This window comes from Somniosus microcephalus, chromosome 9, assembly GCF_052327205.1.
Source record: "Somniosus microcephalus isolate GS21.2 chromosome 9, FLI_Smic_1.0, whole genome shotgun sequence".
Classification (NCBI taxonomy): Eukaryota; Metazoa; Chordata; class Chondrichthyes; order Squaliformes; family Somniosidae; genus Somniosus; species Somniosus microcephalus.
The window spans coordinates 186,080,749-186,152,837 of NC_140995.1; the positions used below are offsets into that span (position 1 = coordinate 186,080,749).

General features: G+C 46.1%; 1 protein-coding gene and 1 long non-coding RNA gene across 2 annotated transcripts; one reads left to right on the top strand and one right to left on the bottom strand.

The window, feature by feature from the left end:
* Positions 1–2,252: 2,252 nt before the first annotated feature.
* On the bottom strand, positions 2,253–42,837 carry LOC147112908 (uncharacterized). The gene is made up of 3 exons (XR_015079591.1): positions 42,311–42,837; positions 4,363–4,446; positions 2,253–3,269 (listed from the first exon to the last, which is right to left on the bottom strand). It is a non-coding gene; the product is annotated as an uncharacterized LOC147112908 (long non-coding RNA).
* Positions 41,711–55,656, top strand: LOC147112909 (SH3 domain-binding glutamic acid-rich-like protein 3). Its single transcript, XM_085997687.1, has 3 exons — positions 41,711–41,869; positions 50,525–50,692; positions 55,255–55,656. The coding sequence occupies exons 1-3, from the start codon at positions 41,825–41,827 to the stop codon at positions 55,345–55,347; spliced, it is 306 nt and encodes a 101-aa protein (XP_085853813.1). The 5' UTR covers positions 41,711–41,824; the 3' UTR covers positions 55,348–55,656.
* The last annotated feature ends 16,433 nt before the right edge of the window (positions 55,657–72,089 follow it).

Consider the following 72,089-nt stretch of genomic DNA (forward strand, 5'->3'; position numbering starts at 1 on the left):
AGGAGCAGGAGCGAAGAAAATTCTTTCTGGTGGACTATGGTGATGATGTTGGAGGAGGAAGAGGATGCCGAGGATAATGCCACATAGAAGTCACTGAAGGAAGATCCTATACCATTGTTCCTCTGCCCCAAACCCCGTTAATATTATCCCCTGATCACCTGTTTTCTCACTCCCATACACCAATTCAGAAACTTTCACCCGGGGGATTAGATAGTCTAAGTAAGGATGTAGCACAGGATTATTCAGAGAGCATGATGGAGCCGGATGGCTGCTAGCAATTATGGAAATCTGTCCCAACATCAGTTGCTGCATTTGGAATTGAAGAGGTAAGTGGATATAAACCAGAAGGAAAAATTGGAGGACAGAAAAAAAATAATTGTTCCAAAACTGTGCAACAAATGCATACCCCACATCATCAGAACACAACCACTTCAACTGGGACTATTAAAGTCCAGGGTCTGAGATTAGCCTGCTCGGCCCGAGATCGGGAAAGTCTGAAATATGGGGAACTTGGAGGTGCTACTGGAACCAAGCCCAGAAGAAAATTTGTAGCATCGAAATCAGGAGTAAAGCATGGAGTTGATGGTGTGGGAGCAGCATGTTTGGTGGTGAGGCCCGGAGACTCAGGGCTATTGCTATTACTTTAAAATACAAAATCTGGCAAGTCTTTGCCCCGTCTGGCTTCCCTTTAACCTCACTGGTCAACAGCAATGATTTTTGTTTCTGACTGATGCCCTCTTAACCAATCATCACCAGGAAAATAGCCATTCTAAAAATGTTATTTTGTTTTTTCATACCTTCACACTGTTCTCCAAGGGAAAAGTGTGAAGGATTTGCAGGCTGATTAACAGTGCTATCAAGTGGCACTTACTCACCAATAACCTGCTCACTGAAATCAGTTTGGGTTCCACCAGGGCCACTCAGGCATCATACTTCATTACAGCCTTGGTCCAAACATGGACATAAAAGCTGAATTCCAGAGGTGAGGTGAGAGTGACTGACCTTGACATCAAGGCAGCATTTGACCGAGTGTGACACCAAGAAGCCCTAGTATCTCATTGAAACATATAAGATTCTGAGGGGGATTGACAGGGTAGATGCTGAGAGGTTGTTTCCCTTGGCTGAAGAGTCTAGAACTAAGGGGCATAGCCCCAGGATAAGGGGTTACCATTTAAGACCAAGATGAGGGGGGCGGGGGATGGAGGATTCGACAATGGTAATGTCATAGGGGTGGCAGTTAGACTCTCTCTCCTGTTGGAGATGGTCATTGCCCCGGTACTGGTGTGACACGAATGTCATTTGCCACTTATCAGCCCAAGCCTGGATGTCGTCCAGGTCTTGAAGCAGTCCATGCTCAGATTCAGCATTATCTAAAGAGTTGTGAATGGAGATAAACACTGCAATCAGCCAAAAACTCCACTTCTGATCTTATGATGGAGGGAAGGTCATTGATGAAGCAGGTGAAGATGGTTGAGCCTAGGACACGCCCTGAGGAACTCCTGCAGCGATGTCCTGGGGCAGAGATGATCGGCCTTGAACAATCACAACCCCACCCCCATCAACATCCTGGGGGTCACTATTGACCAGAAACTGAACTTGACCAGCTACAAAATAGCGTAGCTACTGGAGCAGGCCAGAGGCTGGGTATTCTACAGCGAATGTCTCACCCCCTGACTCCCCAAAGCCTTTCCACCATCTACAAAGCACAGTTCAGGAGTGTGATGGAATACTGTCCACTTGCCTCAATGGGTGCAGCAGCATCAATAATCAAGAAGCTTGACACCATCCATGAAAAAGCAGCCCGCTTGATTGGCACCATCCACAAGCAAAAACACACACACCTTCCATTACTGGCATATCATGGCTGCAGTGTGTATTTACTGGATGCACTGCAGCAACTCGCCAAGGCTTCTTCAGCAGCACCTCCCAAACCCGTACCAGCAGGTGCATGGAAACACCACCACCTCCAAGTTCCCCTCCAAGTCACACACCATCCTGGCTTGGAAGTATATCGCCGATCCTTCATCGTCACTGGGTCAAAAATCTGGAACTCCCTCCCTAACAGCACTGTGGGAGTACCTTCACCACACGGACTGCAGCAGTTCAAGGCGGTGGCTCACCACCACCTTCTCAAGGGCAGCTAGTGATGGGCAATAAATGCTGACCTTGCCAGTGATGCCCACATCCCTAGAATGAGTTTAAACAAAATTCTAAGTTTGTTAAAAATATTTTATCATTAGTTCTCATCCTACTAAACAAGTGTTATGACAAGCACTTTAATTATTTTTTTATATAAAGAAAACATGTTACTTATTTAATCCATTAAATCAAGCTCAAAATAGCAAATCACAAGTTTTATTATTTATTTCACAACCACAATGGTCACCACACACAAACAGCGCAATACAGGGATGTCACAATAATCATCTTTTATATACAAACAGATGCCATTGATCATGCAATAACTCATATGAAGAGCATTCTAAAAATGACTTTATTCAGGCACGTACTGTAAAAAATATTATCTCAGATTCTCAAACCTAATCTCAAAAGGCTGGTATTTCCAATATTCTGGAGCTCTTCAACTAGATTGAGTGAATTGTTCAACTGGTCCAGAGTCTCAACCTCCACTTTCAGTCACTGGTACACCTCACTCCACTGCATTAAGCTTATTTTGCAATCTGGATAAAAATAAGTGAGCTCTTTACACAGAAAACCCCCAACAGAAGCTTTCCAAACGTGTGCACTAAGAGGTCAAAGATTGATTCGGTTTTATGAACAAGTTTCTTTATGCAGAGAGCTGTTGGAGCATGGATTGTTTTACCATAGGGAATGGTTGAAGCAGAGGCCTTTGCCTCTTAATGGAAAATTGGAGAAATATTTAAAATGGAGGAAGTTACAGGGCTACAGGGAGAGAGCGGGGCAGTGGGATTAGTTTTGGATCGCTCTCGCAGAGAGCCAGCACAGACATGATGGGCCGGAGGGCTTCCTTCTCTGGTGACTCCTATGGTTCATCAGATGAAGGGTCTAACCTGAAAAACTAATCTCCCCTTCTCTTTCAGATTCAGAGCAACCTGCTGTGTAATTTCAGAATTTTCCATTTTTATTTCAGATTGCCAGCATTCACAGCTTTTCTTTTTATGATTGCAGCCTACCTAAGCATCCTCATGTCAAGCTTCAGCATACTTGAACTTCCAGATTCCTGCAAAACCCTTAAAAGTGCTCCTAATGATGGGTGTGTCCAAACATACACAGCCTGCCATAAAGATCTGCAATGCAAAGAAAATCAGCATTATCCAGCAATAAACTAGCCAGATCATAGTATAAATACAACCTTCAGTACTGGTCATTGCTTTATTCCATGGGTTGCGTAAAGATATTTAAACCTTCTGAACTTGCAACAGATGTAGGTTTCAGATACTAATAATAGAACATTCAAACAGGGCGAGAACTAATGCCCGAGGAGTTTTGGAAGAGGCCAAGATATTAATTTAAGGTGGCACGGAAGAGGAATGTAAAATATACCCCAGCATTCAATATAGATTAAATATCTGTAGTCTTGCAATGGTAATATTGAAATTCAGTATTGACACCACAAATAGCATATGGATTTTATAAATAACCCATTAAAAATATTGAAGTGGGTAGAGGTGATTACATTGAAGGAGATTTACTAGAATGGTTCCGGGGATGGCGGATCTTAGCTACAAGGACAGGTTGGAGGAGCTGGATTTGTTTTCTTTAGAGCAAAGCAGGTTCAGGGGTGATTTGATAGAGGCGTACAAGATTATGACAGGCTTGGATAAGCTAGACGGGGAAAGGCTGTTCCCACTAGTTGATGTTACACGGACTAGGGGACACAGATTTAAGGTTTTGGGCAAGAGATACAGGGGGGGTGTGAGGAAAAACTTTTTTATGCAGCAAGTGGTGAGGACCTGGAACTCGCTGCCAACGGAAGTGGTGGAAGCGGAAACGATCAATGTTTTCAAGGGGAGACTGGATAGGCACTTGAGGGAAATAAACTTATAGGGCTACAGGGATAGAGCGGGGGAAGGAGACAGACTGGATTGCTCTACAGAGAGCTGGCACAGACTCGATGGGCCGAATGGCCTCCTTCTGTGCCGTTATGACTCTATGGGCTGGATTTTCCAGGCCCCAAGGAGGCGGGCATGGAAACGGGACTGCCGGTAAAGTAGCAGAAAGTGGGGGCGGATAACAAACCCACCCCCATCCCGCCTCTGTGCCCTTTTGCCAGGAGGCGGGAAGATGTGCTGCTTCGGGTCCCGTCTCCTGGAGGCGGGAAAGGCATCTGTAGGCATCCAGGTAGATAACAGGCAGAAAAAAGGATTAGTGCCATTTTACCTTCACAGGTGAAGGCTTCCCGACCTCAGAGAACCCCGCCGGGTTGGAGGAGACGTGAAGGAGGTCTGTGGCGGTCGGAGGCACCTGGAAGTATAATGTAGAGGTGAGTGATGGGTGCAAGTGTGGAGTGGTAAGTATGCAAGGCAAGTGATAAGTGTTAAAAAATGTTCACTTACCTGGTTTTCTTCCTACAACCTTCATCCACCCTGGATCGGGAGACCCGACATCTTCCTTGTCGATTTCAGACTGACTATTGGATCCTCCGAACCAACAGCCATCTGAAATCGACACAGTTGAAAGGTTTGATGAGTCCTGAACAATAGGACTCATCAAACTACAGAGAATGTCAGTGTTTGACAGCTTCACAGAGCTGTCGAATGCTGACATTTCTTCTTTCAAGAAGTCTTGACAGATAGCATGTCTGACGTTAACATGCTCTGTCAGTGACTTCCTCCCTAATTGGCCTGCTGAGTGTGGTAAACCACGTTCACTATCGTATCACTGTTAGTAGTTAGCACTGTTCACCACTGTTCGTTATAACTGTATCACTGACCACTATTGTATCATGGTACGAGGTCGCCTCTTGCCACACTGCTATACCTGGGATGACCACTGCCGACTCCGCCTTGGCTCCACCCACCAGGCCAGGTATAAAGGTGAGCGACTGGCTGGTATTCCTCCTGCTTGGATCGGATCACCCATGAGAGTGGGCTCTGTTATTTAGTCAATAAAAACCTTTAGTCACCTTCGTAACTCTTCGCCTTTTATTGGAGGAATTGATAGGTATATCAATTTTATTGACTAAATTTAATGATGTCCGACAACGAGTCACAACCGGCGGAGGAGCCACCAGCGCAGCTCCCAGGAGCACAGCCACACCAGCCAGCTTGGCTGCGAGCCCTCAGACCGCCGTACCTGGACCTGAACCCACGAGCAGCAAACTCAGCCGCAGACTTTAAACACTGGCTGGTCTGCTTCGAATCATACCTGAGAGAATCCAGCGTCCCTCAGGCATCCAAACTAAGTGTCCTGCAGGCACAACTGAGCCCGAGAGTATACACTCTCATCGAGGACATGACTACCTACGAGACCGCCATCAACCTGCTGAAACAGAAGTACCGGACCCCGGTAAACTACATGTACGCTAGGCACCTCCTAAGATCACGGCCGCAACAGCCAGGAGAATCAGTAGCCGAATTCTCACAGGCGCTATATGCACTCGCCAGGAACTGTGACTTTAAATCGGTGTCGGCAGCCGAAAATACTGAAGATAATATCCGCGACGCATTCCTGAAAGGTCTACGGTCCGAGTACTCACGGCAAAGACTGCTGGAAGCTAAAGACCTCAGCATGGAAAAAGCTGAAGCCCTCGCTATCTCCCTGGAAGTGGCCCACCAAGATCAGGAAGCATTCACCAGGTACTGCTCGCGACCCTGGGACTCGGGCCCGACCCCTACCACAGCACCCTTCCCAGCGCCGCCCCCGGGACCTACCTCTGCGTCGGCGTCCCGGACCCGACCGGCCCCGCCACCGGCCCCGACATCGGGCATCCGCGATCGGGCCGCCGGCTGTTTTTTTTGTGGCCAGGAGAAGCACCCGAGGTCGCGCTGCCCAGCCAAGAACTCCATATGCAAAACCTGCCTGAAGAAAGGCCACTTCTCCAAGGCCTGCAGGAGCGGATCCTCAGACGCCAGCAGTGCCGCATGCGAACTATGGGGGCGGCCATCTTTGTTTAGGGCAACTGAGGCCAGCATCCCCACACATGAGTCATGGGGCGGCCATCTTTGATTAAGGCAACCGACCCCAATAGTGCCTCGTGAGCTACGGGGGCAGCCATCTTCTCCGTCATTTTGCCCTACCTCGTGGGAGACGCCATTTTACTCACCACGCCCGACCGCCTCGCCCGCAGATGATAACGACTCGCTCAGCTACACACTAGCTTCCGTCACCCTGGACCAAGCCCGCCCGCACCATCTGTCCAAGTCAATGATGGACATCAAAGTGAACGGCCACGCCACGACCTGCCTGTTCGACAGCGGAAGCACGGAGAGCTTCATCCACCCAGACACGGTGAGCCACTACTCCCTCTCTGTCCTACCAACGCGCAGCCGAATCTCGATGGCATCGAGGTCCCACGCCACGGACATCAGCGGCTACTGTGTCGTGACCCTGTCGGTTAAGGGCACGGAGTATAAAAACTTTAAACTCCTCGTCCTCCCCCATCTCTGCGCTGCCATCCTACTAGGGCTGGACTTCCAATCCCACCTCCAAAGCGTAACCCTAGCATACGGTGGACCCCTCCCCCCACTCACAGTCAACAACCAGCAAACGTTAAACCGCCCACCGCGTAACACCTGCAGCCTCTCCACCCTCAAGGTCCCGCCACCCTCTCTGTTTGCTAACCTTACCCCTGACTGCAAACCCGTCGCTACCAAGAGCAGGCGGTATAGCGCCAGGGACAGAGCCTTCATTAGCTCTGAGGTGCGGCACCTCCTGAAAGAGGGCATTATCGAGGGGAGCAGCAGCCCCTGGCGTGCCCAGGTCGTAGTCGTAAAGACCGGCGATAAAAACCGCCTGGTCATCGACTACAGCCAGACCATAAACAGATATACCCAGCTGGACGCATACCCCCTCCCCCGCATATCTGACATGGTCAATCAGATTGCACAGTATAAAGTATTCTCGACCATCGACCTGAAGTCGGCCTACCACCAACTCCCTATCCACCCTGAGGACCGCCAGTATACCGCCTTCGAGGCGAATGGGCGCCTATACCACTTCCTTAGGGTCCCCTTCGGTGTCACTAATGGGGTCTCGGTCTTCCAAAGGGAGATGGACCAGATGGTTGACCAGAACGAACTGCAGGCTACATTCCCCTACCTAGATAACGTCACTATCTGCGGCCGCGACCGGCAGGAACATGACGCGAATCTGGAGAAATTCCTCCATACGGCCCAACGGCTGAACCTCACCTACAATAAGGAGAAATGCGTGTTTCACACCACGCGCCTTGCCATCCTCGGCTGCGTAGTGGAGAACGGAATCATCGGCCCCGACCCAGAAAGAATGCGCCCCCTCATGGAGCTACCCCTCCCCCACTGCCCTAAAGCACTTAGGAGAACCCTGGGGCTTTTCGCCTACTATGCCCAATGGGTACCCAATTACGCGGACAAAGCCAGACCCCTCCTGAAAGCCACTTCCTTCCCCCTCACGGAGGAGGCGTGCGCGGCCTTCTCCCTCATTAAGGGAGACATAGCCAAGGCCACGATGCACGCAGTGGACGAGTCCATCCCCTTCCAGGTGGAGAGCAACGCATCCGACTTCGCCTTAGCCGCCACCCTAAACCAGGAGGGGAGGCCAGTGGCCTTCTTCTCAAGGACCCTACAGGGCCCCGAGATCCGACATTCGTCGGTCGAGAAAGAGGCCCAGGCGATCGTGGAGGCAGTACGGCGCTGGAGGCACTACCTGGCAGGCAAACGATTTACCCTCCTCACCGACCAGCGTTCGGTGGCTTTCATGTTTAATAACAAGCTGAAGGGCAAAATCAAGAATGACAAGATTTTGAGATGGAGAATCGAGCTCTCCACCTACGATTATGAGATCTTGTACCGGCCAGGCAAGCTGAACGAATCCCCTGATGCCCTTTCACGAATGACATGCGCCAGCGCGCATATCGATAGGCTTCAGACCCTCCACGACCAGCTCTGCCACCCCGGAGTCACCAGACTCTACCATTTCATTAAGGCCCGCAACCTGACCTACTCCATCGAGGAGGTCAGGACCATGACCAGGAACTGCCAGACCTGTGCGGAGTGCAAACCGCACTTCTATAGGCCGGACCGAGCAAGCCTGATCAAGGCCACCCGCCCCTTCGAGCGCCTGAGCATCGACTTTAAGGGGCCCCTCCCGTCCTCTGACCGTAATGTGTACTTCCTCAACATCGTTGATGAGTACTCCCGTTTCCCCTTTGCCTTCCCCTGCCCCGACATGACCAGTAGCACGGTCATTAAGTGCCTGAATGCCCTCTTCGCCTTGTTCGGGTTCCCGAACTATATACACAGCGACCGGGGCTCCTCCTTCATGAGCGAGGAACTCCGGCAATTCCTCCTAGAGAGAGGTATTGCAGCAAGCAGGACCACCAGCTACAACCCCAGAGGTAACGGTCAGGTGGAAAGAGAGAACGCGACGGTATGGAAGGCCGTCCTCTTAGCCTTAAAGTCTAAGGGCCTCCCAACCTCCCGCTGGCAAGAAGTCCTCCCGACAGCGCTGCACTCCATCCGGTCATTACTTTGCACGGCCACTAACACCACCCCCCATGAACGAATGTTCGTTTTCCCCAGGAAGTCGACTACGGGAACCACTCTACCAACCTGGCTGACCGCCCCGGGGCCGGTCTGGCTGCGGAAACACGTGAGGGCCCATAAAACGGACCCCCTGGTCGAGAGGGTGAACCTCCTGCACGCCAACCCCCAGTACGCCTACGTGGCGTACCCAGACGGGCGGGAGGACACTGTCTCCCTACGAGACCTCGCACCCTCAGCCGATCCGGAAACACCGCCACCACCCCCCCCAACCTCAGCCCAGGTAGACGACATGCCGGAACCCCACGAGCCCTCGCCGACCACGCAAACACCAGCATCAACACCGGATAAGGCACCAGCACCGGATAAGGCAACACCACCGCTGCGGCGATCGGAGAGGCTTACGAAGCCTCCGGACAGACTGACCTACCAGAATTGGTAGTACACTTCACCCCGCCGGACTTAATTCTAAACAAGGGGTGAATGTGGTAAACCACGTTCACTATCGTATCACTGTTAGTAGTTAGCACTGTTCACCACTGTTCGTTATAACTGTATCACTGACCACTATTGTATCATGGTACGAGGTCGCCTCTTGCCACACTGCTATACCTGGGATGACCACTGCCGACTCCGCCTTGGCTCCACCCACCAGGCCAGGTATAAAGGTGAGCGACTGGCTGGTATTCCTCCTGCTTGGATCGGATCACCCACGAGAGTGGGCTCTGTTATTTAGTCAATAAAAACCTTTAGTCACCTTCGTAACTCTTCGCCTTTTATTGGAGGAATTGATAGGTATATCACTGAGCCCGCAGGGCATATTAACAAGGTCAATCAGTGGAAAATCCCTCTGGTTGGTCAGATAATGATGGAGGCGGAACATTGACACAACAAGCAGCAGTCCCACCTCCAACTCATCGCCATTGAGAAAATCCAGCCCTTTGACTCTATGAAGGGGTAACCTACTGACTTTTCATTGCTGGGAAGGAGCTTTGTCTGCTCCGAGTGTATGTTGGAAATGTAGGGGCAACGCTGTGCATGATTTTCCAGCCATTAGTTTTAATAGTCACGTGCAGAGATCATGCCAGAAATACGGAGTCAGAAAATTACCCCTTGAATCATTAAATTTGTAACAAATGAACCACTCAGTAGAAACAGAGTAATCATTGAAGATTCGCAGAAGGATTAAGATCAGCTATACAACCAGGCAGACAAATGAAATTCAATGCAAAAGGTTTGCGCATTGGACAAAAATGTGCAACATAAATGTGAAATGAATGGAATAGAATTAGCACAGGAGGGCTTAGAAAAAGACCCAGGAGAAAGAGTAGACTCATCACTTTGAATGCCTAGACAATATGGCACAGCAATTCAAAAATCCAATAGAGTGTTGGGAAGTACAACTAGAAAAGTAGAAAACATGGCAACTTATTACAAGTGTGGACACCCATCCACCAAGAGAACATCTTGGGGATGCAGGCATGGAAATCCGTGGGCCCCACAGGATTTATCAATATAATTTTAATGGCTGATACATCCTGTAGAACCACGGACACTGCCTACATTGCCAAAATGCATTCCCAGCTGACAAAGCTCTGCACCAGGAGGCTACATTTGTAAACTTACCCCTATGTATCTACAGTTATACAATGCACTGGATTTCTGGTCAGCACACCACAAGAAGGATGTGCATGCATTGGAGAAGGTGCAGAAAGGAGCAACAAGAATGACCCCAAGTATAAAAGAGACAAGCTACAAGACTGTAGGTTAAGCCCTACAGTCTACGGGAAGCTGGAACAGTTAAGCTCTTTGGACTCCCCAATGACTCCTAACATCAGACTACGGAACTTGTGTGCAGCTGCAATGTACACATTAACAGCCTGCAGAATAGAGCATACAAAAACTGCATTCACCGTGGACCCAAATGTATGGATTTCATTTTTGGATGAGAATTTGTAGAAATGGAATGTTAATTTAAAAGTTAAGCCCTATAATCTAGAGAGAATAAGACTAAGGAGGGATATCATCAAGTTATACAAAATATTAAGTGGTATATAAATAAGGTAAATCTAGAAAATGATTGCTGAGCAAGTCAGGCTAATAGAACCAACCAATGGAGATACATTTAAAGTGGTGAAATTGTACATTTAAAACAGATATTTTTGCTTAAGGAGTGGTAAATGCTTGGACTAATTCACCAGCTGGGCAGCAAAGTCAAAGATATTTGTGCTGTTGAAAATGTAGTTAGATGCTAGACTGGGAGAAGCACAGGAAAAAGCATTGATGGGCTGAATGGTCTTCTCTTCCTTGACTTTTCTTATGTTCTATTTAGCTAATTTCCCTGAAATCACTCCTGGGGATTAAAATTGGTCTTCAGCAATAGCGCGAAACAGGCGATAAGGAATCGGCAGCTCCCATCACACAGCAACCGGTTTTCTTTTCCATCGAAGTGAATGGAAAAGTAATTTGGACATAGTGTGACAGACTGCCCATTTGCTATCGCCTGTTTCACGCCATTGCCGATGACCAGTTTCATCCCCTGCTCCCCCATTTTCAGTACAAATTACAATATTCCATGTCTCAGAGGCGAGATGCTGCTTCTCACTTTTCTCCCATCTCCCATTTCAAATCCATAATTTCAAACCCATAATTGCACGAAGCAAATAAGGTTCTGAGCATCTATGTTTTACGGACCGGTAGGGTTGCCAACTCTAGTTGGACATATTCCTGGAGGCTTCATCACAAGACCTCCCACCTCCAATGGCCCTGCATAGACAGATTTCTTTCCAATTTCTATAACGAATAAACAAAAAAGTGTTCAAAGAAAATGGAAAACACAATGCCCCGATGATTTCTCTCCTGGATTGTTTGCAGCAGTATCCAGGAGATTAATCTTCAATTCCTGGAGATTTCAAGGCAATCCTGGAAGGTTGGCAACACTATGGACTGCTCAAGGGGAACTCCACAGTAGCCACCATTTACTTAACTTTGCAGTGAAGCACGCAAAACACATGAGTAACCATGATGCAGAAAGGGGGATTGGGAAATAATACATTTTTTAAAATTATCTGGCTCAGCTCTACAAAAAAAAGCACTAATTAGTAAACATTTTAAAATGCATATAATGAATTTACACCAATATAGTGTCTATTACAAGACTTGCTTTCACCCAATAAGATCGCATGACTATGGATACTCCCTCGACTGGTTTTGCTGTTCACATGGATAGTGAATCAGTCATAACAAGTCATTGGGCTCAAAGCCGAATAAACAATTGCTTCAAACCATTTCATTATTAAGGCAACCATTTCAATCTGTCTTTGATGAATTGGATCATGGCCCTTGCCTCTGGAATGTCCTGAACTTCTTCCTTGATTTTCAGTATCCATTCAACCTCTTTGCTAACAACAGATAGCTTAGAATTAGAGTCAATAAATTCTTTACAAGATCCATTAATGTCCAAAGAAATTCATAATAGCCGAGGTGAAAAATATGATAGTCCAGTGCAGCTGTTACGGCTGGAAGCAAGAGGAAATCCACTAGGAAACTAATAGCTGGCTCAGGCATAGATTTGAAAAAAAATCTGCTTTTAAATAGCAGTTATGTACAAAGCATAACTACCCTTCTGATTATTGCACTGTTTATTTTAAAATTAGAATTTTTTTTATATGTGCACTCAGTGATAGGATCTGAGCCTCTCCCTGCTGACTCCTCACAGGCTGTCTTGGGCAGGTCATGGCAAAGGCAAGGCACTTTCCTGGAAGGATGAAGTCCTGAGCAGTGAGCTCCTCCTGGTGCTCAGTTATAGAAAGCATTTTCCAGTCTCCCCTGTTGGAGAATGGCACGGCACAGGGAAATAACGATGAAGCACGGGAGAGAAATAAAACTGGAAATCAGATCACTTACTTGGAATGTCAGTAATTATACGTTTTACACATAGACCCACCTGTATATTCTGGGGTTTACAGTTGCTACTTAGCTTCCTTTAAAAGAACTGGTGATTGGACAAGAGATTATTGACAACTTTTACTGCTGGTGTTTTGCCAAGAATCCACAAGGTGAAAAAGATAATAGTATTACTGCTTGCTTTTATACAGCATAAAAGAACTGATCTGGAATGCACTGCCTGAAAAGGTGGTGGAAGCAGATTCAATAGTAACTTTCAAAAGGGAATTGTATACTTGAAAACGAAAAATTTGCAGGGCTATGGGGAAAGAGCAGGGAAGTGGGACTATTTCCGACATTACAAAAGTGACGACACTTCAAAAGTACTTCATTGGTTGTCAAGTGCTTTGGGCATCCTGAGGTTGTGAAGGGCACTATATAAATGCAAATCTTTATTTCTTCCTTTCTTTAATTGGATAGCTCTTTCAAAGACCCAGCACAGGCCCGATGGGCCAAATGGCCTCTGTCTGTGCTAATCATTCTATGATTCCAAATACATAACGATCTATATAATCAATACTTTTGCACCCAGTCTGGGTCGGCAGGATGTGGCAAAATGTCCACATGGCAAAACATTTTGATGGCTCAAATGTCCTACTGATTATAAATAGCCTCAACCTACATCTGTTAAGTGAACCATGTTAACTGACGCAAATATCCCACTGAAAAGCCAACCAATTAAAAAAATGTTTCCATTCATTGAAAAGCTAGTAAAAAGTTCCACTAAACATGCAGCAACCACCAGAAAACTAATCAAATTGCAATTGTCTGCAGATTCTGTAGGGCGAGTGGAAGAATTAGCACAGGTCCAGGACAGCTTTGGGGCGATCTACCTGGCTGCAACGTTCCATGTACATCCGCTCACAGGTTTCATGGACTAAAAAAGGGGCAGAGATCCTGAATCAGCAGGCTTATGCCCCTTTTCAAAATCGTCATCCTTGTTTTCAAATCCCTCCATGGCCTCGCCCCTCCCTACCTCTGTAATCACCTCCAGCCCCACAACTCCCCCCCCGCCGGCTTTTGGTCACCTGCCCTAATTTATGTGGCTCGGTGTCAAAGTTTTTGTCTTCTAATACTCCTATGAAGTGCCTTGGGAGTTTTTACTACGTTGAAGGCACTATATAAATACAAGTTGTTGTTGTGCACATGACACACATTTCTGGTGACCAAGCTCCAAGATGAACAGGTGGGGGCTTCATCATAATAGGAGTGAAATTATGACACCTCCCATTTGCACCTCTACACTAAGTCCAAACCACTTTTGCAAGCATCACTTGCACATGGTTGCATGGGCTGGTGAGGAGTGAATAACAGGTAAGTTTAAAGTGTCAGGAAGATAAGAAGTTGATGTGGATCAGGCCAATTATTCCTAAAACTTTTTTTAAATTTCCCTTGGTATCCTCTTTCTGGTCTTCCTTTTCAATACTTATCCAATTCCATTCAAATGATACGATAGCAAAATACTGCAGATGTTGGAAATCCGAAATAACAACAGAAAATGCTGGAAAAACTCAGCAAGTCAGGCAACATCCGTGGAGAGAAATTTGAGTTGACGTTTCGGGTTAGACCCGAAACGTCAACTCAAATTTCTCTCCACGGATGTTGCCTGACTTGCTGAGTTTTTCCAGCATTTTCTGTTGTTATTTCCATTCAAATGATGTTGCTCTGTGTCAATAGCCACTTGTGTTAAGCATACCGTACTCTGGAAAAAAAAGTCATATCTACTTCCCCTTTGTTCTTCATGACAATGTGCTTTTGTTACCTATTTGCCAATCAGTGAAAACAATCCATCATTATCTACTTTCAAGTAAATCTTTCAGAATTGTGAAAATATCTCTCAGATCCCCCCTCAAACTTCCCTGCATCATTGAAAACAACCCATTTTTTCCAAGTCTTTCGTCACAACTATAATGCCTCATTCCTTGGATCTTCACTGTACCTTTCCATGGCTCTAATATTCTTTCTGTAATAAGATGCTAGAACTGCATGGAATACTGCTAGTGTGCTTTAACCGTATCTTGTTCATATTTAGCATCACTTCCTTGCTTTTTTAGTCAATGGGCCTATGTATCAAACTTGGAACCCTATTTGCTGTTTATGTTCAATGGGCCTATATATAGAAAACAGAATCCAGTTTGCCTTTTTATGGCCTCTTCTACCCATTTATCTATATCCTGAGATCTCACTGTCCCTGCACTCTGCCATGAGTGTTTGGGGCAGTAAATCCATGGCCCTTCCAGCACACTTACACCATAAGTTTGGCAGGAGTGCGTCTAAAGGGTTGGAAGTTAGGCCGGGACTCTGGCTATGCTGGGGCCTGGCTTTCCTGATCAGTTTCCGCGGGATCTTGCTGGGGTGGACCCTCTGCCCACCCAAACAAGGACAGTAGCATAAAGGAAGGGCGCGGCCGGGGGAGGGAACTCCCAGATCTTCAGCCAGGAGGAACAGTGGTGGGCTGGTACACAGAGTGCTTTGTGATGTCCTGAGGATGTGAAAGGTGCTATATAAAAGGGCAGTTCTTCCATAAATTGAGCTTGTTGTTCTTTCACTACCTGTTCCTCTGTCTCTGGTTTCAGTGCTGATTTACTAACTTGAGGCTGACTCAAACCATTCTGAGTATATCACACTGAATCTGCAGTAATGCTGGATTGGGGAACCTCCTAATAGGACGTTGCAAGGGAGGATTTTAGAAATGACAGGGGAGTTATTAGTAGAAGATTTCAACAGGCTGCAATGCGACTCTGGTGAATTTTGTCCTTGATAATAGTGCCATATTCACACACTAAAATCAATACCATTGAAGTTCATTTTAAAATTACATTTGTCTAAATATGCACTAATAAACTAATTTCCATAATACAGGAAACTGTGATATCCGGAGGCTAAATGTCCGGCAAGCTCGAGCCACCGGCAAAAATCAGGAGCCGTTTTGTTAGGTTTTTTTCTTCTCGTAGCTTTTTCTTCTCGTGGCTTTTTTTTTCCCCCAGTCAGGTCTCTGCAAAGTCTCTCTGAAGCTGTTGCTAAGCGACAGAGACGCTTCCAAGGTACAGCCGACTGTTTAGAAGCTGTTGCTAAGCAACAGTGTTTGTTGCCAGATACGGAAAGCTCCGTATGCTTCAACATTAACGCTGGTTTGTCCGGCAGTTTTGAGAGAACGGCAACAGCTCGGTCCCGTCGGTGCCGGATAGCACAAAGTTTCCTGTAACGCATACAATACTGGAACTGCAGACACCTTAATTCACAAAGTAATTAGCCTGTAGAAGGATAGTATTCACCATGAGATTACTTTTATGTCCCCTTACTGCTGCTTTCCTGAAAGCACTGACCCTTGCTGGGTACTGAAAGGATTCGCAAATTTCATGTCTCCCCCGAAGATTTACTTTTGGCTTATTGAAGAAACCCTGGCTGGACTGAGTTTAAAATCCAGGGCTCCAGGGCTCCACAAGATGGCTGCGGTCAACTTCATGGCCAAGGCCTGCAAGTTTCAGTTTTGGGCAGACAAAGGAGGAATGTTCCAGAAATTAGAAGGCAGACAGGCCTTCTGCATTTATGTATGAGAAGCAAACAGTGGCATTCGGGCCTCTGATTAAAACCCATCAAGGCCGTTTGCACAATCAACATGTAATAGCTGCATTCAGACCTTCGTTAGCTGACCAACACTGTTTGGAAACGATCAACGGGGCATTAAAACTGGAATGGCCCCATCACAAGACCAGTTACACAAAGGAAAACACTTATGGGACGTTTAAAGACCGATTAACCGGCCATCCAGGGCAATGGGCCCAGACCGGTTTCCTTTGTACCATCTTCAACACGTTCAGGTCAGAAAGAAACAAGCTGATCTGACAGGTGATAAGGGCTCCCAGAAAGGGGTATAACTAGCCCCTCGGGAAGCCATCTCTCTCTCTCGCCTGGACTCCGGTGCCCTGCCTTACCATCAAGAAGATCGACGAACCCTAAAGACATCGGCAGGCAACGGGGCACGGAGCAGGCGTTCTAACATCCGAGACTGGTGAGCATAAAGCTTTCTGGCCCATCGCAAGACAACTTAGATAGGTGTAAAGGGTGGGAGTTAAGGGGATTGCTAAAATTGTCATTTTAGTCATTTTCCCTCAATGTGTCCATTTCTCCTCCCCCGCTAAGTGTAATTGTGTTACATACATAGTGATTTTCTCTGTATAGTGTTTATTTTTCTCTATTTTTAATAAACATTGGTTTTCTTTGCACCAAACCACTGGTCTCGTTTTGTTTATATCGCTGCTCGTAATAAGTCCGGTGGTCAGAACCAGAGGGGAAGCGATTCGAACCGCACGGGGCTGGAGCAGCTCAGATATGCCTGACTGGCCAGACACAAACCCCAAACCAAAACCCCCTACAGAAATGGCAACCGTGGCAAGGACATCGGCAACAGTATGCGATATAAACGACAGTGGTGCGGAGGGAGAAACCGCAATGGAAGAGAGGTTGTCCACTTGTGTGTAGAAAGGTTAATATCGCCAAGAAATGGGTGGGCGCTATGTTAAAGGCCGAGCGTCCCATAGATGCCGCCGCCCAGTGGACGGCAAGTAAACAGCATAAGAGGGCAATTGAAAAGGCAGTCTGGTTAATGTGCTGTAAGAAACAGGTCCTAGTGCTGGACAGGGTTGTAGCAGCACAGGCTGCCAAGCTCAAGAAATTGGCCCTAGAAATGCAGGATAAGGTTGCAGCGGAAGAGAAGGTGCTAGTGGCGCTTCAGGCTTTAAGCCAAGAAAGAGCACAGACGGCCAAGGAACACCAGGCAAAAGTAGAGTGCTTGGAGGCCCGGGCCGTCACGGTGCAACGGGAACATCAGGCAAGGGTAGAGCGCCTGGAGTACCAGACTGCTGAAAGTAAAGCCAGCGCTAGGCGCAAGATGGAGCACTTAGAATACCAGGTTAGAGAGGCGAGGGGCAGCTAGGTAAGGCTGCAGAACACAATTTGCGACCTTACCCAAAAATTAAAAGAGCAGGAGGAGAAAGTAAGGGAGGTAAAGGCAGCATATAAGCTAGCCTGCGACCGGGGGTTCGAGGAGGCAAATCACGGGCCCTGTAGGGAGGCGATAGAAAGCTTGGGCATGGCCTTGTCGAGGGCGAAGGGGATGATATGCCTCATCAGCCCGAAGGCGGGCCAGTCGGACTTTACCAGCAACCCAAGCCGAACCGTTCCACAGGCAGCACCCAGGACAAAGTTGGCTAGGGAATCAGAGGTCCCACAGCTGCCACCCATAGCTCCGAGTTTTCAGGAGGTCTGGCAGCAAGGGGGGGTGGAGGATGAAGTGGTAGGGGAAGCACAGCAGACCCCACTAGATAGGCCGGGACCAGGACCGGTGTACCCCCTCCGACAACGGAGGTACGGCCTGCCCGTTGATGACGAGGACCCAGGGGCCATCCAAAATCAGTTTGTGGTGCCGCATGGCACCCAACAGCTCAGGGCCATGGTTAGCCACATCCCCAAGCTCACCGAAAAGGGAGACCCCTCTCTGCACTTCAGGGAGATAGAACAGGCAGCGTGCGTCAATGAATGCGATGACGCAGAGCAAGCTAAGATGCTGCTATTTTCTCTGGGGAGTAATCTCCTCCAGACCCTATCTGATGTAAAAAGGGGCAGAAGGATTATGAGGATTTGAGGAATGAGATATTGGAGGCCATGGGACTCAATGACGGTAGTCCGTTCGCCCGGGTGGAAAAAACGGTACAGCTCCCAGGGGAGTCCCCGCAGGCATTCGCAGACAGGCTGTGACCAGTCCACCGGAGCGCATGCCCGGGAATGCCAGCGCGGGCATTACTGAACCAAGTTCAATTGACCCACTAGCTCCGTTGTCTAATGACAAACTGCCTGCCCCAAATCCGAGCCCAGGCTGCGGCCTGGTTTGACCCTAGTAGCCCCCAGACCACCGAGGAAACGGTGATCCACCAGCTCACTATAGCATTTAAAAATATGAGGGGTATCGAGACGCCCCAACCCAAGGAAAAAGTCCATGACATTAAACCTGGGAGCCAGAGTAAGAAAGAGTGGCACCAGGAGGGGAACCGTCCCTCCCAGACTAAGTTAAACTGTTACGGGTGCAGGAAGGACGGCCACTGGCGCAAGGATTGTAAGAATCCCTGGAAGGAGAATAAGGGAAAGAATTAATCAGCCCCAGCCCAAAAGGCAGAGCCAGGTATCCCTCCCGCTGCGATCGAGCCACTCTTGGAGTCGATACGATCTTTCTTCCTGACCAACCAGGGTAAAATAGCAGCCACCACCGGTGTTGTAATCCCATCAGCCCCATACAACCCACAGCAATGACTAGAGCCAGCGCAGCTTGTCGACATGTGTCCCCCAGAAAGACACGCACAGGAAGAGACCTCCTGTAAAATGGAGGAATACCTACGGTGCCAGGTTGCGGAGGCTACGTTAGTTGAGCAGGCTTTAAGGGAGGAGAACGCTAGGTTAACAGCGAGGGCTGGCAGTTTAGAGGGTCAGCTAAGGGTTTTTAAAATGGTTCATGACCAGTGTAAGTTGTTTAAGCCGGAGGCAGGGAAACAGGAAGCTGGGATTCAACCCGAGATTAGAAATCCTCAGCGGGTACGCGCACGCAGGCCGCACACGCAGGCGCAGTCGCATGTGTCAAGGGAAAAGATCCCCAGCACTTTGTCCAGACCACTCCCCCTCTCCTGTGGGATTCCGAGGAGAAGGAGCCCGAATCAGTGGCCCTGAGCCCGAACCAGGTTTTGAGCCTGGAGGGGAAGACCCTCAGCAGCCGGTGGCGAGGGATTGCCCATCCCCAGTTCAGGTTTGGGAGGGAAGGGACCCGAGGGAGAAGGCCCCCAGCCAGCAAGGACTGTGACCCGAGCCAAGGGTCCGCTCGCCAGGGTAGCCCCACCAGTAGCACTCCCTAGGAGGTCTCCTCAGCCACCTCAGCCCAGAAAAGTATGGTCACTGGCTCTTCAGTTAAAAGGGGCGGCCTCCCGTGTCAGGGAGAAGCCGAAAGACAGAGGTCCCCAGCCAGCAGCCATAAGCTGCGAGGGACCAGAAGTGGAGATCAGTGCAGCCACGCCTCAGGGAGCAGCCTGCAGCAGCCCAAACAGGGATTAGGCTGGCTGCCCAGAGACGGGCGGCGGATGTATATAGTTTAGATAGTATAATTCTAAGTAATGTGTATAGAGGGTTAAGTTAGGGTGTTTTGATTTAATTCTATGTAAGGAACCGGTAGTCTAAGTTTTAAGTGTGGAACCGTTCCAGAGTGCTGTCTACGTGAGCAGAGGTCGCGGGACCCGATCACACTTCCCCCGAGTCAGGGAGCTTCCAGGGAACCTGGCTAGATGCCTTTATGTCTTTTTTCAGAATTTCAAAATGTGCGGAGGCATAATCCTGCTCGCCCTGTTCGGGCTGAGCCTCGCGAGAAGGGGCGATGTCGAGGACCATCATATCTTCGGATGCTCTGGAAGAGAGCGCCCCTAGCACACGATGGAAGTGGTCTACAGGAGGCAGATGAAATCACCTCGTATGTCCACGAGGTGAGCTGGCCGGGGTGGCTGGGATCCAATTCAACCCAGTATTGTAGCGAGACCGGCTTCACGTATGGGGATGCCTCCCTCCAGTGCCTGAGGATACGAATCGTCAACCCAAGGATTAGCGTCACCGTGGGCAAAAGAATATGTTTGACCTGTAAAGGGAACACTACCCTGGATAGGTGGTGGTGGCTCAGAAAGTTAAGTAAAGACATGGGGAACCCCCAGGATAGAGTGGGAAAGGTTAGGGAATGACACTCACAGGACCATTACAGGGACCCAGGGAGGGTTAAGTGTGTGCTGGGATAAATGGTGGGAACCGGATCAAGGGATCTACATCTGTATCAGAGAAAGCCTGCGCCACAGGCGTTTCCATCATTTTCCGCAGCCAGTGGCAAAATAACGGGAGGGGGATGGACTGGGAGTCTCGCCTGGACGCATGCGCGATCCCGTACTCCCCAATCTCGGTTAATGCCACTGAACTAGTGACCTGCCCCCGATGGCCCCTGCCCACGACGTCACGGACAGTAGCAGAGGGATGCCCCACCATCACCAAGGGACCAGCCTGGTACTAGTACCCACAGACCAGGTGCTGTACCAAGGGGTGCATTACGCGGTGGCCTCGGTGATTTTAAACCTCACTGAGGTACACTTACCCGCGTGGTGCCCCGCAGAGACTGCCAAATTGGATCAAGCCCTGTTAACTGACATGTTTCGAAAATTCCGTGAATTTGACTTTTCGGAAGTCAATAAGACCGCATTGTATACTCACCACGAGGTTTGGGACGGGGTTGGGAGGCAAAGAAGGGGTGTTTTTAATGACGTTTTAACACGGGATCCTCGTTCATCAACAGTTTAGATGACATCGAGCTGCAGACCCAGATTAAATGGTCTAAAAACGCAATTAAAGGGTATTTTAACTGATGAGAATAAGGTGGTAGGTTCCGAGTTGCATGAAGACCAGGCCATGACTCTCCATTTGAAGGAGATCATCGCGGAGCTGGAAAAACATGCCAAGACGGTAAATACTCTCATCAGGGAGGACAGAAACGCTTCTGACCAGGCTGCGCAAAACGAGGTGTGCGTGCTGTACGGGGCATGGTTGCTGGGCGAGGGCTGCAGCAATCTGGAGGATTTAAAGCAAGGTTTAGTCCCCTCCTGGATCAGCAACAAACACCTCGCAGCCCTCCACCCTTTTGAGAACGCATTAAGCACATGCCAGCTCCGGTTAGCTTCTGAGGCCTACCCAGTCCCGGTGGACTGTGGGCGGTCCAACCACACCGTCATGGGGATAGTTATAAGAATGCCGGTCATGGGCGGGACGGCCCGACCCGCACCGGTATACAGGGTGGAGAACATTGGAATCATTCAAGGGGGTGCACACATTCGTTTTGCAGCGGTCCCGCCCTATGTCATAAAGTGGGAGCACGCTATGACGGGTACTGACCTCTCGGGGTGCCGTAGCCGGAGAGCACACATCATCCTGTGTTTCCAGCACGTGAATGCCTATTCGAAACCACAATGTGGGTTCAGAGCTGCTGACGCGAAACCTATAAATTGCACCACGGAAGCCATGGCACAAGGCCATGTTCCCCCACAGGTAGCATATATAGGTGGGACATATTGCGTCACCACAGGAGCGTCTCACTACCAGCACAGCTGGTGCGCGGTGAGTGACAGCAGTTTCTGCTTCAAACCCGAGGCAGAAGTTCAAGTGGCACAGGTACGAATTGTCCCCATTCCTGAACCATCCACTGTTCACCTCACTGTGGAGGAAAATTTCACTCACCTCCAGAAATATGTCGCCCATTTCGGTTACCCGATTCCCCCTCTCCCAGAGCACCTTACCAAATTATTAAAAACCGTCCTAGTATCGCAAAAGCACTTCTACACTTTGGAACAGAAGACTGTACAGATAGGGGCCGACATTTTAGATATCATGACCCCGCCCTGGTGGGATGTTTGAGAGTATAGAGGTCCCCTCCTGGATTCGAATGGCGTCCCACATCTTAGTAGTCTGTCAGTTAGGGATCGTCCTCTACCTGGTCTGTGTCCAGTGTAGGAGAAAGGGTCCCAGGGTAGAATTTAAAGTAAAAGGGTTGTGGAAGGACCAGTATGCCCGGGTGGAAGAAGAAACACCCATGTGAGCTTTGTGTAATGTGATAAAAATGATAACTTCCGGGAAGTTATGTCATCACTTCCTGTGAACTATGAACTGTGTACATACCTCACTTCCTGTCATATGTCACTTCCTGTTGGACTGGTATAAATACTGGTCTGTTCAGTATTGTAAGAGGCTTCTACCAGAGGCATGGTAAAGACCTCTCTTGTGTATATAGTGTGTTTATAAGTTACTTAAAGCTTACTTTAAAGTTACTTGATGGTAAGTCTCCTTTTTCTTACATCAATTTAAGTAACTTAAACATTTACACTGACAAATACTAGACCTTCAGACAAACTCAGAAGTTAAGGATCCAGGGAACCACCCATCATGGAGAAAATCCTTAGACCTATTCGTCTGGACTTGGACCCGAATACACCAGCAGCTGGCAGGGTATGGAAGCATTGGTATCGTACTTTTGAGAATTTTCTGGATGAATGTAAAGCGGATGCTCCTGCTAAATTGAAGATACTTGTCAATTATGTGACCCCAAAAGTGTTCGAATATGTTGATGACTGGGATAATTACGAAGAGGTGATTCGGGCACTTAAGAAACTGTATGCGAAGACCCCAAATGAGGTCTATGCTAGACATCTACTGGCCACAGCCCAACAAGGGCCAGGGGAATCAATTGACGAATTCCTGCAAGAACTTCGCAGGCTCAGCGTAGATTGTAACTTTCAGGCAGCCTCAGCTGAGCTGTACCGCCAAGAAATGATTCGTGATGCTTTCATCTGCGGGATTGCCTCTCCATTTATACGCCAGCGTCTACTAGAAAGTAAAACACTTGAGCTACAAAAAGCTTTTGACCTAGCTTGTTCACTGGATTTGGCAAAGAGAAATGCAGACCTCTATCAGCTGCCCAGATCTCGATCTGCTGCTGTAGCTGCAACCAGACAATTCAAGCGGCCTCAGGTGAACCCTATCATGGGGGAATCTAATTCTGATAATTCTGATGAAGAAGAGGAGGACGACCCCACTTTAGCAGCCTCTTGGCAATCTAGGAAGGAATGCTTCTTTTGTGGAGATGCTTTTCACCCTAAGAAAACCTGCCCTGCTTGCAATGCAATCTGCAGTTATTGCGGGAAAAAAGGACACTTTGCTAAAGTTTGCCTATCAAGGGCCTCTACGAGGGCCAATCCAGCTAAGGCCTACCGAACTGCCCCAATTAGGGCCTATCAAGATGCTCCAGCTAGGACCTATCAAGCTTCCTCTCGAGCTCTCTCCCGAAGAAGCACACCGAGAGTTTTAGCCACTCTCTGTGCAACAACACCAATTACAGCTGCTTGCCCACAGAACCTGTCTCATGCAGCCACAAAAATTTCAATTAAAGGGCATACCTTAGATGCCTTAATTGACTCAGGAAGTACTGATAGTTTCATTAAGGAACAGATTGTTGCGAAATTGAAACTACATGTCTTCCCATCGGACCAGGCAATTGCGATGGCCCAGTCATCACTTAATACCAGAATCTCCGGCTTTTGTGTTGTTGATATGACACTTCATGGTCGTATGTATCCCTCCACCCGACTTTCGGTGCTCAAGGACTTATGTAGTGATCTCCTCTTAGGGCTGGACTTCCAAAAACAGCATAAGAAACTCACCATTGAGTTTGGTGGATCCAAACCCGGACTTACTATTTCTAATATACCGTCTAAATTACCATTTTGTGCATTATCAGCAGCTTCACTTGATGAACCCTCATTATTTGCCAGTATTCCGCCTCAATGCCAACCGATAATAACGAAATCGCGGCGCTTTAATCAGGAAGACCAATCTTTTATTGCGGCTGAAATCTCTCGACTTCTAGCAGAGGATATCATTGAACCATGTTCGTCGCCCTGGCGGGCTCAAGTCGTCATTGTCAAGAACCCTCTAAAACCTCACAAACAGCGACTATGCATCGATTATTCGCAAACCATCAATCAATATACCGACTTGGACGCCTACCCATTGCCACGCATTGATGATATGGTTAATAAACTGGCCGAATACAAAGTGTTCTCAACTTACGATTTAAAAAGTGCCTATCATCAGTTACCCTTGAAGGTCTCAGATAAGCAGTACACAGCCTTTGAGGCTAATGGACGGCTGTACCAATTTCGTCGCCTCCCATTCGGGGTTACTAATGGAGTGGCTGTCTTTCAACGGGCAATGGATGGCCTGGTTAAGCAGGAAAACCTAAGGGACACTTTTCCCTATCTTGATAACATTACCATTGCAGGTCACAATCAACAGGAACACGACTCCAACCTCCAAAAATTTCGGGATGCCCTCCATCGCCGTAATTTGACCCTGAATGAATCCAAATCTGTTGAGTCGCAACCGACCATCAACATCCTTGGCTACTGCGTAGGCAATGGTATCATTAAGCCAGACCCAGAAAGACTTCGCCCGCTCCAAGAGCTCCCGTCACCTAAGAATCCGGCTTCTTTACGCCGGGCTCTCGGTCTGTTTGCATACTACGCTAAATGGATTCCTCATTTTTCAGACAAAATCCAACCCTTGCTGCATGCTAGATCATTTCCACTGGGAACAGCGGCTGTTGCAGCCTTTAACCTTCTCAAAAAACAGTTGGAGAAAGCGGCTCTTCACTCCATTGATGAGAATCTCCCTTTCGTGGTTGAATGTGATGCCTCGGAGGTGGCGATCTCGGCTACTCTGAATCAGGAAGGTCGTACTGTAGCATTTATGTCCAGGACCTTACAAGGTGCCGAGCTACATTATCCTCCGGTTGAGAAAGAAGCCACAGCCATCATAGAGGCAGTACGAAAGTGGAACCATTTTCTAGCTCGCCAGCACTTTACATTGATCACGGACCAACGATCAGTCGCCTTCATGCTCGATAATCGAAAACGAACCAAAATTAAGAATAATAAAATACAACTTTGGAGGATGGAACTGGCCTCTTTTGGTTATACCATTCTCTATCGGCCTGGCAAGGAGAATGTGGCCCCGGACACCCTCACACGGGCATTCTGCTCCACTAGGTCATCCTCCACTCTCGTGGATGTCCACAATGGTTTGTGTCATCCTGGCGTTACGCGCATGCTACATTTCGTACGATCACGGAATCTCCCTTTTTCCACTGGAGATGTAAAGAAAATATGCTCAGCATGCCGGCTTTGTGCGGAATTAAAACCTCAGTTCTTCCGCCCCTCAGATGGTATACTCATACATGCAACCCAACCGATGCAACGACTTAGCATCGATTTTAAGGGCCCAGTGCCCTCTTCAACTCGGAACACATATTTGCTCACCATGATCGACGAATATTCACATTTTCCGTTTGCCTTCCCCTGCTCCAATATGCTGGCGTCCACAGTAATCTGCTGCCTTGAGCAGGTATTTTCTCTCTGTGGCATGCCGGCTTATATTCACTCAGATCGGGGTCCATCCTTTATGTCAAGGGAACTCGAGGACTACCTCTCAGAACGGGGAATTGCTACAAGCAAAACAACACCATACCATCCCATCGGAAATGGGCAGGTAGAGAGGTATAACGGTATCATCTGGAATTCCGTACGTCTCGCTTTAAGATCTCGGGGCCTACCAGACCAGCAATGGGAAACAGTGCTTCCGGATGCATTGCACTCTATACGGTCCCTGCTTTCTACAGCCACAAATACTACACCTCATGAGCGGTTCTTTGGATTCCAGCGTCGCTCATCTCATAGGACATCACTCCCGTCATGGCTAACTACTCCTGGACCTGTATTACTCCGAAGATACGTTCGGACGTCTAAAAATGACCCTCTTGTAGACGAGGTCGAACTAACCGATGCCAACCCCACCTATGCAAACATACGATATTCCGACGGCCGAGAATCTACCGTATCATTACGGGATCTGGCTCCCTGCCCACCAGGACCTAGTGGGACATCGGGTGATGGCATTTCACCAGGAAACTCTTGGGACCTATCGGGTACCCCTCTCCAGGATCCTGATCGGACACCAACTAGCTTGGTGCCGGTAGAACCCCGTGCTCAAGGTTGCGACCCTCCCAGTACCGCACATGAAAGTACTGATCCGCCACAGACCAGCTCTGCACCTCCCTCTGAACAGAGGCAGTCCGACTTTGAACCTATTGGGGCTCTTACTCGAAGCCATGATCTCCCCGACCCTTCACAGGGCAATCCAGGCCACACAGACTCTGACCAATGGCCAACCGCATGTAAGCGGACCAGCGACCCTCTACGACGGGAATCCAAACGGGTGCGACTCTTCCTTGTTCGGCGGCTGCGGACCAAAAGGTAGACCACAGCCTCCTAATCCTGCAGGAGGGAAGAATGTGAGAAAAATGATAACTTCCGGGAAGTTATGTCATCACTTCCTGTGAACTATGAACTGTGTACATACCTCACTTCCTGTCATATGTCACTTCCTGTTGGACTGGTATAAATACTGGTCTGTTCAGTATTGTAAGAGGCTTCTACCAAAGGCATGGTAAAGACCTCTCTTGTGTATATAGTGTGTTTATAAGTTACTTAAAGCTTACTTTAAAGTTACTTGATGGTAAGTCTCCTTTTTCTTACATCAGCTAATATTACTGCCGAGTGATGGCAGATCCGTTTGTTATTTTTAATAAAGCTCGTTCCTTCCACTATTTTTAATAAACATGTTTTTTTGGCCTGATGTTTATTTTTATTAAAGGTTGTGTTGAAATGAAGTTCTATGATGTCCCAAGTAGTGCAGGGGTGTTGGACCCCTCCATGCTTGGATTATTGTAACAGATAGTAATTTGTTTCTATCGATAGATGCCTGTCGTGCACTGTAGTTTTCTCTAAGTAAGGGGAATGTATGTGTTGAGGGATCATGGATAGATAAATATAGGGGAAGGTTGTTTGTGGGGGGTCAGAAATTTGCTCACCTTGATTGAATACTTCAAGCAAGTTTCAGTATCCTAGGGGGGACTGAAAGGATTCGCAAATTTCATGTCTCTCCCGAAGATTTGCTTTTGGCTTATTGAAGAAACCTTGGCTGGACCGAGTTTAAAATCGAGGGCTCCAGGGCTCAACAAGATGGCTGCGGTCAACCTCATGGCCAAGGCCTGCAAGTTTCAGTTTTGGGCTGACGAGGAATGTTCCAGAAATTAGAAGGCAGACAGGCCTTCTGCATTTATGTATGAGAAGCAAACAGTGGCATTCGGGCCTCTGATTAAAACCCATCAAGGCCGTTTGCACAATCAACATGTAATAGCTGTATTCAGATCTTCGTTAGCTGACCAACACTGTTTGGAAACGATCAACGGGGCATTAAAACTGGAATGGCCCCATCACAAGACCAGTTACACAAAGGAAAACACTTATGGGACGTTTAAAGGCCGATTAACCAGCCATCCAGGTCAATGGGCCCAGACCAGTTTCCTTTGTATCATCTTCAACACGTTCAGGTCAGACAAAGAAACAAGCTGATCTGACAGGTGATAAGGGCTCCCAGAAAGGGGTATAACTAGCCCCTCGGGAAGCCATCTCTCACTCTCTCTCTCGCCTGGACTCTGGTGCCCTGCCTTACCATCAAGAAGATCGACGAACCCTAAAGACATCGGCAGGCAACAGGGCACGGAGCAGGCGTTCTAACATCCGAGACTGGCGAGCATAAAACTTTCTGGCCCATCGCAAGACAACTTAGATAGGTGAAGAGTGGGAGTTAAGGGGATTGCTAAAATTGTCATTTTAGTCATTTTCCCTCGATGTGTCCATTTCTCCTCCCCCGCTAAGTGTAATTGTGTTACATACATAGTGATTTTCTCTGTATGGTGTTTATTTTTCTCTATTTTTAATAAACATTGGTTTTCTTTGCACCAAACCACTGGTCTCGTTTTGTTTATATCGCTGCTCGTAATAAGTCCGGTGGTCAGAACCAGAGGGGAAGCGATTCGAACCGCACGGGGCTGGAGCAGCTCAGATACGCTTGACTGGCCAGACACAAACCCCAAACCAAAACCCCCTACAGTACATTTCCATCCTGCCCTCTCCTCACAGCTACGCACGGTGATTAAAGTTGAAGTTGTTATTAAGGCATGCTCAGCGTCCCCATACTACCGTTTTTGACCTGACTGTTATCATTTTGTTTTATTTCTGCAAGCTCTAACTACTTTCCTACAGTAAGATCCAATATTCTGTTACTAGGACAAAAAAAAACCTTAAAAAAAATTCCATTAGAGGCAATTCAATATTTGATATCCATTGGGATCCAATTTCTTTTTTGCGGTTAAGGAATTATTCTTCTCAAGATAGATGTTTTATTTTATCTTAAACATTTTTCCCCAGAAACAGCAGATAACAATACATTTTCAAAAAAAATTAATCCTTTAAATATTATTCCCCAGCATCATAATTTGTTTTTAAAAGTATCATTTTTCTTTCAACAGCTTTACTCCAGTTGCTATCAGTGGATCTCATTTTCCATAATGCAGATTCTATATGATATATGTGATCTGTCCTTGTAGTATTTATGTAACCCAGGATTAATTACAGTAAAATGCACATTGGAGTTTGCATAATTTAATCCCACATTTTCAATTACTTTCAGAGCTCATACAGACTAAAATTAACTGCAGCATACAATGTAAAGCATGTATGGGAGCATAAAAACAGTATCAAGATTAGGGAAACTAGACAACAGAATTTACAATAACTATCAACTGCAGCATAACTTCTCAAAATCCATTGATGGTTAACTGACCCACTTCAGAGGTTCTGTTTCTGCAGCTGTTAGGAAACAGACTGTTTGCCAGTTTGAATCACATAGTCCATCTGGAGAGTTTCACTTCCATCTGCTTAAAATTTTAAAATCAAGCCATTGCTGGACCGGAAGCCAATGTAGGTCAGTGAGTGCGGGGTTGATAGGCGAACATGACTTGGTGCAAGTTAGGATACGGGCAGAGTTTTGGATAAGCTCGAGTTTACAGAGGGTGCAAGATGGGAGGCTGGGCAGGAGAGCATTGGAATAACAGAAATGCTGGAAAAACTCAGCAGGCCAGGCAACATCCGTGAGAGAGAAATAGAGCCAACATTTTGGGTCAAAACCCTTCTACAGAACTGAGAGAAAAGGCAGGAAATCAAACAAAAGGCAGTTTGGGGGCTGGGAATGGGGGAGGGGATGAAAGAAGAGACATCAAGAGATATTCAAGGTGAGACGAGATAGTAATAGGACAGGTAAAGAAACAGACAATGGCTCTAAATGAAGTGTGAAATGCACTGGCAGAGTGAAAGACAACTGTCATGTGGGAGAGAGAGAAAAAAAATAGGAAAAGTCACAAACCAAAAAAGTGTGGATAAAAAATAATAGGGGCTGAGGTTATGATCTTAAGTTGTTGAACTCGATATTGAGTCCGGAAGGCTGTAAAGTGCCTAATTGGAAGATGAGGTGCTGTTCCGAGTTTACGGTGAGCTTCCGTGGAACAATGCAAGAGGCCAAGGACAGTGAGGTCCGAGTGGGAATGGGGCGATGAATTAAAATGACAGGCGACCGGAAGCTCGGGGTCACCCTTACGGACTGAATGGAGGTGTTCTGCAAAGCAGTCACCCAATCTGCGTTTGGTCTCCCTAATGTAGAGACCACCACATCGTGAGCAGCAAATACAATATACTAGATTGCAAGAAGTACAAGTAAATCGCTGTTTCACCTGAAGGGATGTTTGTTGCCCTGGACAGTGGGAAGGGGGGGGGGGGGGGGGGGAAGGTATAAGAGCAGGTGTTGCATCTCCTGCGCTTGCACGGGAAGGTGCTGGGCGAAGGGGGAAGGGGTGCTGGGGGTGATAGAGGAGTGGGCTAGGGTGTCTCGGAGGGAGTGGTCCCTACAGAATGCTGAAAGGGGAGGGGAGGAGAAGATGCGTTTGGTGGTGGGATCACGTTGGAAATGGCGGAGGATGATCCGTTGAATGTGGAGGCTGGTGGGATGAAAGGTGAGGACAAAGGGAACCCGATCGTGGTTCCGGGAGGGAGGGGCAGCGGTGAGGGCTGAAGTGCAGGAGATAGAATGGACCCAGTCGAGGGCCGTGTCAACCACGGTAGAGGGGAATCCTTGGTTGAGGAAAAAGGAAGACATGTCGGAAGCACTGGTGTGGAAGGTGGCATCGCCGGAGCAGATGTGGCGGAGACGGAGAAACTGGGAGAATGGAAGAGAGTCCTTACAGGAGGCGGGGTGGGAGGAAGTGTAGTCCAGGTAGCTGTTGCTATCGTAAGAGCATTGGAATAGTTGAGTTTAGGGGTAATAACAGCATGGATAAAAGTTTCAGCAGCAGACGAGCTGAGGCAGTGGCAACCATGCATATCTGTTACCAATTGAAACAGAGATTTCTCCTGGGTCACCTCTGCAACAAGGGGAGCAACACTTCAGATCAGAAATGTACATGGCTGATATCTACCACAAACTTAATGGCTGAGCATCTCCACTGAAACAGTGATTCACAATATTTCCATTATTATACACTAAATATGGAACTGTCTTTCATTATCTTACTCTGTGCTGGGCCAGTACTAATTTAGAAGATGACTGACAGCAATTTAAATAGGTTTTGCCCTAATGAATAGAAGTTTTCAAACAGACTTTACAAGGAAGTATTTTACTTCTCTTTCTGACTCTCGGGCCCTCATCACTGTTCTTTAAACTACATGCTGTACTTAATTTTGTAATCAAATAATAATTCACACAACAAACAAATCAACCAAAAAATTGTACATATTTCAGCTGTCTCTGGGTGGCATTTAATATCAATATGCCTTGTTAGATACTGTATCTTTCATAAAGAAAGTCACAGCTCTTGTTTGTTTAATAACCATTTGCACTATTAAAAGGAAGTTACAGGCCCATGCTCGATTGTGGAATGGTTCTTAGTTCACATACTGTACATTTTAAATGCACAAAATGACTAAGATTATTTGATGGTAAGGATTACCTATGACTTCAGAAGGGAAATAGTCTGCCTGAACAACCTCCTTGACTTTTTGAAGAAGTGGCATCCCAAGTGGATTGTAGGAAACGTAAATTAGATGAGGACAGAAATTGTCAAATGTTATTGTGCAAATACTTAACGCACTTGTATCAAATTCCTCTCTCCACCAGCCTGATGAGGCAGTCGAGGATTTACAAAATGTGTTGGAGAAAATCTGTAAATGTGCAGAGCAGCAGCTGATGAAATTCAACAAGGAGAAGTGTAAGGAACTGCACACTAGAAGAAAAAATAGATGATATACATACACTACAAATGGTGTCGAAATGGCTAAAGATACAGACAAAAGAAATTGCAAGAGGATAGAAGGTTACGCCGATAGGGTTAGATGAAGAAGGGCGAGAGGTGGCCCATGTGGAGCATAAATGCCAGCACAGACCAGTTGCACCTAATGGCCAGTTTCTGTGCTGTTAATTTTATGTAGGAAGTAGATTGGATGAATTTGGCACCAGTCCCACAGTGAGAGACATTAGGGACATAAAATGAATAACTGTCACATTTCCACTAGAAACCTGCTGCACATAAGCATATCTATCGAAATAAATAGTCCACCACCATTAAAATGTATTTTTGACTTGTTATTTTGGGCAGCCATTGATTCCATTATATTTACCCTCTTAATAGTTTCACTAATAATGGGCAGGGATTGTAATTTCCTTTTTTAGATGCGATTCCCTGGTTTCCTATTCTCTGGTCATTGGTCACACATTCAACAATATTAGGGGATTTCAACTTCCCTAATATTAACTAAGATAAAATTAGTGTGAAAGGTATAGAGGGAGCAGAATTCTTAAAATGCATTCAGGAGAATTTTTTTAGCCAGTACGTAGCAAGCCCAACAAGAGAGGGGGCGGTTCTGGAGCTAGTTTTAGGGAATGAAGCTGGGCAGGTGGAAAAGGTATCATTAGGAGAGCATATTGGTGGTAGTGATCATAAGTCAGTTAGATTTATGGTAGTTATGGAAAAGGACAAGGATAGACCAGGAATAAAAGTTCTCAATTGGTGAAAAGTTAATGTTACTAAGTTGAGATGTGATTTAGCCAAAGTGGACTGGAGACAGAAACTTGAAGGTAAATCAGTGTCAGAGCAATGAGAGGCATTCAAGGAGGAGATAGTGAGTGTTCAGAGCAAGTATGTTCTCTTAAAGAAAAAGGGTGGGACTAACAAATCTAGAGCTCCCTGGATGTCAAGAGGCATACAGGGTAGGATAAAGAAAAAAAAAGGGAAGCTTATGACAGATACCAAGGGCTCAATACTGCAGAAACCCTAGCGGATTATAGAACGTGCAGGGGTAAAATTAAAAAGAAAACTAGGAAAGCAAAGAGAGGGCATGAAAAAATATTGGCAAGTAAAATCAAGGAAAACCCAAAGATGTTTTATAAATACATTAAGAGCAAGAGAATAACTAAAGAGTAGGGCCTATTAGGGACCATAAAGGTAATGTGTGTGTGGAAGCGGAAGACATGGGTATGGTTCTTAATGAATACTTTGCGTCTGTTTTCACAAAAGAGAGGGACGATGCAGACATTGCAATCAGGGAGGGGGAGTGTGAAATATTAGATGAAATAAACATAGTGAAAGAGGAAGTCGTAAGGGGTTTAGCATCTTTGAAGGTGGATAAATCCCCAGGCCCAGATTAAATGTATCCCAGACTATTAAGAGAAGGAAGAGAGGAAATAGCAGAGGCTCTGACCATCATTTTCCAATCCCCTCTGGCTACAGGCGTGGTGCTGGAGGATTGCTGACGTGGTACCGTTGTTTAAAAAGGGAGAAAGGGATAGACCGAGTAATTACAGGCCAGTCAGCCTAACCTTGGTGGTGAGAAAATTATTGGAAAAAATTATGAGGGACAGGATAAATCTTCATTTAAAAAGACATGGATTAATCACAGTCAGCATGGATTTGTTAAGGGAAGGTCATGTCTGATTAACTTGATTGAATTTTTTGAGGAGGTAACAAGGAGGGTTGATGAGGGTAGTGCGTTTGATGAAGTCTATATGGATTTTAGCAAGGCTTTTGATAAGGTCCCACATGGCAGACTGGTCATGAAAGTAAAAGCACATGGGATCCAAGGCAAAGTGGCAAGTTGGATCCAAAATTGGCTCAGAGGCAGGAAACAAAGGGTAATGGTCGAAGGGTGTTTTTGTGACTGGAAGGCTGTTTCCAGTGGGGTTCCGCAGGCCTCAGTACTGGGTCCTTTGCTTTTTGTGATATAGATCAATGATTTGGACTTGAATGTAGGAAGCATGATTAAGAAGTTTGCAGATGATACAAAAATTGGCCGTGTGGTTGATAATGAAGAAGAAAGCTGTAGACTGCAGGAAGATATCAATGGTCTGGTCAGGTGGGCAGAACAGTGGCAAATGGAATTCAATCTGGAGAAGTGTGAGGTACTGCATTTGGGGAGGGCTAACAAGGCAAGGGAATACACAATAAATGGTAGGACACTGAGGAGTGCAGAGGATCAGAGGGACCTTGGAGTGCATGTTCACAGATTCCTAAAGGTAGCAGGACAGGTAGATAAGGTGGTTAAGGCGGCATACGGGATACTTGCCTTTATTAGCTGAGGCATAGAATACAAGAGCAGGGAGGTTATACTTGAACTGTATAAAACACTAGTTAGGCTGCAGCTAGAATACTGTGTACAGTTCTGGTCACCACATTACAGGAAGGATGTGATTGCACTAGAGAGGATGTTGCCTGGGCTGGAGAAGTTATCTTTGGAACAGAGGAAGCTGAGGGGAGACCTAATTGAGGTGTATAAAATTATGAGGGGCCTAGATAGAGTGGATAGGAATAACCACATGGACTGCAGCGATTCACCATCACCTTCTCAAAGACAATTAGGGATGGGCAATAAATGTTGGCCTTGCCAGCGACGCCCACATCCCATAAACAAATTAAAAAAAACTATTTCCCTTAGCAGAATGGTCAATAACCAGGGGGCATAGATTTAAAGTAATCAGTAGGTGGTTGAGAGGGGATTTGAGGAGAAATATTTTCACCCAGAGGGTGGTGGGGGGTCTGGAACTCTGCCTGAAAGGGTGGTAGAGGCAGAAACATTCATCACATCTTAAAAGCACTTGAAGTGCCATAACCTGCAAGGCTACGGACCCAAACATTATGTTGGTTAGCGCCTCCCATTAGTGCCTTCGGGGGCGCTAACAGGGCACTAGGAACTTAGCACCCGAGTGCAGCGATTTGAGCGTGGCGATTTTAGCGCCGCTCGCGAAATTGACCAGTCGTTTTGCGGCAGCGCTAAACACTACCGCCATGATCTCCTGCACCTGTACATTGTGACGTCAGTCAAGCGTACAATGCCCCGGTAGTGCCCCAGACCAGATATTGAGTCGCGCCCCCTGCTAGGAACAACAGGTAGAGGGGAACATTTTCAAGTCGGGAAGGGGCTGGGGGAGTGCTATTTAAAGGCAGGCACTTCCTGCCTGGTCTCGTCGGCAACATTTTTGGTTTTAACGCTGTCCTAGGGAGTTTTGGCCCTCAGCACCACTTTTGAGGTTCCCAAGCGCCGAGCTCTATCCCTGGGCCTACCCATTAGTGCTTCCAACACAATTGCTTTTGATGTCTCTCTCCAGGCCGAGATTCAAGGCTGCAATGAGCAGGGAGTGGCTAGTCAGCAAGATGGCCCCTCCCCTTTAAAGAACTGGACAGCGCCAGTCTGTCTGGCTTCCATGGTAATTGGCATCGCCTGAGCTTCGGTAGCATTCTGAAGTAACGCCTCACTCCCTGATGTTTACACCTTGAGAGGTGTGTAGCGCCTGATTTAGCGCTCAAAATCACCTCCCGTGTCGATAGAGGCGAATTTTGCAGTCGGAGGCGATAATTAGCGCCGGGCGCTAAACTTTGTGCCTGGCCAATATTAACACCCCAAAATGGGCGATACCGAATTCCCCCCCCACCAAGCGCTGGAAAGTGGGATTAGGCTGGATAGCGCGTCAGCCAGCATGGAAAAGATGGGCCGAATGGCCTACTTCTGTGCTGCAAATTTCTATGATTCTATGAATATTCTAGAACGTCCATGAACAGATTCAGCCAATTAAAGTGGTGATGGGACTGCTGGCAAAAGAGCACAGTTAAATTGCAAACCTGATTGTGAGGTCCACAAGGTGATATTATTCATGACCTCCCTGTGTGGATTGGGGTGGGATGGGACATCTGGTACAGTAGCAGATTTACAGGTTTCTGCTGTACCTTATAGGGAAACTGACTAGTGTGTAACTGGACTAACAATTCATAGAACCATAACATTTTACAGCACAGGATGCCATTTAGCTCACAAAAACTGCACTAACTTAATGAAAGAACTATCCACTTAGTCTCATTCCTCTGCCCTTTCCCCATACGCTTTAAAACTTTTATTTTTCAAACCTTTATTCATTTTCCTTTTAAAAGCTATTGTGGATTCTGTTTCCTCCTTTTTTCCAACAAGGCATAGGTCATTTCCTAGCAACATTTGCATAAAAGCAAATTCTTGGTACCTCTCGATTTGTTCTTTTGGTGACGATCTTAAATTGCTACATTCTGTTTACTGACCCACCGAGTGAAAATTGTTTTTCCCTATTTATCTCATCAAACCTCATCATTACTGGAATAGGAGTAGGGCATTCAGCCCTATGAGTCTGCTCCACCTTTCCAATTCTTCTTAGGCAGTCACTCGGAACCGAGGATGACTTTCAATTAGATCATGGCTGATTTGCACCTCAACTCCATTGGCTTTTCCTCAGCCAAGGATTTCCTTCCACCATGGTAGACAGCGCCCTTGACTAAGTCTGTACCATTTCCCGCACTTCCACCCTCACTATTTCTCCTACCTCCCAGAACCATGATAGGATCCCCCTTGTCCCACCTTCCACCCCTCCAGCTTCCACATTTGACAGATCATCCTCCCCCATTTCCACCACCACCAAACACATCTTCCCTTCCCCTCCCTTTCAACATTCTGAAGGGACCCTTCACTCATGACACCCTGGTCCATTCCTCCATCACCTCGAACACCTGCTCCCAGTACCATCCCATAAAGCACAGGAGAAGCAACACCCGCCCTTTCACCTCAAACTGAGTTTGTGAGGCGTTGTGCTAAACCCCCAATCATAATGTGCTTCAGCATTTTCTTCTGGGAATGTCAGTAGCTGGAATGCCAGAATATTGCCCTCTGTATGCAAATCATATTTAAATGCCAGGGGCCTGATTGCCACCATTTCTGGCTGTGATCCTCTCATCACTGTGAATGCAGGGGGAAAAAGTACTGAGTGTAGTTTGGTGGCTGCCAAGAGGTGAAACTGTATTTAAAGACAACCTTGTGAGGATCTTTAAGTTGCTATAACTGTTCTCGTGAGTAATCACAGGGAGTATTTATTTTCTTCTTCCTATCCAAAACTTGGTGCAAGTTTCATCATGGTTCCTTGTGCTGTGGCGCACCTTTTTTTTTTTTTACACAATCATGCCGCGCAGGTGGTAATGGTGTGTCCATAAGAGATTCCGCTGTATTTGTGCTATTGAGGGGAAGAAGGGGAGACGAGGAGGAGCAATGCAGGGAGGAGGCGCTAATCAGGCACCACAGGTGTGTTGGACCCACTCACAGGTACTCGTGTAACGACGTCTACAGAGTAAGGTGCTCCTATCTTGACCACAGTAATGAGAAATATTTCAAAAGGGTGCAGCACATGCTCATCCTGGATGTGGCGCTCACCTTCACCAGATGCACCACATTGCCAGTTTCTGTGCAAGTTACTGCCGCCTTCAACTTCTATGCACAGGGCTATTTCAGGATGTGTCAGGGGACATTTGTAATATCAGCCAATCAGCTGTACACCGCTGTAATGACCAAGTCAACCATGTACTGTTTGCTTGATTGGGCCAGCTCATAACCCTCCTGTATACTTTCCTTATCAGCATGAGGGCTGTTCATCTTTATAGAATGGCAGGATTTCCCCCAAGTGCAAATTGTCATTGTTTTATATATACAGTGTTTTATATATACAGAATGCCCCTTTCCAAAATGCCATCATTTTGCTCAACACTGAAGGTTTTCACGCAATGAATGTTCAGCTGGTTAGTGATTGTCAACAATTAATTTCAAGATTTAAAGTAATTGGTCAGAGGAGATTTGAGGGGCAATTTCTTCACCCAGAGGGTGGTGGGGGTCTGGGACTCACTGCCTGAAAGGGTGGTCGAGGCAGAAACACTCATCACATTTAAAAAGTGCTTGGATGTGCACTTGAAGTGCCGTAACCTACAGGGCTATGGACCAAGAGCTGGAAAGTGGGATTCGGCTGGATAGCTCTTTGTCGGCTGGCGTGGACACAATGGGCCAAAATGGCCTCCTTCCGTGCTGTAAATTTCAATGAATTAATAATACTTGTGAATACTCACTATCTAGGGAGGTACCAGGATTCTTTCATATCGAAGCAGTCCAACACACTACCACTGTTTGTTGCTGAAAAAAATAGGTGTTTTTTTTGGAGATCAGGGCTACCCTGTCCCATAAGGACCGATGACCTCGGTGGTTCCTTTGGACTCCAGGTAATATTACAAGGTTTATGGTGTCACCAGAATTCTTAGAGCAGACAATTGGTATTCTGAATGCATGTTTCAGTTACTTTGATAGATCTGGGGGAGTTCTTCAGCCCAGTCGGTGTCTCTCATACCATGGTGGTGTTGTTTAATGCTGCATAATTCAAGTTCTTGCAAGATGAGGTTGCACAGGAGAACTTTTGCCAGCTGCAAGACATGTAGACACCCCTCAGGCTTCTAACTACCCACTTCTGCGTGGATGGGTGTCTCAAGGCTGGTGTCCTGAAGGAACAGAGTGAATGACAACATCTTACATTACTGCAGTGACTGCAATTCCCAAAAAAAGTACTTACATAGATACATAGATACATAGAAGATAGGAGCAGGAGTAGGCCATTCGGCCCTTCGTGCCTGCTCCGCCATTCGATGAGATCATGGCTGATCCTTTAATTCAGTATCCCGTCCCCGCCTTCTCTCCGTAACCCTTAACCCCTTTTGCCCGTAGAAATATATCTAATTCCCTCTTAAATATATTTAATGAGCTGGCGTACACTGCCCTCTGTGGCAATGAGTTCCACAGGTTCACCACTCTCTGAGTGAAGAAATTCCCCCTCATCTCTGTCCTAAATGGTTTAGCCCTTATCCTTAAATTATGTCCTCTAGTTCTGTTTTCACCCGCCAAGGGAAACATTCCTTCTGCATCCAGTCTGTCTAGACCTGTCAGAATTTTATACACTTCTATGAGGTCCCCTCTCAATCTTCTAAACTCCAGTGTGTACATCCCTAAACTACATAGTCTCTCCTCATAGGTCATTCCCGCCATTCCTGGTATCAGCCTGGTGAATCGCCGCTGCACCCCCTCCATGGCAAGAACATCCTTCCTCAGATGAGGCGACCAAAACTGTACACAGTACTCGAGGTGTGGTCTCACCAGTGCCCTGTACAGCTGCAGCAAGGTATCCCTGTTCCTGTATTCTAACCCTTTTGCTATGAAGGCCAGCATACCGTTTGCCTTCTTGACCGCCTGTTGCACCTGCATGCTCGCCTTCAGTGACTGGTGTACAAGAACACCCAGGTCTCTCTGTACTTCCCCCTCTCCCAATCTATTGCCATTTAAATAATAATTTGCCCTCCCGTTCCTGCACCCAAGGTGGATAACTTCGCACTTGTCCACATTATAGTGCATCTGCCATTTATCCGCCCAATCGCCCAGTCTGTCCAAATCGCTCTGGAGCTTCCTGGTCTCTTCCTCTGAGCCCACCCCCCCTCCTAGTTTAGTGTCGTCTGCAAATTTGGAAATGCTGCATCCGACTCCCTGATCCAGGTCATTAATGTAAATTGTGAACAGCTGGGGGCCCAGGACAGATCCCTGTGGTACCCCACTTGTTACTGCCTGCCATTCAGAAAATGAGCCGTTTATTCCAACTCTCTGTTTTCTATCTGACAGCCAGTTCCCTATCCACGCCAAAACTTTCCCCTTTATCCCATGAGCCTCAATTTTCCATGCTAATCTTTTATGTGGGACCTTATCGAAGGCCTTTTGGAAGTCCAGGTACACCACATCTACTGGCTCTCCCCCATCTATTCTACCAGTTACTCCCTCAAAAAATTCCAATAGATTAGTCAAGCACGATTTACCCTTTGTAAATCCATGTTGACTCTGTCCTATCCTGTCCCCATTTGCTAAGTGCTCCGCTATTTCATCCTTAATGATGGACTCCAGCATTTTGCCCACAACTGATGTAAGGCTTACAGGTCTGTAATTACCTGCTTTTTCCCTACCCCCCTTTTTGAATAGTGGGGTAACGTTAGCTACCCTCCAATCCATCGGCACTGTTCCCGAGTCTAATGAATTCTGAAAAATCATCCTTAGTGCATCCGCTATCTCTAGGGCCACCTCCTTCAGTACCCTAGGATGCATGTTATCGGGCCCTGGGGATTTGTCCACCTTCAATCCCTTTAGCTTCCTTAACACCATATCCTTAGAGATATTGATTTGCGTCAGTTCCTCCTTTGCCAATGTCCCTATTTTTCCCGATATCCCAGGGAGGTTTTTTGTGTCTTCCTTCGTAAAGACTGACCCAAAGTATGCATTTAGTTGATCTGCCATTTCCTTATTTCCCATTATATATTCCCCCGTATCTGACTGCAATGGACCAACTTTGGTTTTCACCAGTCTTTTCCTTTTGATATATTTATAAAAGCTTTTGGAGTTAGTTTTTATATTTTCCGCCAGCTTGTTTTCGTAAGCTATTTTGCCCCTCTTGATCATGCCCTTTGCCCTCCTTTGCTCTATCTTAAACTGTTCCCAATCTTCCGCTCTGGCGCTTTTTTTGGCTATTTTATACGCCCTATCTTTGGATTTTATGCTGTCTCTAATTTCCCCTGTTATCCACGGTTGAGTCACCTTTTTAGATTTCCTTTTATGCCAGATTGGTATAAACAATTTTTGCAATTTTGTCATTCTATCTTTAAATGTTTGCCATTGTTTATCTACCTCCAGTCCTCCCAGGAACGTTGTCCAATCAGACCTACTCAGTTCCCGTCTCATGGCATCATAATTCCCCTTGTTTAAATTCAGGACCTTAGTCTCTGAGTCAATTTCTTCGCTCTCCATTTCGAGTGAGAAATCGATCATGTTATGATCGCTCTGACCCAAGGGTCCCCGTACAACAAGATTACTGATTAGTCCCTTCTCATTGCACAGTACCCAGTCCAATATAGCCTGTTCCCGAGTTGGTTCCTCGACATATTGATCCAGATAACCATCCCTTAAACACTCAAGGAATTCCTCCTCCTCATTATTTTTACTGATTAGGCTAGTCCAATCTATATGTAAGTTAAAGTCACCTATGATGACAGCTGTGCTCTTATTGCACGCTTCTCTAATTTCCCTCGTGATGCCCTCCCTAACCTCTATTTTACTATTTGGAGGCCTATATACCACTCCTATTAATGTTTTTCGCCCCTCGCTATTTCTTAGCTCCACCCATATAGATTCTGTATTAACTGAGTTAATATCCTTCTTTTCAATTGCATTTATCCCCTCTTTTACTAGCAATGCTACCCCTCCTCCCTTTCTTTTTTGTCGATCCTTCCTAAATACTGAATACCCCTGTATGTTAAGCTCCCAGCCCTGCTCCCTTCATTGGCTGCAAAGCGCTTTGGGACGTCCGATGGTCATGAAAGGTGCTATAGAAATACAAAAGCAAAACACTGCAGATGCTGGAAATCTGAAATAAAAACAGAAAATGCTGGAAATACTCAGGTCAGGCAGCATCTGTGGAGAGAAAAACAGAGTTAACGTTTCAGGTCGATGACCCTTCGCTGAGTATTTCCAGCATTTTCTCTTTATATAAAACTACAAGTCTTTCTTTCTAAATAAAGCAGAGCTGTTTTACGTTTGATATGTTTAAATGTTAAGCAGTGATTTCTTTACATATATGTTTTAGCAAGACCCCATGGGCCCCACAATAGAGGGTCAGTAGCAGATAGCAATAGAGCCATTAAGCTACGAAAGCTATAAATTTATAGTTTCAAATATTTGCAGTATGCGGTTCTAAAAAGACTTGCATTTCTACAGCACCTTAAAGCGCTTTACAGTCAATGAAGAACTTTTGAAGTGGAGTCACTGTTGTAATTTGGGAAACGCAGCAGCCAATTTGCGCACAGAAAGGTCCCACAAACAGCGATATGATAATGACAAGATAATCGTTTTTTGTTATGCTGGTTGAGGGATAAATATTGGCCAGGACATGGATGAAAAAAATCTGACTAAGGCTTCTTTAAAAAAAAAATTTAAACCATGCATCTGTATTGCTGCTGCAAGGATTTGCTTAAGTAAAACGTATTTAATACCAAAGTAAACCAAGATGTATCAGTAACCCGCAACCAACTCGCCTCCATTTTCAACAATGTAAATGATTTGCTTACGTTGTATTTTACTGTTTGGGAGCCGGAAGAAGGGCGAGGCTGCAACTGTGTGTGAAAGTGACTGAGCGTCAAACTGTCTGGAACTCGCTTGGGTCCGCTCAAACTGAACTCTTAATCCTTTACCATGGTCGTCACTGTTTATTACTGTAGCATCACTACAAAAACTCAGGTATTTACCGAATTATCCGCTAACTACTTTGCTTTATTTCCCAATTGCCCTTTATTGGAATTTAAGCCTTGCAGTTAACGACTTCACAGTTGTAAACTTTGGCTGCACATTGTATGGTTTCGCTCGCTTTGAAATGGCTCGGGTGTTTATCTGAAACAATCTCATTCATAGTGAGACAAAAAATATTTAACAAGGGGAAAAGCTGGTTTTGTGAAATGAAGCAAAGGGAAGAATGTGTTTTGCGAAATACAAAAATTACGGAAGTAACTATTTGGAAGTGAAAATAATTCCAGCTCTCGAAATAATTATGTCAAAAAGTCCAGTGGAAATTGTTTGAATTCAGAAAAAGGTAAGAGCGTACAGCAAAGTCAAACCGTGAAATAATCTTAATACGGATTGTCTTGAGAGTGACACCACAAAAAATTAGGTAAGAATATTTACCTGACAATCCTGGAACCTTAGCTTTAGTGGAGTCGTTAATTGTTAAGGAAAGTCTTCTGTTAACTTGCGTCGTTTGGTGAGAAGTCAGTTAGAGGTGAGCTGAAGAAACACGAATTCATTTTAAATGAGCACCAAGCAACTGGATATAAACTCAGATTTTCCTCTGTCGGCGCAGTTTTACGCCACTGTGCCTGGAGGTTGGATTTTTTTGATAGGATGAAATGGTATTGTTCACATCCGATTTTCCTAGGTTGGCTGATTAATAACTCGAGGTACAGATTGCAATTACTACAATAAACGTGCTGTATAATTGCAAGCTAAATGTAGGAAAAAAAGCGCCAAGGCATCTCAAAGGCTTAAAGAAAAATGAACGCCTAAACGGGATTAACAAGGGTGACCATAAGCTTGATCAAACAGGAGAGTTTTAAGAAGGATCTTGGAGGAGGATAGGGAAGTGAAGAGGTAATAGCGTTTAGGGATGAACGTGCGACCTTGGATGGCTGAAGGTAAGGCTCCAATGGTGTGGGGGGGGTACAAGAAACTGGAGTCAAAAGGGCTGACATTTCAGTTTTTTTTATAGAGCTGCAGGAGGTTACTGAGATATGGAGGGGCGAGGCCATGGAGCAATTCAAACACTCTGATGAGAATTTTAATTTTCAGGTGTTGGGAGACTGGGAGTTTGTTTAAATTAGTGAAGATTAGTTAATTAGCAAGCCGGCTTGGTTAAGGGTAGGTTACAAGTAGTAGAGTTTTGGATGAGCTGAGGTTTATGGAAGGAAGGGAGGCCAACCAGGATAACATTAGTGTAAGCAAGTTTCCTGCTCTCGCCCTGAACTAGAAAATTTCATTCACTTTGCTTTCACCCTTCACATGGTCCATCTCCGACTCTTCCCGTCCCTTCCTATGTAACGAGACAGGATTAATTAAAAATGTCCTAGTAAAGGATCCCCTTGGAATGAGTGACCATAACATGGTTGAATTCCATATTCAATTAGAGGGTGAGAAGGTTGGATCTCAAACAAGCGTGCTAAGCTTGAATAAAGGAGACTATGAAGGTATGAGAGCGGAATTGAGTAGAGTGGATTGGGAAAATAGATTAAAGGGTTAGACGATACATGATCAGTGGTGTACATTTAAGGAGTTATTTTACAACTTCCAAAAAAAATATATTCCACTGAGAAGAAAAGGGTGTAAAAGAAAAGACAGCCATCTGTGGCTAAGTAAAGAAATTAAGGATAGTATTCGACTAAAAACAAGGGCATATAAGGTAGCCAAATCTAGTGGGAGGATAGAGGATTGGGAAAACTTTAAAAGACAGCAAAAAATAACAAAAAGATTGATTAAGAAAGGGAAGGTAGATTATGAAAGTAAATTAGCAAAAAATATAAAAACAGATAGTAAGAGTTTTTATAGTTATATAAAAAGAATTAGGGTGGCTAAAGTAAATGTTGGTCCCTTAGAGGATGAGACCGGGAAATTAATGGTGGGAAATATGGAGATGGCAAAAACACTGAATATTTTGTATCAGTCTTTACAGTAGAGGACACTAAGAATATCCCAACACTGGACAAACAGGGGGCTAAAAGGGGGGAGGAGCTAAACACGATCAAAATCACTAAGGAAGTGGTACTCGGTAAAATAATGGGACTCAAGGCGGATAAATCACCTGGACCTGATGGTTTACATCCTAGGGTCTTGAGGGAAGTGGCGATAGGGATTGTGGATGCATTGGTAATAATTTTCCAAAACTCCTTGGACTCGGCAAAGGTCCCGGCAGACTGGAAAACTGCTAATGTAACACCCTTATTTAAAAAGGGCAGTAGACAGAAGGCTGGAAACTATAGACCGGTTAGCCTAACATCTGTGGTAGGTAAAATTTTGGAGTCCATTATTAAGGAGACAGTAACAGGACATTTGGATAATCATAATTTAATAGGACAAAGTCAGCATGGTTTTATGAAGGGGAAGTCATGTTTGACAAATTTGCTGGAGTTCTTTGAGGAAGTAACGTATAGGGTGGATAAAGGGGAACCAGTGGACGTAGTGTATTTAGACTTCCAAAAGGCATTTGACAAGGTGCCACACAAAAGATTATTGCTTAAGATAAAAAATCACGGGATTGGGGGTAATATTCTGGCATGGATAGAGGATTAGCTATCTAACAGAAGGCAGAGAGTTGGGATAAATGGTTCATTCTCAGACTGGCAATCAGTAACGAGTGGTGTTCCGCAGGGGTCAGTGCTGGGTCCCCAACTCTTTACAATCTATATTAACGATTTGGAGGAGGGGACCGAGTGTAACACATCAAAGTTTGCAGATGATACTAAGATGGGAGGGAAAGTAGTGAGTGAGGAGGACATAAAAAACCTGCAAGGGGACATAGACAGGCTAAGTAAGTGGGCAGAGATTTGGCAGATGGAATACAATACTGGAAAGTGTGAGGTTATGCACTTTGGCAGGAAAAATCGTAGAGCAAGTTATTATCTTAATGGCAAGAAACTGGAAAGTACTGAAGTACAAAGGGATCTGGGGGTCCTGGTGCACGAAACTCAAAAGGTTAGTATGCAGGTGCAGCAAGTGATTAAGAAGGCCAATGGAATGTTGGCTTTCGTTGCTAGGGGGATAGAATATAAAAATAGGGAGGTATTGCTTCAGTTGTACAAGGTATTGGTGAGACCGCACCTGGAATACTGCATACAGTTTTGGTGTCCATACTTAAGAAAAGACATACTTGCTCTCGAGTCAGTACAAAGAAGGTTCACTCGGTTAATCCCGGGGATGGACATATGAGGAGAGGTTGAGTAGATTGGGACTCTACTCATTGGAGTTCAGAAGAATGAGAGGCGATCTTATTGAAACATATAAGATTGTGAAGGGGTTGGATCGGGTGGATGCGGGGAAGATGTTCCCGATGATGGGTGAAACTAGAACTAGGGGGCATAGTCTTAGAATAAGGGGCTGCTCTTTCAAAACTGAGATGAGGAGGAACTACTTCACTCAGAGGGTGGTAGGTCCATGGAATATACTGCCCCAAAAAGCTGTAGAAGCTACATCATTACATAAATTTAAAACAGAAATAGACAGTTTCCTAGAAGTAAAGGGAATTAAGGGTTACGGGGGAGCGGGCAGGAATTTGGACATGAGTCTAGGTTCGGATCGGTCATGGCCCTGTGGGTAGCGGAGCGGGCCCAGGGGCCATGTAGCCTGATCCTGCTCCTATTTCGTGTGTCTAATTCTGTTAGATTCAGGAGATGGTTCTGTGATAGTGGATTGGCGGTTAGGATCAGATCAGCCATGATCTTATTGAATGGCGGAGCAGGCTCGAGGGGCCGATTGGCCTACTCCTGCTCCTATTTCTTATGTTCTCTGTCTCCATCTCTGGGGACAGGCTATTGACAAACATTCACTACAAGCCCACTGACTCCCACAGCTAGCTGGACTACACTTCCACCCCGCTTCCTGTAAGGATTCTATTCCATTCACCCAGTTTCTCCGTCTTCGCCGCATCTGCTCTGACTATGCCACCTTCCATACTAATACTTCTGACATGTCTTCCTTTTTCCTCAACTGAAGATTCCCCTCTATTGTGGTTGACACAGCCCTTGACTGTGTACATTCTATTTCCTGCACTTCTGCTCTCGCCCCTTCCCCTCCCTACTGGAACCATGATAGGGCTCCCCTGGTCATAAGAACATAAGAAATAGGAGCAGGAGTAGGCCATTCGGCCCTTCGAGCCTGCTACACCATTCAATAAGATCATGGTTGATCTGCCTCAACTCCATTCACCGGCCCTATTGCCATATCCCTTGATGCCTTTACTAGTCAGAAATCTATCGACTTCTGTTTTGAATGTACCCAATGACTGAGCCTCCACAGCCCTCTGGGGTAGAGAATTCCAAAGATTCACCATCCTCTGTGTGAAGACATTTCTTCTCATCTCAGTCCTGAATGGCCTACCCTTTATCTTGAGGCTGTGGCCCCTGGTTCTAGACTCCCCAGTCAAGGGAAACATCTCCCAGCATCCGCCCTATCAAGCCCTGTAATTTTGTATGCTTCAATGAGATCCCCTCTCATTCTTCTGAATTCAAGAGAATACAGGCCTAGTGTACTCAATCTCTTCTCATACGACAGTCCCGCCATCCCAGGGATCAATCTCGTGAACCTTCGTTGCACTCTCTCTATGGCAAGTATATCCTTCCTTAGGTCAGGAGACCAAAATTGTACACAGTACTCCAGGTGTGGTCTCACCTAGGCCCTGTATAATTGGAATAAGACTTTTTTACTCCTGTACTCAAATCCTCTTGTAATGAAGGCCAGCATAGCATTTGCCTTCCTAATGGCTTGCTGTACCTGCACATTCACTTTCAGTGACTCGGGTACAAGGACACCCAGGTCCCTTTGAGCATCTGTATTCCCCAATCTTTCACCATTTAGGAAATATTCTGTTTTTCTACCAAAGTGGATAACTTCACATTTATCCACATTATATTCCATCTGCCATGCTGTCGCCCACTCACTGAGCCTGTCGAGATCCCCTTGAAGCCTCGTCACTACTGACACTGTCACCTAGCTTTGTGTCATCAGCAAATTTGGAAATGTTACATTTAGGCCCCTCATCCAGATCATTGATATAGATTGTGAATAGCTGGGGCCCAAGCACCGATCCTTGTGGTACCCTACTAGTCACAGCCTGCCATCCTGAAAAAGACCTGTTTATCCCTACTCTTTGTTTTCTGTCTGTTAACCAATTCTCAATCCCTGCTAGTACATTACCCCCAATTCCATGTGCCCTAATTTTGTTCACCAACCTCTTGTGGGACCTTATCGAAAGCCTTCTGAAAATCCAAATACACCACATCTACCGGTTCCCCTTTATCTACTCCACTAGTTACATCCTCAAAGAACTCCAATAGGTTTGTCAAACAGGATTTCCCTTTCATAAATCCATGTTGACTCTGCCCAATCTTACTGTTAGTTTCTAAGTGCCCAGTTATTGCATTCTTTATAATAGACTCCAGCATTTTCCCAACTACTAATGTGAGGCTAATAGGTCTGTAATTCCCCGTTTTCTCTCTCCCTCCTTTCTTAAATAGCGGGGTTACATTTACTATCCTCCAATCTGCAGGAACCATTCCAGATGGTCCTCACCTTTTACCCCACCAGCCTGCACATTCAACGGACCATCCTCTGCCATTTCAGCCACCTCCAGCGTGATTGCCACCAAACAAATCTTCCCCTCACCTCCCCTTTTATCATTCCAAAGGGACCGCTCCCTCCGTGACACCCTGGTCCACTCCTCTATCACCACCAACACCCCTTCCCCTTCACCTTTCCGTGCAAGCACAGGAGATGCAACACCTGCCCTTTCACCACCTCCCTTCCCACTGTCCAGGGCCCCAAACACTCCTTCCAGGTGAAACAGCGATTTACTTGTACTTCTTGCAATCTAGTATACTGTATTCGCTGCTCACGATGCGGTCTCCTCTACACTGGGGAGACCAAACGCAGATTGGGTGACCGCTTTGCGGAACACCTCCGTTCAGTCCGTAAGGGGGACCCCGAGCTTCCAGTCACCTGTCACTTTAATTCTCCGCTCCACTCCCACTCAGACCTCACCGTCCTCGGCCTCTTGCACTGTTCCAATGAAGCTCAATGTAAGCTCGAGGAACAGCACCTCATCTTTCGATTAGGCACTTTACAGCCTTCTGGACTCAACATCAAGTTCAACAATTTCAGACCATAACCTCGGCCCCTATCTTTTTTCCATTTATTTATTTTTTCTCTCTCTCACATGGCAGCTGTCTTTCATTCTGCCAGTGCCATTTACACTTCATCCAGAGCCATCTTTTGTTTCTTAACTTGTCCCATTACCATCTCCTTTTGCCTTGCACCATCATTCCTTTTGTCTCTTAATCTCTCCTGCCTTCCATCCTATCACAGACCTTCCCTTTTGTTCTTTCCTCCCCCCCCCCCCCTTTCCCTACCCCTACACTTGCTTAAAAACCTGTTCCATCTCCAGCTTTTTCCAGTTCTGACGAAGGGTCATCGACCTGAAGCATTAACTCTGTTTCTCGCTCTACAGATGCTGCCTGACCTGCTGAGTATTTCCAGCATTTTCTGTTTTTATTTCAGATTTCCAGCATCTGCAGTATTTTGCTTTTGTATTAGTGTAATTGAGTCTGGAGGTAGGGGTGGAAGTGGGTGATATTAACTGAGTTGGAAGTAGAATATGGGGTCAGACGTTTAGCTGAAGGCTGAACAGGATGCCGAGGTTGCGAAGAGTATGGTTATCCAGAGAGAGTGGCCAGAATTGGTTTGTACGGGTATGTACGGAGTTTATGGTGCGGGCTGAAGACAATGGTTTTTGTCTTCCCAATGTTTAACTAGAGTAAGTTAGAGCTCATCCAAGGCCGGACTTTGGGCAAGCAGCCTGGCAACATCGAGGCAGTGGAGGGATTGAGACGAGTGGTAGAGAGGCAGAGCTGGATCCATCAGTATGCATATGGAAGCTGACCCCCACCCCCCAAAGACCTGTGCATGATGTTGCCAAAGGGTAGTATGCAGATGTCAAAGAAGGGCCAAAGGACGGATCCTTGGGGAACTCTGGAGGTGACGTTGAGGGGATGGAAGGAAAAGCTATTGCTAGAGATGATCTTGCTAGGCTATGACCTGATAGTTGGGAGTGGAAAGAGTGTCAGTATGAACTCTTGGGGGGTGCGGAGGAGAGAAAGCAGAACAAATGCCAGCTTGAACTGTGATAGTAGAAGAGTAGAAGCTTAACTGGGTTGGAGGAGGAAAAGTATGAGATATTGCGAACAATTATACATTCTGATTAATATTAAATATTTAAAAATCCAAAATCTTCGTGGGCAGCATCTCCCTCCCCACAGATCCCATAGAAATGAGGCTCCAATTTTGTATCTTCAACATTTGGATGTTCCCCCTGAGGGATCCATGTATTTGGTTTTTCCCCTCCAGTACAAGTGAAGGAATGGTTGTGTATACTTTACCACTTCAGTTACAAATTCCATGTAACTACTTGTTTTCACCTGTAAAGGACGTTCTTCAATTGTTAGCTTTTTGGGGGCTATAATCCACTTTTTTGAATCTGTTGGTCAGCTTTTCCTAGTGTCTTGAATGGCATACATCAATGAGTAAAAAAAAAAAAATGTTGGAAGCCAAGCTCCACTGGCTTTTTAATCAAAGTGGTGGTATTAGTAACTGCGAGCTTGTGATTAGGGATGGGCGTACTGTACTTAAGTGGATTAGTAACTTGCTTTATAGGTCTCTAAGTGGCTGCTGGTCCAGTGAGCACCTGGCATACCTGAGCTCAACCATTATTAGCATACACAGTGCAGTCTCTGGGAATTGCATGAACTGGAAATATGGGAGAAGTGCATCACTTATTTTTCTGTTTTTCAAGTCAACAGAGGGCAATTGGGATGCAAAATCCTGGCAGAAGAGAAATAAAAGTATGAAAACACACATATGGCAGCTCAGAAAAAGGTGCTCTATATTATTAGACTCTGAGGATAGATTTTACAAATGTAAGGAAATTGCGCTCACATACCCCCGCTCACTTCTCTCTCCCCACCCCCCACCCCCCCCCCCCCCCCGCCCTCGCTCTGGGTCCCCTCCTGCTCTTGACCTCCCCTCACCCACAACCCCCACCCTCTCCTCACTGTGCCTTCAGCTGCCTAGGTCCTGAGTTATGGAATTCCCTCCTTAAACTTCTCTACCTCTCTCTCCTTTAACGGTTTTCTTAAAAACCTACCACATTGACCAAGCTTTTGGACACCTGTACTAAGGGCTCCTTTTTGGCGTGGTTCCAATTTTTTTGTCTGATTATGCTCCTGTGAAGCGCCGTGGGACGTTTTACTCCGTTAAAGTACCTTCGTCAACACATTGGCCTACATCAGTGCACTAGGAAATTAAATGTCACTTCTGTTTGACGTTAGTAAAGTGGGTACATAAAAATAGCACTAAGGGAATACTAAGAAATGGGGTGGTTATATATTTATTACTGACTGTATAATCCCTACCAGAAGTGATTTGTTAAGATATTAAACCAATTATTTATTGAACTGATCAGCGTGGAACTTGAATTTGACTCTAGGTAAGCATTCAAATTGTCTGAACTCTTGCTAAATATTATATTCTGCATCTACAATGATCAACTATTGTTAATAGAACTTTTTAAAAAAATCTTTGTAGCTGGATAAGTCGCAGCAAGCAATTCTTCTCACTTTGCAATCACATGATATACCCTACCAATTGCTGGACCTGTCAGCAAATGCAAATTTGAAAGATGAAATGAGAACGAAGGTGGGAGATCCCAGAGCAATGGCACCACAAATATTTAATGGAGACCAATACTGTGGGGTAAGTTGGAATCTCATCTCCTAAATTATCATCTTATGATCAGAGCAATTTAAAAAAAGAAACGTTTCTCTCTTTACACTCTGACTTTTAGTAGCTTAATAACATAGGCAATGAAATACATTCCTTTTCAATCAAAAGGTCACTTGGTCTCAAGGTTGCCTTTCACTTGAGTTAGGTCACCATTGTTCAGGAGCAGGTTTCATCTTTGTATGATGTGAGGATACCCTTCTGCCCCTCACCCCTAAAGGAAGATCTGAGGTGGCTGGTTTACACCATTGCATGGTTCTTCCTAGCAAGTTGCTGCACACCAGATGCTTGTTATTGTAAAGTCCTTGATCATAGAAGCAAATACATGATGGCAGCATACTGATCCTGCAGGACGATACAGTATCCAGGACCAGGTGACTATAGGTGATTGGTAGGTGCTACAGGCAATAAATCTTAACCATAAGGATAAACGTGACTTACTAGAATATCGATCTTAATTTATAAATATCTAAACAAAACACTACAGTTTTTTAACACAACAGTGATGCTTATTCAGTCCGCTAGATACAGATGACATTAAATTGTGGTCAGGTGAGAAAACGGCATCTTGGATACGTAGAATGGCCCTGAAAATCAGCAGGCCACAAACCCAGAATAGCCGCCGGGATAATTTCTGCCAGTACCCTTCAATACTGACCCTGCCTGAGTTTGTGGCTTCGGGGGAGGGGGGGGGCACCTCATTGACATAGGGCTGGCGGCACAGGGGCCATTACAAGCTCATCTTCGCGCCTGCCTGTCCCATTGAGGCTGGCAAATCTGGTGCGTGCCTTTTTTTGAGGGGGGTGGGGATGTTGGCCTGGCCCCTAACCCCCTCCTCCAGACTCCTCTGTGCACCCATGGTAAAAAAATATATATTCTATCCATATCATTGGAGAGTTCAGGCTGTTTCATTGTGTGCCCTCACCACCACCACCACCACCCAGTGGGTCCACTTCTGCTCATCTTGAGGCCAGTACATCTCATTTTGCTCAAAGTACCAGCCTTCAGTCTTATGCTAGGTCCCAACTAAGCTGGAGAATCAGAAATTCCCAGTATAGTGAGTCTCTGCTTTCAGCTCCACCCCCCAGACCCCCAGCACCCCTTGATGCCATTGACCTTGTAGTGGTGGAACTTCCACCTGCCCCTTACGAGGCCAACCAGAAAATGTCGGAAACAGCAGGGACCTGGTGCGAAGACGGGTCCCTGTAGTTTTCTGGTGGAACCCTGAAGAAACTCGGGGCCAGTGTATCCAATAAATCTTGCTGGAATCAGTCATCAAATAACCTGCAACAAAGTAACCTACATTTTTGATCTTAAAATCTTAAGTGGTCATTAAAATACCAGTAATTGGTTGAAGCCTGGGACCTGGCCATCCGTTTGTTCTCTTGGCCCAAGAAATTCTGTATGATGTAAGAGGAACTTAAAAGCCCAGAATTTTTTTTTTTTAACTCGGTGGCTAAATGCTTGATGTGATGGGTTCCTGAAACATACAGGCCAGGAAAGATCAGATAGGTGGCTGAAGGAAAATGGACTGAAGGAATATGGGAACAGGGGTGGGTAAATGTGATCAGAACTATTTGCTCACATGGAGGGTAGTTGGTAATTTTAGGACTGACATCAGGAAATTCATCAACGTGTGGAGTAAACTTCCAGATCATGTAATAGATGGAAAAAAACACTCTGCAATCATTTAAGAAACAATTAGATGCTACAGTGAGGGGAACATTAGGATGTCTGTGGTTGGATGTACTATACTTTGTTCTGAGTTAGCGGATATCAGCACTATGGTAATGGCAGTGCAGCCAGCATTCCTCAGTGTTTTCTCCCGCTTGCAGAATTCCCGTTCTACCTGGACCCCTCCCCCTGGCCTCTTACCCTCTCTAGATCTTTTCATCGCTAACTGCCGCCGTGACATCGGCCGTCTCCATTACTCTGCTCCCCTCACTCACTCCAACCTACCTCCCTCTGAACTCGCAGCACTCCATTCTCTTAGATCCAACCCTGACATTGTCATTAAACCCGCTGACAAGGGTGGTGCTGTTGTTTGGCGAACTGACCTCTACCTAGCGGAAGCTGAATGCCAACTCTCCGACACCTCCTCCTACCTCCACCTGGACCATGACCCCACTACCGAACATCAAACCACTGTTTCCAAGACTGTCACTGACCTCATCTCCTCTGGAGATCTTCCCCCCCCCCCCGCGGCCACCAACCTCATAGCTTCCCAACCCCGCACAGCCCGCTTCTACCTCCTTCCCAAGATCCACAAACAGGACTGCCCTGGTAGACCCATCGCTTCAGCCTGTTCTTGCCCCACGGAACTTATCTCTTCCTATTTCGACTCTATCTTTTCTCCCCTTGTCCAGTCTCTTCCCACCTACATCCGCGACTCTTCCGACGCCCTCCGCCACTTTAACAGTTTCCAGTTTCTTGGCCCCAACCGCTTCCTTTTCACCATGGATGTACAATCCCTCTACACCTCCATCCCCCACCAGGATGGCCTGAGGGCGCTTCGCTTCTTCCTTGAACAGAGGCCCAACCAGTCCCCATCCACCACCACCCTCCTCCGCCTGGCTGAACTTGTTCTCACATTGAACAACTTCTCCTTTAACTCCACTCATTTCCTCCAAATCAAAGGTGTTGCTATGGGTACCCGCATGGGTCCTAGCTATGCCTGCCTTTTCGGGGGTTTTGTGGAACACTCTCTTTGTTCCAGTCCTACACAGGTCCCCTCCCTCACCTCATTTTCCGATACATTGATGACTGTATCGGTGCTGTTTCCTGCTCTCGCCCCGAACTAGACAATTTCATTCACTTTGCCTCCAATTTCCACCCTTCCCTCACCTTCACATGGTCCATCTCTGACTCTTCCCTTCCTCGACTTCTCCGTCTCCATCTCTGGGGATAGGTTATCGACCAATATTCACTACAAGCCCACCGACTCCCACAGCTACCTGGACTACACTTCCTCCCACCCCACCTCCTGTAAGGACTCTATTCCATTCTCCCAGTTTCTCCATCTCCGCCGTATCTGCTCCGACGATGCCACCTTCCACACCAGTGCTTCCGACGTGTCTTCCTTTTTCCGCAACCGAGGATTCCCCTCTACCACGGTTGACACGGCCCTCGACCGTGTCCGTTCTATCTCCCGCACTTCTGCCCTCACCCCTGCCCCTCCCTTCCGGAACCACGATAGGGTTCCCCTTGTCCTCACCTTTCACCCCACCAGCCTCCACATTCAACGGATCATCCTCCGCCATTTCCGCTACCTCCAAAGTGATCCCACCACCAAACGCATCGTACCCTCCCCTCCCCTTTCAGCATTCCGTAGGGACCGCTCCCTCCGAGACACCCGAGTCCACTCCTCTATCACCCCCAACAGCCCTTCCCCTTCGCCTGGCACCTTCCCGTGCAAGCACAGGAGATGTAACACCTGCCCCTATACTTCCCCCCCCCTTCCCACTGTCCAGGGCCCCAAACACCCCTTCCAGGTGAAACAGCGATTTACTTGTACTTCTTGCAATCTAGTATACTGTATTCGCTGCTCACGATGTGGTCTCCTCTACATTGGGGAGACCAAACGCAGATTGGGTGACCGCTTTGCGGAACACCTCCGTCCAGTCCGTAAGGGTGACCCTGAGCTTCCGATCGCCTGTCATTTTAATTCACCGCTCCATTCCCACTCGGACCTCACCGTCCTTGGCCTCTTGCATTGTTCCACGGAAGCTCAACGTAAACTCGAGGAACAGCACCTCATCTTCCGATTTGGCACTTTGCAGCCTTCCGGACTCAATATCGAGTTCAACAATTTCAGATCATAACCTCGGCCCCTATTACATTTTTACTTATATTTTTTTCCACCCCTGTTTTGGGTCTTCCCTTTTCCCCCCCCCCCTTTTTTTCTCTCTCCCACATGGCAGCTGTCTCTTATCCTGCCAGTACACTTCACACCTAATCTGAGCCGTCTTTTGTCTTCACTGTCCTATTACCATCTTGTCTGGTTTTGAATACCTCTTAATGTCTCTTTTACTTCTTTTGTTCTATCGCAGCCCTGCCTTCGATCTATTTTATTTCCTTTCCAGTTTTGAAAAGGGTTTCGACCCGAAACGTCGACTCTAATTTCTCTCCACGGATGTTGCCTGGCCTGCTGAGTTTTTCCAGCATTTTCTGTTGTTATTTCCTCAGTGTTTTGTTGCAGAAGGAAATGAGCCAGGATTTGCTCTACTGATCACTGAGTGACCCCTGCTGGAAGTGCCAGTGAGTAACTGTCGAGTGAGGACAGCACTGTGATTGGCTATGGTGCCACTTCCCTCCAAGTAAACTTGGGCCGGCCCCCAGTAATTCCCAGATGGGTAAGCAGCATGTCAGGACTTGCTGTCAAGGTTGACACATGCATATTGGACATTTGGGTGAGGATGCCCGACACCCATGGACATGTAACTCAAGAAGTAGCCAAAAGGAAAGGGGAGATAAATTGATGGGGAAGAAAATGGTGAGCGAAAAATAAAATGTTGACATTTTGAAATTATTTTCAGGATTATGCTGCCTTTTCCCAGGCTATGGAAGAAAAGAAAGTAAAAGAGTTCTTCAAGGTGGATAACATTCAAAATCAGTCGAAAAAGGATTAATCAACAGAATCCAAGATGCACATACAAGTTTAATTTTTTAATTCCTGCACATGCAGTTTAAAAAAAATAAAAAAAAATATTGTTAATATTATTTCAGTGCTGGCTAATTTTCCTGAGTTACCACACATGGTGTAACAGTACCAAAAGCAATCTTTTCTTGCTCAGATTATGGGTGCTTCCACTGTTCATTAATTTTGTTGAAATTGAAAGTTTCCTAAAATGTATTCATCATTGTATACAGTAGTGCATCTTTTGTAAGTTTTACAAAATGTATAAAACGCAAACAAAAATAAATTCTGCTTCAGTCTTCTCCTTTTCTCGATTTTTATTTTTAATATTATGATTGCTTATTTATCTTGATGGCCATAATGGAGAGGTGCTGATTTATCTTGATAGCCACAATAGAGAGGTTACAAGGATAACTGGTGTGCGAAAAAGATTTAAAAAATCACACCAGTGCAGCAGGAGGTACTTTTCTGAAGTAGGGTTATGGCATATTGGTTATATTTTCCCTTGCTTACCAAAAACAGGAGAAGACTCAATGAGCTGGATTTTCTCCGCCCTGAGGAGGCGGGACCGCCGGGAAAGTGGCAGAATTTGGGGGCGAGTGGCAAACCCGCACCAACCCGCTTCCGTGCCCTCTTGCCAGGAGGCGGGAAGTCTTCCTGCCCTGGGTCCCGGCTCCTTGGAGGCGGGAAGGGATTAAAGCCTATTAACTGCCTGTAAGTAGTTAACAGGCAGAAAATAGGGTTATCCCCATTTTTCATCCTGAAGTGAGGGCTTCCCGACCTGGGGGAACCCCGCCAGGGTGTAGGAGGTGAGTAGGAGGTCTGCGGGGGTCAGAGGGGTCTGAGTGCGATGTAGAGGTGAGTGATGGGTGCAAGTGTGGAGTGGTAAGTATGTGAGGGGAGTGTAAAGTGTTAGAAAATGTTAACTTACCTTTGTTTCTACCTACAGCCTTCAGCTGCTGTGGAGCCAAAGTCCCCGACATCTCCATTGTAGAGATCACAGACTGGCTGTTGCATCCTCCGATACAACAGCCAGCTGATTTCTGCAAAGTAGAAAGGTTTGATGAGTCCTGAACACAAGCACTCATCAAACTACACAGAATGTCAGTGTTTGACATTTCTTCTTTCAGAAATTCTTGACAGATGACATGTCATATATTGACGTGCTCTGTCACTGACTTCCCCCTAATTGGCCTGCTGAGCCAGCCGGGTGAGCTTAACAAGGTCAATCAAGGGAAAATCCCGCTGGTTGGCCAGAAGCTGATGGAGGCGGGACTGAAACCCGGCAAGCAGCAGTCCTGCCTCCAACACGTCTCCATTCATAAAATCCAGCTCATTGTTTAGCTTTATTTTTGACCTGCTAACAACGTGGTTTTGAGAAGTGCACTTCCTGAGACAGCAATTCTCTTTAGGGAGAAATGAAGAGAGAATGGCAAATAGCAACAAATTCTGATCGTTTAATGCTTTGTGCCCAATTCACAAGCCACTTAACTGATATAAATGTCAGAAGATCTGTTAATCCATCTGTGTAATGTGTAATTTTCTTATAAAATGGGTCAAATGCTGATTTGCCCAGGGGTCATTGCATTTAATGGTACACAGCCAGTGGAGGTCGGCAAATATTGTAGTGATAGGTGAGTGAGACTTCGTACAGGATAGGATATGGGTGCAGAGTCTCTGATGAGTAAGAAGGTATTGGAAATGCTATAAATGTTCCACGGAAGCTCAGCGTAAGCTCGAGGAACAGCACCTCATCTTCCGATTAGGCACTTGCAGTCTTCCAGACTCAATATCGAGTTCAACAATTTCAGATCATAACCTCGGCCCCTATTACATTTTTACTTATGTTTTTTATCCACACCTTTGTTTTGGCCCTTCCCCTCCCCCCCCCCCCCCTTTTTTTCTCTCCCACATGGCAGCTGTCTCCCATTCTGCCAGCGCATTTCACACCTAATCTAGAGCCGTCTTTTGTCTCCACTAGTCCTATCACCATCTCGTCTCGTTTTGAATACCTCTTAATGTCTCTTCACTTCTCTTTTGTTCTCTCCCAGCCCCCACTGGCCTTATAATCTATTTCATTTCCTGTGCTTCCTCAGTCTTGACAAAGGGTTTTCACCCGAAACGTTGACTCTATTTTCTCTCCACGAATGTTGCCTGGCCTGCTGAGTTTTTCCAGCATTTTCTGTTGTTATTTTGGAAATGCTAAGTCACTTTCATGTAAACTGAATCAATATAGCACCCTATTGTTTAACAGTGTGAATTCACTAACATCTACATTATTGCAGCAAGAAGGAAACAAATCCCATCCCCCTTCCAATATGTCCTCAAGCTCACCCAGACAGCATGTAATCTTGGGTGTCCTACTTGACCCTGATCTTACTTTTGAATGCCTATCCATCCCCAAGACTGACTACTTCCACCTCTGAAACATCACCCATCGCCACCCCTACCACATCTCGTTACCACTGAAACCCTTATCTGTACTTTTGTCGCCTGTAAACTTAGCATTTCCAATACCTTCTTACTCATCAGAGACTCTGCACCCATATCCTGTCCTGCACAAAGTCCCACTCACCTATCACTACAATATTTGCCAACCTCCACTGACTCCCTGTCCTTCAGCTTATTGGATTTCAAAATCCGCAGCCTTGTCTTCAAACCTTACCCTGGTCCACTGTATGTTCTGTGCTCCCTCCACTCTACCATCACATTCAAAATGCATTAAAGGTATCTGGTGGAAATTACTGGGTAAAGAAAGAAAGAATATGCATTTATATAGTGCCTTTCATGACCTTGTGACGTCCCAAGTCTTCACTGTTGAAATGTGGCAGATAATTTGTGCCCAGCAAGGTCCCACAAACAGCAATGAGGTAAATGATCGTATAATCTAGTTTTTAGTGATACTGGTTGAGGGATAAATATTGGCTAGGACACCAGGAGAACCTATCTGCTCTTCTTTGACTAATTCCATTGGGTCTTTTATGTCCACCTGTGAGGGCAGATGGGCCACTGTTTAACATCTCCTCTGAAAGACGGAACCTCTGATGTACAGCAGTTCCTCACGACTACACTGGAATGTCAGCCTCAAACATCTGCTCAAGACTCTGGAATAGGATTTGATTCCGAGCACAGAGCCAAGGCTGAATTATTTTCAAAAATAATCAAGCTAATGTGTGAGTAGTGTACTGAGAATTATTTCCAAACTTTGCACTTGGAATGTGGGTAACACTGGCAAGGCAGTGTTTATTGCCCATCTCTGAGGGCATTAAGAGTCAACCATATGGTTTCCTGGGTAGAGTTTTTGTTTCTGGTGAAGTTCAGTCCAGAATAGCTTAGAAATAGTGCAAATCTAGCAATAAATAAGTGTGCTGACTGCACATGCTTTTCCATATGGGGTATGAGGGAGTCTTTGGAATAACTAAAATTACAAAGAAATGCACAAAAGGATTTCCAAAGTACTGCTTTACATTCCTTTGGCCCTTTAAGTCTTCGTTACTGAATTGAACAATTGCCTAGCTAATCCTGGATGTCCGTTGTATTGGGATGTGCAGATAAGCCCAAATCCAGTGCAAATGCTGGGAAATGGCAGGGACATTGAACTCCTAATTCCTTCAGGCAGGGTGGTTTCTTAAAGGAGAACTGCAAGCCTAAAGTCTCTCTGAAAGTTCAGGTGGCTCTAGCTTTGTTTACTTTGGCCAATTTTTTGAGGTAATAGTTTGGGAGGTTCAGACATTTTGCAAATTTGAGATTTTGATTCATTTATGGGATGTGGGTGTTGCTGGCAAGGCCAGCATTTAATGCCCTTGAGAAGCTAGTGGTGAGCCACCTTCTTGAACCGCTGTAGTCCTTGTGGTGAAAGTACTCCCACAGTGCTGTTAGGGAGGGAGTTGTAGGATTTTGGCCCAGTGACGATGAAGGAACAGCAATATATTTCCAAGTACTTGGAGGGGAACTTGGAGGTGGTGGTGTTCCCATGCGCCTACTGCCCTTGTCCTTCTAGGTGGTAGAGGTCGTGGGTTTGGGAGGTGCTGCCCAAGAAACCTTGGCAAGTTACTGCAGTGCATCTTGTAGATGGTACACACTTTAGTCATGGTGTGTTGGTGGTGGAAAGAGTGAATGTTTAAGGTGGTGAATGGGGTGCCAATCAAGCGGGCTGCTTTGTCCTGGATGGTGTCGAGCTTTTTGAGTGTTGCTGGAGCTGCACTCATCCAGGCAAGTGGAGAGTATTCCATCCCACTCCTGACTTGTGCCTTGTTGATGGTGGAACGGCTTTGGGGAGTCAGGAGGTGAGTCACTCACCGCAGAATACCCAGCCTCTGACCCGCTCTTGCAGCCACTGTATTTATGTGGCTGGTCCAGTTAAGTTTCTGGTCAATGGTGACCCCCAGGATGTTGATGGTGGGGGATTTGGTGATGGTAATACAGTTGAATGTCAAGGGGCAGTGGCTAGCCTCTATTGGAGATGGTCATTGCCTGGCACTTGTTTGGTGCGAATATTACTTGCCACTTATCAGCCCAAGCCTGAATGTTGCAGTTGCAGTTGCAGTTCCTGTAAGGATGTTTTGGGGCACATGCTTACAGGCTTCAGAATGGGATTCCCAATCGGCATCCCATTCTGTTTATGCTTCATGCGTTGGAGGCAGAGGAGAAAGATGAGGCAGCCATTGTCGCCAGGGAAATCAGGCAGCACTGGAAAGAACCCAACCCTCGTGGAGATACCCTACCTCTAGAGTTTACAGACCAGACACCCCATCACCAACATCTCTGTAGAGTTATGTCTCAGGAGACTTTGTTTCACTATTGCTCTATCCTTCAGGATGATTTTTAGGACCACAATCATAAACAAGGATGGCACTGACAGTACAGGAGAAAGCAACAATAGCCCTTTATTTTTTCTTGTCAATGGGTCATTCCAGGAAGCTACTGTAAAGTTGCCATTCATTGCTGCATTAGGCAGGTTACAAATGCTCTGTGTGCCAAGGCACCTCAGATGATATCTTTTGACACTGGCACCAGGTCAGGTGAGTGAGCAGGCTATCAGTTTTTGGAGAACTACAGCTTTCCCAGAGTGGTTGAGTACACACATGTGCCCATACACGCCCCCACTGTCAACCCTCACCATTTCACCAACCTTAAGGGATTTGATTCCTTGCATGTCCAACTGGTGTGTGCATATAGTCACAGCTTCCTTCACATGAATGCTGTGTTTGCAAGCACCTGCCTTTATCATGAGGCAGCCTAATGTCCCCAGCTCTCTTTCAGGAGTAAGGTGGGGCTGGGCCTTCTCCTTGAACTGCTGCAATTCTTGTGCTGATGGTGCTCCCAGATAGTGTTGGGTAGGGAATTCCAGGATTATGACACAGCAACGATGAAGGATAGGCCTGCAGGGGATGAATCAGCAGGCAGCACGATTATTGTGCGCTACCTTCATTGAACTTAACTGGCGCAGGCAGTGAGTGCCATGTCCCCCTGTGTGCCTGTTTCTGTGTGCGACCAAATTTCTAGGCCATTATTTTTTTTCCAGCTTTTGTAATGTTTATTCAGCATGGGTGTACCCTGAATACACAACTTGTATGATCAACTGCCTGAATATTCTCAGGGGAGTGTTGAAGTGGGTGAGGCTTGACTGTGTCTGAACATGTACGGCTCGAGCTGTTGATTCACTCGGAGTTCCTGAGGAGGTGGATCTTGTTCTTATCTTCCCACAGTATTAGTTAGACAGTACCTAATAAACTAATTATACCCATTTGCTGTGCAAACTATGCTGTTACAATTAGAAAGGCATTTCTAGAGCCTGCTTAATAATTAAAGTTATTTTTAATAAACATGTTCATATTTTACATTTTTCTAAATGATGAAATTGTCACAAGCCCAGATTTACTAAAACAAAACAAGAACACAGAGACCGTAATGGAAAAGTTTAGGCTTCCTGCAAACTGTGGAAAATGTTGCTATACTCGGACAGTGCAGCCGAACACTACTTTCAACAACCTGCATTTATATCGCGCCTTTAATGTAGTCAAATCCCAAGGTGCTTCAAAATCAATGACATGGAATTATACATAAAATTACATAGAAATTACAATACAGAAACAGGCTATTCGCCCCATGTTGGTGTTTATCCTCCACATGAGCATTTGTCCTAATCCATGTGCCTGCTCAGTTTCCATTATCTCTTTATTCTCATTTCCTTCTACCGCCTATCTAACCTCGGAGAAGTTGAGTTCCAAGGAGTGCTGGTTTGTGCTGGAGTTTCTTTTGTGGTGCTGCATCCTAAAGGTGATTTCTGAAGATAGTGAAACTGGTCAGACTGCAGAAGATGGAATTGATCAGCCAACTGTTGAAAGCCCATGATCTGATCCTCCTTGAGGCACATGTCCTTACAAGGCACAAGTCAGGAGTGTGATGGAATACTCCCCACTTGCCTGGATGAGTGCAGCTCCAACAACACTCAAGAAGCTCGACACCATCCAGGACAAAACAGCCCGCTTGATTGGTGCCCTATCCACCACCTTAAACATTCACTCCCTCCGCCACTGGCGTACCATGGCTGCAGTGTGTACCATCTACAAGATGCACTGCAGCACCTCGCCAAGGCTTCTTCAGCAGCACCTCCCAAACCAGCGACCTCTTCTACCTAGAAGGACAAGGGCAGCAGGCACATGGGAACACCACCACCTCCAAGTTCCATTCCAAGTCACACACCATCTTGACTTGGAAGTATATCGCCATTCCTTCATTGTCGCTGGGTCAAAATCCTGGAACTCCCTAAAAGCACTGTGGGAGTACCTGCACCAGAAGGACTGCAGCGGTTCAACACCACCTTCTCAAGGGCAATTAGGGATGGGCAATAAATGCTGGCTTTGCCAGCAATACCCACATCCCATAAACTAGTAAAAAAGTCAAGTCTATTATGATAATGCCCTTCTCATTCCAGAGTCTGTTCTGGACAAATGTTTCCGAGAGTTCCTCATTACACTGCTGAGTGTGAGGTGTCATACTCAGGGATATCCTCAGTGGTGCACAGATCTGTTTCCAGACCGCTGGGGTTTGTATAATGAATTCGTGGTTTTGGGTCTAAATCAACATTTTCCAAGGATCTATGAAGGGTAGGTTGTGAAGGAGTACTGCCAGAAAGCTGGTGGCTTCCATTCCCAGCTAGGGATATTGTAAGAAAGTCCTGTTCCAGATAGCAATCTCTTGGTGACGTGCTGTCCAATAACAGGTCTAAGATTTCAGGAGCTGATTCCTCCCCTCTATTTGGGAATCTGCAGGTAGTTGAGAAATTTCTGTGGTCTTCTGCCAGCACAGAAAATTTGGAGATGCATTTTGAAGATCCCAATATTGCTGTGCCAGAAATATTTTGTATTGATGGAGCAGAGAGGGATACAAAGTTACCATTGGTGAGTTTTCACTTTTCTGGAGTGTTACCTGGGTGTATTTGTTTAGGTATCTGAAGCCTATCCTGACCTTGCAAAACAATAAAGTTCTCCTACATTATTAGGAATATTATGCATGAAAAACATGACCTCTGAAGCAATTTGTTGGCAAGCTACCTTTGATGTTTCAGAAAACATTACAAGAGAGATTATGGGTTGGTGGCACGGGACCTCCGCATATTGTGATATGTTGTGTACTCTTCCTCCAATCTGTAGTTCATGGATTGTCTGGGTTCCAGGTTTATCATTGTCAGCAGTTCTATGGCAAGAGCAAAGAGACAGGAAGATGGGTGCTGCACTTTCCTGGTCCCTTGTTGAAGAGAGAACATGAAGGAGCTGAGGTCAATGGTGTCACTGAGGAATAGGTTTTTGATCCATTTCCTAAATGCATCTCCAAAAGTTCCCTCCACAACAAAGCCTGAGCTGGCTATTACTCCAATTCCCTTATGTGCAATGTCACACAAGCAATTACAGTCATGCTAACCATTCTGTACATTACTAATGTATGTGTGAACAAAGTGCAATCTGACAGAACCCCATAACTAAATGCATTTAAAAGTTGTCTCTGTACTACAGCGGGACTTGAACAACATCCAAGTGGCATGCAACATTCACACCACATAAGGGCCGGGCAATGACCATTTTGAACAAAAAGCCCAGCCGACTCCCCTGACCTTCAATGGCACCACCATCACCGAGTGCTCATCATCAACATCTGGGAAATCACCATCCAAACCTCTCCACCATCTACACCTGTCATATCAGGAGTATGATGGAATATTCACCACTTGCCTGGATGGGTGCAGTCACAACAACGCTCAAGTAGTTTGACACCATCCAGGACAGAGGAGTTCACTTGATCAGCATCCCTGTCATTGGACTCAGTTTTCACGCTTTCAACCATTACAGCAGCAGTATGTACTATCTACAGGATACACTGCAGCAACTCACCAAGGCTCCTTTAACAGCCTCCCTGTCCTGTAACCTCCACCACTAAAAAGGATACGAGCAGCAATGTCATGAGAACAACATTTCCAAGTTCTGGTTCAAGTCACACATACATGTCTTTCCCTCAATGTTACTGGGTCAAGATCCTGGAATTCCCTACCGAACAACTTTGTGGGGGTACCATAACCAGGCGGATTGTAATGGTTCAATGCGAAAGCTTACTACCACCTTCTTGGAGAAATTAGGGATGGGCTATAAACACGATCTTGCCAGTGTTGTTCACATCCCAAGAACAAATTAAAAAACATACAAGGTAGTTCTACATTATTGCTTTAAATCGTTATCAGCAGAAGTAAACCCTTGTCTTTGAAGCTCTTTTTATTATTCATTCCTGGGATATGGGCGTCGTTGGCACAGCCAACATTTATTGCCCATCCCTAATTGCCCTTGAGAAGGTGGTGGTGAGCCACCTTCTTGAACCGCTGCAGTCCGTGTGGTGAAGGTACTCCCACAGTGCTGTTAGGGAGGGAGTTCCAGAATTTTGACCCAGCGACGATGAAGGAACGGCAATAAATTCCCAAGTCAGGATGGTGTGTGAGACTTGGAGGAGAACTTGGAGGTGATGGTGTTCCCATGTGCCTGCTGCCCCTGTCCTTCTAGGTGGTAGAGGTCACTGGTTTCAGATGTGCTGTCGAAGAAACCTTGGCGAGTTGCTGCAGTGCATCTGATAGCTGATACACACTGCAGCCACGGTACGCTGGTGGTGGAGGGAGTGAATGTTTAACTTTGTGGATGGAGTGCCAATTGAGCGGGCTGCTTTGTCCTGGATGGTGTCAAGCTTCTTGAGTGTTGTTGGAGCTGCACTCATCCAGGCAAGTGGAGAGTATTCCATCACACTTCTGACTTGTGCCTTGTAGATGGTGGAAGGCTTTGGGGAGTCAGAAGGTGAGACAATTGCCACAGAATACCTAGCCTCTGACCTGCTCTTGTAGCCACAGTATTTATGTGGCTGGTCCAGTTAAGTCTCTGGTCAATGGTGATCCCCCAGGATGTTAATGATGGGGATTCGATAATGGTAATGCTGTTGAATGTCAAGGGGCAGTGGATAGACTCTCTCTTGTTGGAGATAGTCATTGCCTGGCACTTGTGTGGCACAAATGTTACTTGTCACTTATCAGCCTATACCTGAATGTTGTCCAGGTCTTGCTGCATGCAGGCATGGACTGCATCAACATCTGAGGAGCTGCGAATAGAACTGAACACTGTGCAGTCATCAGTGAACATCCCCACTTCTGACCATATGATTAAGGGAAGGTCATTGGTGAAGCAACTGAAGATGGTTGGGCTCAGGACACTGCCCTGAGGAACTCCTGTAGTGATGTCCTGGGGCTGAGATGATTGGCCTCCAACAACCACAACCATCTTCCTTTATGCTAGGTATGGCTCCAGCCAGTGGAGAGTTTTCCCTCTGATTCCAATTGACTTCAATTTTACTAGGGCTCCTTGATGTCACATTCGGTTTTTAAAAGAGGTGGCCTCTGAGATAGTGAATGCATTGGTTGTGATCTTCCAAAATTCCCTAGATTCTAGAACGGTCCCAGCGGATTGGAAAGTAGCAAATGTAACCCCACTATTCAAGAAAGGAGGGAGAGAGAAAACAGGGAACAACAGGCCAGTTAGCCTGACATCAGCCATCGGGAAAATGCTGGAATCCATTATTAAGGAGGTGGTAACAGGACACTTAGAACATCATGATATGATTAGGCAGAGTCAACATGGTTTTATGAAATGGAAATTGTGTGTAACAAATTTATCAGAGATTTTTGAGGATGTAACTAGCAGGGTAGATAAAGGAGAACCAGTGGATGTAGTATATTTGGATTTCCAAAAGGCCTTCAATAAGGTGCCACATAAAAGGTTGCTGCGCGAGATAAGGGCTCATGGAGGTGGGGGTAATATATTAGCATGGATAGAGGATTGGTTAATGCTCAGATAACAGACAGTAGGGATAAACAAGTCATTTTCAGGTTGGCAGGCAGTAACTAGTGGTGTGCCGCAAGGATCAGTGCTGGGGTCTCAGCTATTTACAATTTATATTAATGACTTAGATGAAGGGACTGAGTGCAATGTATCCAAGATTGCTGACAATACAAAGCTAGGTGGGAAAGTAAGCTGTGAGGAGGACACAAAGAATATAAGAACATAAGAATTAGGAGCAGGAGTAGGCCATACGGCCCCTTCGGCTTGCTCCGCCATTCAATAAAATCATGGCTGATCATCGACCACAATTACACTTTCCCACCCGATCCCCACATCCCTTGATTCCTCTAGAGTCCAAAAATCTATCTATCTCAGCCTTGAATATACTCAAAGACTCAGCATTCACAGCCCTTTGAGATAGAAAATTCCAAAGATTCACAACCCTCTGAGTGAAGAAATTCCTCCTCATCTCGGTCTTAAATGGCCGTCCCTTATCCTGAGACTATGTCCCTTAGTTCTAGACGCTCCCACCAGTGGAAACAACTCCTCAGCATCTACCTTGTCAATTCCCCTCAGAATCTTGTATGTTTCAATGAGATCACCTTTCATTCTTTCAAACTCCAGAGAGTATAGGCCCAATCTACTCAATCTCTCCTCATAGGACAACCCTCTCATCCCAGAGATCAATCTAGTGAACCTTCATTGCACCGCCTCTAAGGCATGTGTGTCCTTTCTCAGAAATGGAGACCAAAACTGCGCACAGTATTCCAGGTGTTGCCTCACCAAAGCCCTGTACAATTGTAGTAAGACTTCCTTACTCTTGTACTCCTACTCCCTTGCAATAAGGGCCAACGTGCCATTTGCCTTCTTAATTGCTTGTTGTTTTGTCCATGTTTAGACCAAGGCTGTAATGAGGTCTGGAGCCGAGTGGTCCTGGCGGACCCCAAACTGGGCATCTGTGAGCAGGTTATTGGTGAGTAAGTGCCGCTTGATAGTACTGTCGATGACACCTTCCATCACTTTGCTGATGATTGAGAGTAGACTGATGGGGCAGTAATTGACCAGATTGTATTTGTCCTGCTTTTTGTGGACTCGACATACCTGGGCAGTTTTGAAGTCCCCCACGCAGAGTACATTCTGTGCCCTTGCTACCCTCAGTGCTTCTTCCAAGTGGTGTTTAACATGGAGGAGTACAGATTCATCAGCTGAGGGAGGGCGGTAGGTGGTAATCAGCAGGAGGTTTCCTTGACCTGAAGACTTGATGAGACTTCATAGGATCCGGAGTCAATGTTGAAGACTCCCAGGGCCACTCCCTCCCGACTGTATACCACTGTGACGCCATCTCTGGTGGGTCTGTCCTGCCGGTGGGACTGTGATGGAGGATTCTGGGGCATTGGCTGAAAAGTATGATTCTGTGAGTATGACTATTTCAGGCTGTTGCTTGACGAGTCTGTGGGACAGCTCTCCCAATTTTGGCACAAGTCCCCAGATGTTAGTGAGGAAGACGTTGCATAGTCGACTGGGCTGGGTGTGCCGTTGTCGTGCCCGTAGCCGCTGCCGAGGTCGATTATTGCTTTTCCTAATGGTTTGGTACAACTGAATGGTTTGCTGGGCCATTTCAGAGGGCACTTAAGAGTCAACCACATTGCTGTGGGTCTGGAGTCACATATAGGCCAGACCAGGTAAGGACGGCAGATTTCCTTCCCTAAAGGACATTAGTGAATTAGATGGGTTTTTACGACAATCCGATAGTTTCATGGTCACCATTACCGATACTAGCTTTTTATTCCAGATTTATTTAATTAACTGAATTTAAATTCCCCAGCTGCTGTGTTGGGATTTGAACTCACATCTCTGGATCATTAGTCCAGGCCTCCTTGGAGGAATGCGCCTCCTTGTAGAGCTCATTTGTCTTTGTTCAGGGCACACTGACTGGGTCATCAGTTATGGGTGCAGGGGTATGGCTTGTCACCCTTAAACCATCTTTGGATTTATTCTGAGTTTTAAATGCCCAGAAGCAGCGAAAATGATCCACCCAAATGTCATCACTAAAGTCAAATTCCTGCACTGTCCTTGCACAGTAAATACGCTGACAATGTCGAGGGAATTCACCCCCTCGTGTAACAGTCTACCAATTTCAATGTTTCACATTCACACTGTTGTTCATTTCAGCCTTCGCTCTAATTCAAATCAAACGTACTGCTTGCTTTGGAAAGCTTTTCAACAGATTTGCTTAAGCTGTCCACCCGTCAGCAATGAGGTATCTAGCTAGGGGGATGGGAATGACTGTCATGTGAATCTGGAAAACTTGTTCTGCAGGTAAGGCAAGTAACCTAATCCAACAAGACAGAGTAGACATGTCTAAATATTGCAAAAATGTTTATCAGAGTATTGTATTCCAACATGTACCTGCAGTTGATTTTGGACTACAACAACAACAACTTGTATTTATATAGCGCCTTTAACGTAATAAATCATCCCAAGGCACTTCACAGGAGTATTAAAAGACAAAAAATTTGACACCGAGCCATATAAGGAGAAATTAGGGCAGGTGCCCAAAGGCTTGGTCAAAGAGGTGGGTGTTGAGGAGCGTCTTAAAGGAAGAAAGAGAGGTAGCGAGGCGGAGAGGTTTAGGCAAGGAATTCCAGAGCTTAGGACCGAGGCAACAGAAGGCACGGCCACCAACGGTTGAGCGATTATAATCAGGAATCCTCAAGAGGGCAGAATTAGAGGAGCGCAGATATCTCGGGGGTGGCGGGGGGGTGGGGGGGTTTATGGGGCTGAAGGAGATTATAGAGATAGGGAGGGGCCAGGCCATGGAGGGATTTGAAAACAAGGATGAGCCAATGTAGGTCAGCGAGCACAGGTGTGATGGGTGTTTACGGAGGTCACTGACCATCATCAAAGACCCTACCCACCCCAGCCACAGTTTGTTCGCCCTCCTACCATCTGGGAGATGCTACAGATGCATTCGCACCCGAACGACCAGATTTAGGAACAGCTTCTTTCCCAGGGCTGTCATCCTATTGAACTCTGCAAATAAACTCTAAAGCCTGCACATCTGCCAATGCACTTTATTATGTTTATGTTTATGTATTACAAGCCAAATGAATGTTGTATGTTAAATGTCTTAATCAAAATGTACACTCTCGGGAGCCGCAAGCTTACATTTTGTTGTAGTGCACTTGTGCACTAACAATGACAATAAAGTTGATTATTATTATTATTATTATGAACGGGACTTGGTGCGAGTTAGGACACAAGCAGCCGAGTTTTGGATCACCTCAAGTTTACGTAGGGTAGAATGTGGGAGGCCAGCCAGGAGTGTGTTGGAATAGTCAAGTCTAGAGGTAACAAAGGCATGGATCAGGGTTTCAGCAGCGGATGAGCTGAGGCAGGGGCAGAGACGGGCGATGTTACGGAGGTGGAAATAGGCGGTCTTAGTTATGCTGTGGATATGTGGCCAGAAGCTCATTTCAGGGTCAAATATGACACCAAGGTGGCAAACAGTGTGGTTCAGCCTCAGACAGATGTTAGGGAGAGGGATGGAGTCGGTGGCTAGGGAACGGAGTTTGTGGCGGGGACCGAAAACAATGGCTTTGATCTTCCCAATATTTAATTGGAGAGAATTTCTGCTCATCCAGAACTGAATGTCGGACAAGCAGTCTGACAATTTAGAGACTGTGGAGGGGTCGAGAGAAGTGGTAGTGGTAGAGTTGGGTGTCGTCAGCGTACATGTGGAAACTGACGCTGTGTTTTTGGCTGATGTCGCCAAGGGGCAACATGTGGAGAAATAGGAGGGGGCCAAGGATAGATCCTTGGGGGACACCAGAAGTAATGATGCAGGAGTGGGAAGAGAAGCCGTTGCAGGTGATTCTCTGGCTACGATTAGATAGATAAGAATGGAACCAGACGAGTGCAGTCCCACCCAGCTGGACAATGGTGGAGAGGCGTTGGCGAAGGATGGAATGTCAAAGTCAACAACTGTAGATTATTATTGTTATAATCTTACACTCCCAACAATCTTTCAGGGGTTATTGTGGAAGATGAGCAGCCTAACAGATAAGAAATGTGGCATTCTAAAGAGTTGCAGGTATTGCTAAGGAACATATACACTGGTTTTCAATTGGGACTCCCCAGGTCATAGATGTCTGTGAGAGGGTCCAAGGGGCTCTGCAAGGCCATTCCTCTTCTGCTGGTCTGTAATCAGATTTCTGAATCTTTGCTTATTTTATTGACTTATTAGTGCACTATTTCTGTAGCTTTATACCAACAACATTTTCTGCAATGATTGCACTGTTTCCTGATTTTGGAAGTTAGGGCAGGGAGTTTCCAGAATGTGCCAATATGTGCATGGCGTGCCCCACACAGAACAGTCTGAAAACCACTTTTGTAAAAGTCTCTGTGAAAGAGCTAGAGGTCGCTGGGGTCAACTTTTGCTGCCTTAACATTATCCATGAATCACTTGTATCCTATCGGTTTTCTTCCTTCAATCTTAAGGAAAGCTTAGGGTAGCTGCATCTACAGTTATGCTGCTTGCTTTACGAAAACTCCTTGCCTTGTACCCACATTTTTTCTATTTTAAAACAAACATACTTATAAAACCAGTATGTTGGGAGTCACACAATAACAGTATACAATGGGCAATAGTGAATGGTGCATTAGCAGCCTTAAAATGAGGTCAGTAGTCTCAGGGCGATGAGGCCAGCTCCATTTTGAAAGGGGCCTATTGCCGGGTGCTCAAAGCGCCCACCTGTTTCAGGTGATAGGCCCCATTTAATATTAAAATTGGTGTCCTATGAATAAATAGGACCCTGCTTTCCGTTTTTGGTCATAACTAGTCAGAGCCTGCACAGTGCAGGCTTTGACCAGTTCCACGGGCAATGGATGAGAAGAGGCCCAGCAAAGTTAAGGATCAAATTATTTTTCTGGGCCCCAAAGGAGCACCCCGAGACCCCCCACCCTCTGTGATCGCCATCCCTTCTGCAACTTTCCTTGCTGGCGGTCGCCTTGGCCCGATCTTTAGTCTTGAATCCTGTTTGGTGCCCTGCAGTTCATCTGCCAAATTTAAATGAGGCCCGGGCCTTAAAATCGCAGGGGCTCCTTCATCGCCAGTCAGTCACCCAAAAGTCAAAATCAACCCTTCTGTCTGCAAATCAAAACCCAATACTGGGACTGAGATCGCTAAAGATGTATTTTGAGCCACAAATCAAACATTTTAATAATGTTAGCATTATCCATGAATCACTTGTGTCCTATTGGTTGTCTTCCTTCGATCTTAAGGAAAGCTGAGTGTAGCTGCATCTACAGTTATGCAGCTTGCTTTAAGAAAACTCCCTGCCTTGCACCCACATTTTGCCTACTTTAAAGCTTACATACTTATAAAACACCAGTGTGCTGGGAGTCACACAATAACAGTATACAACGGGCAATAGTGAAACATCGACCTAGAAATTGGATCGCGCCAGAAAACGGGGACACATGAGGGCTGGAGGCAAGGTGCGGACTACCTGCACCAGTTGTTATCAATGCAGGCAACGTGCGTGCAGCCAGCGCTACTTGCACTATTCATTAGATGCACACCTGAAGGGCGATATCAGGAGTGCAGAACACTACTTTAAGGCAACCAGAACCTCTTAAAGGCTACCAAGACTGTGCAACAAGTTCTGGATGAAATGGCTGAAGGAGGGAGCGAGCGGGCACCAAGGTTCGCTAATGCTGCACTGGAGGCCTGGGCGCAGCCAGTGGAGAGGTGGAGAGAGATCTTCTCCCCCTCTGCCCCCAGGGGGCAGGAAGCCCTCCGGGCATCTACTCAGGAGGCAGTGGGAAGAGATTGCTGAGGATGTCAATGCCAGGAGCATTGTCCCAAGAACATGGCTATAATGCAGGAAAAAAATCAATGATTTAACTAGAGTTATTAAGGTAAGAAGACTACGAAAGTACATCCTGATCACAGCTGCACCACTTACAGCCTGATTAATTACAACACTCACAATACTGCCCTCCTCCACTACCCTGTACTGTCCTGAAATCAGTGCACCACATTTCTCATGCTCACACACTCACCACTATTACAAACTTCACTTACTCACAATTTACATCTTACACACGTACTGTCAACTATTCAACCATGATGACATCTATATTCTCCAAACACCTCACAAGACTCTCACTAACACACTTCACTCTTTCTTGCAGGAGAAGATCACACACATGCAAGGCAACAGGCTGCCACCGGAGGAGGAAGAGCCCATCGGAAACCCTCTGCCCCCTTGAAGAGAGTGTCCTGGCTATAATGGGAAAGGACAGAGTGGAGGCCGTGGCCACTGGCAGCGTTTCTTTATACCTAATCCTCTTTGTCTCTTCT

Bases quoted from the DNA above. Each gene is read 5' to 3' on its own strand.
- LOC147112909 (XM_085997687.1), top strand. From the start codon at position 41,825: ATGGTCGTCACTGTTTATTACTGTAGCATCACTACAAAAACTCAG. The intron at 41,870-50,524 runs GTATTTACCGAA...AAATCTTTGTAG, and splicing joins GCATCACTACAAAAACTCAG to CTGGATAAGTCGCAGCAAGC. The intron at 50,693-55,254 runs GTAAGTTGGAAT...AATTATTTTCAG, and splicing joins ATGGAGACCAATACTGTGGG to GATTATGCTGCCTTTTCCCA.